The sequence below is a fragment of the Punica granatum genome, chromosome 8 (genome assembly GCF_007655135.1).
Source record: "Punica granatum isolate Tunisia-2019 chromosome 8, ASM765513v2, whole genome shotgun sequence".
Taxonomy (NCBI): Eukaryota; Viridiplantae; Streptophyta; class Magnoliopsida; order Myrtales; family Lythraceae; genus Punica; species Punica granatum.
In genome coordinates, this window is record NC_045134.1 from 25,870,293 (window position 1) to 25,937,001 (window position 66,709).

Here is a 66,709-nt window from a genome sequence, read left to right on the forward strand (position 1 = left end):
AAAAGCTTTCATGTTGTTGATCAGGAAAGTAATTTTATTTTTCTCCTAATAATAAAAATATTACCAATAATAACGAGTTTGGGCTAGGGACAGGATAATAGTAGAACAAGTTTTCTTGGCCCCATACAAAAATATATAAGTTCAGGGTCATGACAGTACTATGCATAACTAAGCATGAAACTCGATTAGATAGATACCTGAGCTTCTTGCGCCGATATTGGCAAGATCGAGTTCGACCATTTGACTTAAAGGCTCGACTCGAGCTCAACAAGATTGAGCTGAATTGAAGTTTCCATCAAGCCAAGTTCGATAGATATGCAAATAGTGTCAGTTCGGTTACACCTCTGTTGGCACTATGGGGAATTTTACTCTTTTTTTTTCTTTTAAATTTATTTTCTATAGAGTAAAAAGTAATCGGAAGAGGATTTGACCGTTTGACCATTGAAAGGGAGGGAATGTGTCGTCCTCGTCCGTAATTTGGTCAAAATCCAGGGGTGTTATCGTCTTTAGGCAATTTCCTCCCGAAAAGGAAAACGAGCCATTTTTGAAAAAGACGGAGAAAATCTTCCATTGGGAGTCCACAGTTCAGTTCCCTTCTCTGTGCCGCTTCCATTGTCATCGTCGCCGGCCGATTTCCCGACTTCTGTCGCCAAATCGGAGAACTCTTTGTGATTCCGGGATGTTCGAGCCGCAAAACTTTATGGATTTGCAGGACAATTCGGGCTTCGGGGAACCGAAGTCGTGGCTTTCGGTGGAAGCCGGCGATGCCGGCGGCGTCAGCTCCGGCTCCGGCAGAAGTCTGGATCGCGTCCTCTTCAACGATCTCGTCGAGATCGTCCCGCTTGTTCAGTCCCTCATCGTACTCTCTCTCTCCCCTCTCTCTTTTTCGTTCGCTCTCCCTTATACTGTCTGCTGTTCAGCATGAAAATGTAGTTTTGGGGTTTGGTGATTATTAGCCTGAGAGGCATCGCGTCAATCAATTGCATTGAAGTTTGAATCCTTAGAGACGAAGAGTAACATCTGATTTCCGTGGGAATTTTCAATATATCTGTGGAAAAGACTACGGCAAGTTCTGATCTTTAATGTGGCGCAATGTTGAAGAATTTTGGTTGGGAATGTAATGTCCATAGGATCGGAAAACGAGCACTTCCTATACACGGCGAGGCTCGATGGTTTACACCAAGACACCTTCCAGAGAATCGCTGTCTCGGAAAGTAAGACTTTTTGAAATTTCCAGCTCTCTTTTTGTTTCATCTGATGTAAGTTCACTTTTGATTTCGAGAACTGGATGATGGGTACTTGTGTTATGTTGACCCTAGTCTGGACATGATCGATCATATTAAGTATTTTATGCTCGAGGTTGCTTGTTTCGTGTTTTGGGGTCTCATGTGATATCCTGCCCATTGCAACTTCTGGAATTATTATCGTCAAACAAGCTGAAGATTTTGTTGGTGTCTGCTTTCACTGGTCTTACTTATGCTATTATCTGATGAAGGTCTTGGAATCGAAGGGGAGAAATGCAGCTCAATCAATGCCCAATAAAAAGAAAAGGGACCACGGGGACAAAGAACAGGGTAAGAATGGGAGCGGCAATGACCAAGAAGATGGTGATAACTTCTTGGCCTTTTCATCAAGGGGTCCAGCAATGGAGAAAGAAAGAGAAGAGTTACTTCTCCTGAGAGGGCAGTTGGAGGAACTCCAGACACAGCTGTCTGAGAAAGACGACCTTCTTAAATCGGCAGCAATTACACAGACTAAGTTAGAGACCCAGCTCGAAGAACTGAAACGCGCGTCTGCCGACAAGGACTCGTTCATTAAGTCCATCCAACTGCAACTATCCGATGCAAAGGTTACCTGATTTACAGCATAATAACGTGATAGTATTTTTCTACGACTCCCAAGTTTTTAAATTCATGTTTCATTGACTTGGATGCTCCTTTGTTCAGATTAAGCTAGCAGACAGGCAAGCTGCTCTGGAAAAGACACAGTGGGAAGCAATGACATCGGGAAAAAGAATGGAAAAGCTTCAAGAAGAGCTCAGTAACGTGCAGGGAGAAGTTTCATTGATCATGTCGCTATTTGAAGGTCTGAAAGAGAACGATTCTACTGTATACAGGGAGGACTACGACATCACACCTTACTGCGTGCATGAGTCTTCTTTGATCGTAAGAACTGACCTCTTTGTTGCTAATCCTCTCTTGTCCAATGTCTCTGGACAGAATGCTTGCTTCGGCGAAGTTGCAAACTTGTCATTATTATTCTTTTTAATGCAAAAACAGGATGACTTAGATACTGTGGGGATACATAGAATGGAGGAAGCGAGACTAGCATATATTGCTGCTGTTGCCGCTGCTAAAGAGAGGCAAGATGAAGAATCCATGGCTATTGCTGCTAAAGCAAGGTTACATCTTCAGTCGTTCATCTTCGGAGCTGAATGTTAATTTGAAGATTCCATGGTCTGGCAGAGCTCTTTGCAAGTACGTTAGGGGTCTCGTGTAATCTTCTCTTGTCATGTTTATGTTTTATTTTCTACTCTGTGTCTGCTGTACCTACTGTCGATCATCTTTTTGTTCATTACCCCATGGGGAACCAGCTATATACATATTTGAGTGTGTATATCTTTCGTTTTCAAATGCTTGATGCCAATCTTTTCAACTTCTTGTTACTAACCCCGGGCTCTTGGCTTGTAATACAAGGAGCAATCTTTGTGTATCAACCATATAACTAATTTAGAATCTGTTTGTTTTGGCTATTTCGGTCTGAATCGATGTTGCTTGCAAGTAAAGTCTCTGTAACTCGGCATTAAGGAGGTTGCTTTTCATTTAATTTCTCAAGTGGAACTCTGCATTGTTAGTTCAGTATCTAATTGCATTTTCCCATGAAACAAACATCAAAGAGAGAACAAAGCCAAATTTGAAATCTTTCTTCTAGATCATTTTCAAAGTTCAGAATCTAAAACAGCGAAAACGGATGCAGGTCCGGGGCTTCCTTTCGACTGGGTGGGGCATTTCTATCGGGCTGCCAATCCAGTCCCATCCTAACCTGCAATGATGTATTGTACAGTTTTGTTCATTCACCACCATTACTGAGGATAAATCCTGAATGCCAAGCATGAATCAGCTAAAATTTGCTTACACTGGAAAGCTAAAAGAGCCATCACTCCTGTTCGATTGTCTTCCTCGATCTCCATCTTTTTCTTCGTCTAACTTGATTTGGTGGTCCTTATTCTGAGAAACGATGAAATCTGTGTTTGCTGCTGCAATTCCATCCTCACTTGACCTTGGACCAACATTGCGTTGCTGAGTCGATTCTGCAATCTTGCTCGCAAGATCAAGCTGTTCAAAGTCAAAGGATTCAACATGAACAAATATGAGTCTGTAAAAGACTGACCGTTTCACAATCAAGACAGTTTGTCCAAACCTTTCCATCGACAGAGCTCGAATATTCCCCAGCTTGATGAAGAGGATTTGATGACTCTTGTTTGCCCTCCTTCACCACGTCGATGGCTCCATCTTTTCTTATGTGGAAGACAATATAATCTTCATTGGTAGAATCTGCCCAACTCGAGTCACTTGACCAGTTCTCGTCTAAGACCCCATTCACATAGCTCCCCGAACCTTGGATTACACGTCGATCTCTTTCAATTCTCTTGTGCCTCAGTGAACTTTTCTTGCTTCTATCTGGTCCTTCTTTCTCGTCCTTGGAGATGACACCCATGTTTATGTTGAGAAAGTTGACGGAAATTCACCGTCTTGTTCTGCAGAACAACAAAGAAAGGGATACTAAAGTTGGGAATTGCTGTCAAGAACATAATAGATTAACTATTTCTCAAATGGATTCTCGCTTACTCTAGAGAAATCTGCAAGCTCGGAAGAACACATTCTCCTCAGTCGATCCCTCCTCTTTATCAATAGACAGCAGGGGAAAGGACGGCAGGAGTGATATTTGAATTTGAAAAGAGAAATTTATGGATGAAAGATCAATTACAGTGTCTACAGCTTAATAGCAATTTGGTAGTTACGGTTCTAAAAATGGCAAAAACAGGGAAAAGAAATGCAGTATTTATATATTCCCCGTAATGGGGAGAAGCTTTGGTATTTATTGGTTTTTCTTAAACTTGAAAACTCATAAAATTATCAGTCTGCCTATACAAGTTGATTCTGATATTATCTGTCCCAAATTTTGGTGCAGACTAATCACATGTATCGCGGTGATGAAAGAGGAACAGAACCACTGTCTGCCGGTGTCATAGTGCGAGATTATTCACGGGAAATCTGCGGGTTTTCCGATATTTATGTTTTGCTCTGCTAAGAATTGAGTGATGGCATTTCTCTGCCAGCTCTTGAAACTCCTGCATTCACCGATAAACAGCGGATCAATTCTAAAACAATATCAGAGAGACTCGTTTGAAAAATAACCATATCACGAACAACTACAGCTTGGTCCTGGAACTTTTCTAGTCAGATGTATTCTACAAGACGGACCGACGAGCCAACAAAAGATGTTAATTCCTACCATAAAAATCAGGATATTTAGGAAGACCTTTTTTTCTCCTCATAATTCCGAAAATTTCACATGAGAAAATAAAGGTCAATTTGGCACTAGGATGTTTCAATACCAAAATGTAAGGTTCTCATAAGCTCAAACTTGCTGCGGGATTGATTTGAAGACTGACTTGTGATCGAGGTGCGCAAGGAATTCTCCTCCAGGAAAAGCTGATCTTGTGGTCTCAAACGCAACTCTGATCGCTTCTCTCCAGGCCCCGCCAACATCCTCTGCATTTACTTGTTTCTTTGACCCACCGGGATCTTCCATGGGCAAGGAATATCCAGACAATAGATGGCCCACCCAGACACCATCTTTCCTGATAATGGTAACACGGAAACCGGAAGCAAGAATTATGCACTGGAGAGAACCTTAACAGAAAATGAGATTCAGATGATGAATTTGCACTAGAGATACTTACATAGCAATGTCCATGTGCCTCGGGACATAATGCCCTCCACCTATGCCAAGAAGTACCTTGCTTCGATTCTCATCCCTGAACAATTCATATCAGATTATGGTATTTCGGGGAAAAAGGAAGAAGAAAAAACTGGGTGGGGATCGTCTATTAGTACCTTTTCCAGTCTCCAATGGCAACACCTCCCCCAAGACCCAATCCTTCCCAAACTAGCTTCAAACACCAGCCAACAGTCATCGATGCAAAGTAGAGGTCGAGAGTCCATAGAAAAATTAAATCATCGAGGGGTTAAAAATAGTTGTCAGAACGAACAGATTGAAAGTTTGTTGCTATTTTGCCCATGAAGGCAGAAATGGGAGAGAACAGATGCTTACTCGAGCAATGGCTTGAGCAGCATCCTGCCTCTTCCAGTACTCTTCAGTACTTCCTAACATGAAAGAACCATAACCTTAAAGATAACCAGCAGGATGATTATCTAATAAGAGAACCGATACAAACAACGGAAAGCAACAGTTTCTAATGACGTGCTACAAAATCGTGTTCCCAATACGTTAGTCTAATTAAGTCAAGAAATCTACCAATCTCTACAAACATTGTCGGAGAACTAGTCAGAGGTCCATGATGAGTAGCCTCCAATGTGACCTACATGAAAAGAACATAAAAGCAAATCATCTCAAAATAATTTTGCAATTAACCCCAAAGCAAACACAACAGGTCATCATCATCACATTTCCACTATATAGCACCATAAGCCACAAATCCCAAAGAAAAGGTGTATGAAGCACTGAAGAGGATGCAAAAGGATTAGTATACAATTCAAGGAAGCATTTCAGCCTCATGATCCAAATTTTGCATCGTAGATTTGTAAAAGAGAAATAACTACAAGAACATAACATCAATGCAACCTCAAATTCAGGAACCAGTTTATGAGATTCGGCAATAGTCTTCAAGAGCCTGAGCCATGGACCAATCCGAGGATTTGGGGGTGCAGCCCATCCTGGCCTTCCACCGGCAAGAGGAATCTCATCTTCACGTAAATGAGGTGTACCTGAGAACCAATTATAGCCCATAAAAACCCCCACAATATCTGGAAATTGATCAACTTCTCCTTTTCTAACTGGACAGAAAGAAGACCTTCTGTCACATGCAAACTCATGAAAATAGGAATCTCTGATGCAGGTTCTAACGTAGACAGGAAAGCCATATATAAACTTCTTCCAATAATAAAAGTTCTAATAATTAGGTGCTTTTTACATAATATAAGCCTCAAACAAGATCACGTTAATAACAGACCAGAGTCCTCGGGGTTTGGGATCTAACTGCAGTTAAATATTTAAGAGAACAATTGAGATCTTGTAGACAATAGGAAATTTGTAGTCAAGGACAAAGAATAGTCATTACCAACATATTTCCATTATCGGAAAACTAATGCAGCAATAGAACTGCACCAAAGCCGTAAAGAATGCAAGTACAGATAAGGTCCATTTCCATGTAAACTGTTTGCAAACATATTTATACCTATTGGATGAATTGTAAGAGCAGGACGGGTTGAGGCGGCGACGTGCTTGCTGAGAAAAATAACCTCGTCAACGGGCTCTTCCGCCACCTCCTCCCAGCGCTTGTCCAAGTGGTCCTCTTTCACAAGGCGAGTTTCGAGTTTCAGCAGCCTCACGTCTCTGTTTGCAAAACTGGGTATGTCCTAAATAACCGGTCTAATCAAATACTATATCCTTTGAACCAAATAACATAAATTATTATTTCACCATTAAAACGCATACGATAGAATGGAACGAAATTGACATATAAACATAACGTTTAGTAACGAAGTTAAGTTTAATTTAATTTGATTTGAGGAGATGAACAGGAAAATAATTGGGAAAAGTATGTGAGAAATTTTGCAAAAAAAGAGAGAGTAATGATTGTGTTATTGAATTGAGGAAAAAGTGTTAAAATTGAAGAAAAGTGTTGAATAGTTGAGAGAATTTAGTACTGAAAAGCTAATTGTAATAATAGATAAGAAAAAGTATGAGAAAGAATTTGAAAATTTTTTTTTAAAAAACAATGATTGTATTGTTAAATTGAGGAAAAAATAAAGTTAAAAGTTTGTCTTCGTATACGAACAAACCTAAATGACCGAACTTTGTAAGCCATTTCCATTCCTCCGCACCAAATGTGACCAAAGGACTGACTTAGATCATTAAATCTTGAGAGCCAAAACTATGAAACTGGTCGGGGAACCAGTTCGGCAGAAGCATAATTGATTCAATGACAGTGGAAACAAATGAGCTGATGCAAAGGTGAAAAATCTGAAATTTCAATGAGAAGGCAAGGCCTGAGCTATGGTGGGCGTGGTCTGACCTGGATGGTGGGTCCGGGGTGCCACCCTGGCATGGCCAAGAGGGACGAGGCGGGCCCAATTGAGGCCGGGTCTGCCGTGGTCGCCACCAGCAGCGTCACCATTTCCTCCCACTCTCTCTGCGACTGCAGAACATAAGAAACAAAGAGCTTTTATAGCCTTTAAGATGTCGCTGAACACAACTTGAAACATAAGATAATTTTTGCATTATTCATTATTACTAAATGTTAAAAAAAAAAAAGAAGCTCCAAAGAGACAGGAAAGAGCACAAATCATTGTAATGAAAGGCATCATTTTGTTATCTTTTTTTTTTTAAATTTAATTTGTTCTTTTCTAATCTTACGGGTCAAACTAAAATAGAATGTGACTGCACACACATTTAATGAAATTGGAAGTCTTAGATCATTGGTGTTCACTTTTCAGGAAAAGCATGAAGTTTTCGGGGTCCATAGGACTGCACAAACCTTGGGACCGGGTTTCTCCGTTGCCACGATCGACGAATTTTTCTCGGAAGACAATCACATGTATTGGTGGCATCTAAAACTGGGAACTTCTTTTTTTCCCTTTGTCATTCCTCAGATATCAGTAAATAGCCAAAAAATATTACAGCAAAATTTATCAGTACATGATGAATTCATGTATGCCTAGAGAACCCTCCAACGATCTATAATCGCAATGAAGAACAGGATTATGGACTCCTTTTTGTACATATACTACTTCAGCACCGAAAATTTTTCTGGAGCAGGCGTGGAATTCGGTGTGTTTCGAAGAGGAAAATCTTTGGTTTCTCGCACAGACTGGTCTCCACCTCCTGTGATTGCCATCCCTTATGGCTCAAGCCAAAGGCTGTTCCATTCTTTCACCTGAACCTCCACCAGTGTATGCCTGCAAGGAGAATAATCCAAGCCCGAGTCCACGATTTCACTTCCCTTTATGTCACATAACTTGCAAAAGAGACCTCAGATCGTCCAAAGCACGGATTCAATCTGGTGCTGTAGACTCCAGAGCTGGAGTGGAAAGGCATTCATTCCTACCGACGCAGCCTCTTCTTGTCTCGCTTTTCTCTTTTCGGGAATCGTTCTTCGCTCTCTAATTGGGCTTCCATCAGCATGTGTGACCACAGCTCTTCAAACTGATCCTGGAAACCTTCCTGAAACCAGTCCTGAACCTCCGAGTGCAGTTCCATTGGGTTCTCCTCCCATGCATCTCTTAACCTCGCACAGCAGTCAATTCTATGAGCCTTCAACTTAAAGAGAAGGTTCCCCACCCGTTTTTGACTCGATCCCTCCGGCCTCAGGATTGTAGCCGGAGGGGCCGCAATGAACTTCCGAGCGGATTTAAGGCACGGAAGCACCTGACCTTCGAGCAAAGCATAGGCAAATACAGCCACTCGATGGGTCTCATCACTGATGGGCAAACTATGCAATGGCAGCTCCCACAGGAGGGGTCCAAAGGCAGGTTTTACCCAAGAGAGTACTCGGTCTGTCCGAGAATCATAGAAAGGTTTCGGGTCCGTAAGAGGAGCAGAAAAGCTGCATAAAGAACCAGCATATTTAATGAGCCAATCAGACTTCACACTAGTCGCTCCATGCATATAAGGCCGCTTTGTTTGTAGGAGTTCGCTATAGACCAAGAACTCAGGAGCCGAGCTCGAGAGAGACGACCAGCGATGGAGGAAGACTGTTTCTTTAACCATGCATGCCTGGTACCTCGTTGCACAGGCTCTGCTATCTCCTTCCGAAGACACTGAGATCCCTCGGGTTCGCTTTGCAACCCGATCAGCCCAACCAGCACAAATAGCTCGCCCCAGTACCCCCTCTTCATTCAGCAGCAGCGGATGCCTATCGAACGAGACCCTCCAAGCAAGCTCTACGTCTTCTGCAGTTCCATGGGTCCACGAAAATTCCTCTCCTTCCGAGCCTCTCTGAGAAAACACAAGTTGGAGCAACTGTTTCCTCAGTTTCGACATCTCTTCCATGGTTTTAAGGTGAAGAGCATTCTCATTGCAGAAATCCGCTTGACCTCTTGAGAGCTCGAAGCATTGGAGTGCGTAAGCTATTGTAAGAGCATCACTGGTGGGGTTATGAAATTTTGCACGAGACAATTTAGCAGTTTCTTTTAGCTTCTTCCTCCTCATTTTTTCCTCCTTGTCCATGGCCTTTTCCTTTTCCCCATCAATCAGTGCAGATCCCTCCTGCTTTTCCAATCCATCTCCTTGAGTCTGAGAATTTTCAATCGGCCTTAGAAACGGATTGGGCAAGCTTAAAGCTGCTGCTGCAGCGACTGCAAATCCTAGGACAAGGTTCGCTCGAGTATAACTGCCTACCGTCCTCATTATCTGAATAACAGTAAGGAGCATTCGAGAATGGCGAGGACTCATTGGGTAGTGGGCCATGGCTTTCCCTAAGGTTGTTAACTTCCCATTGCTATCAAGAGCTTCGAGAACCTTCAAGCACTGTTCTGCTTCAAGCAGTGAAGTCTTCTCGGGAGTCGTTGGAAATGGGAAATTCGCTACCTGTAGCATGTACATAAACAAGATAATTAGTAATTTACATTTCAGTACTGAAAATCAAAATTGCCATAATGAGAGAAGAATGGTGTCCTGTGCACATACCTTATCAATACCCATTGATTTCATTAGGAGGACAACGCCGTCGACAGGTATCTTTGATATTTCTGCCAATGCGAAATCTGGAAATATGTTATGAAAGACTGCAGAAGAGTAGAGACGGTAACAGTGGCCTGGCCCAGTTCTTCCAGCTCTTCCTGCCCGTTGGGCAGCAGAAGCTTTACTGATCCACTTTATCTCATAGGTTTCCATCCCATTGGAAGAGTTGTAATTCTTCACCTTCTCCCTTCCAGTATCCACCACATACTTTATTCCCGGGATAGTTAAAGACGTTTCAGCCACATTGGTGGCAACAATCACAAGTCTCTCTCCTTCATTGACCTCCTGGAATACATGAAGCTGAGCTGCCGTTGGAAGCATAGCATAAAGGGGTAAGACCCGCATTGGACCATTGCTGGCACCGTTTTTGCCTCCTTTCTCCTCCAATATGTTAGGATTGACCGCATCTGGGACTTCCTGAAGAGCGACAGGATCTGTCTTATTTGCTGTGTTGGAATTGGAACTAGCTGAAACTTTCCCAGCTAAAGCGTCAAAAGCAGCTTTCAAAGAAGAAAGGGTTCCCTCATTGTTTAGAACTCCCGAAAGATTGCCATCTGCTGAAGTCTTATCATCCCCTGAAACACCATTAGCATCCACGGTCTCAAAATCACTCTCGGATTCTGAGTCATTCGGAACATCAGATTCATCTTCCCTGATATCATATTGATCGTCATCGTAAGAGCTGAACCTATCGGTTTGCTGGTGGTTATCACCAATTTGATATGCTTCATCAATTTCATTCATATCGATTCCCTCCACCAAGTTCATTTCAGGGACTGCATCCGACTCATTTTCTGCATTTCTATGGTTGCTTCTCATAACCAGCTCCCTAGAAGCTTTACGAAGCTTCTGGCATAGGTACTCCACTTCCCTTTGCCCAGTTACAAAGACCAGCACTCCCCCTGGTGGAAGTCTCTTGTGAATTGAAATGACCTTCTTGTAAGCTTGTCCAATATAATCTACAATCTCTGTTCTCTTTGAGAAGTGTATGGTAACTGGGTATTGTCTGGTAGGAACTTCAATTACTGGAGGAGGATAACGAAACAATCTTTTCCCAGAGCTGAAGTCTTCTACGCGCAAGGTAGCACTCATCAGCACAAGTTTCAGTGGATAAATCTTACTTTCAGGGCTCACATTCTGTCCTAATAACAACATCTTCTGTTGCTTCTCAAACAGGTCCTGAGATCATGAAGAGAATCATTTAGAGAATATGGGGAAATGAATGACATGAAAGTCCAAGTTCTTGAGGCTAGAAATAACAAAATCCTTAAAATTTACCTGGCGGAGTTTAATTACTCTTGATAGCATTCCAATGAGTATGTCCGTATTCAAGCTTCTTTCATGAGCCTCATCCAGAATAATGACAGAGTAACGCCTCAACAAAAAGTCATTCTGCAGGGAGGAAAAAAGACAATCATCCGGTTAGACAAAATCCAGTCAATGATTTGCATAAACCAAATCCGTAGATCCACATCCAATGACAATAGATAACAGAATGATGTTGGCATACTGGCCAATGGAAACTGCAGACACACCTTTATACCAATTATCAGTCTTTTGTTGTAACTGCTGCTTAATGCCAGAAACAAGTATTACAGAAACAAAGAAATGGACTATAAGGAGTGAGGGAAAACTTTAGGTCTACACTCATACCACTTAACTACTCAGAGAGCTGTCCCAAATCAATTTATATAAAACATTATTTACATCAGATATCATTTTTAGTAGAAACAAACCTGAACTTCTCGCAGCAGAATTCCATCAGTCATAAACTTGATGGAGCTGTGGTCCCCGATCTTCTTGTCATACCGAACCTGAAAACCAACCTCCTTACCGAGGCGGAGACCAAGTTCATAGGCAACACGTTTTGCCGTTGCAAGGACAGCAACACGACGGGGCTGAGTCACGCCAACAATACCAGTTCGAGCAGTGGAGCAATTCGAACCAAAGCCCGCTTCATACAAGAACTACAGGCAAAAGAAGAGAAGCACAACATCAAGAAAACTCCTCAATAAAAAGGTTCCCACACAAACACAAACAGTTACGTAAAATCAAGCAAACCCACCTGAGGAACCTGCGTTGTTTTACCACACCCAGTTTCCCCGCAAATTATAACTGTCGAGTGGTAATTAATAGCTTCCATTATCTCCTGCTCCATCATGACAATTGGAAGATCCTTCCTCGTGTCTTCCACACCCTTTGGTCTCAATACATGGACCACAGTTGGAGCAGAAAAGGTTCCACAACCAGAAGAGTTTGGTGGACTGCTTTCCTTGTCAACTGCTTTTGGTCTCTCATCTACCCTACCCTGTAGTTCCACAAACAGTAAACATAAATGCGGAAACTTTTTGAGAAACACATGCAACTAAGTTTCGCAGAACGCATGCACATAGTTCATGAAGAAGTATAGCATCATCATTAGCAGCTGCTTCTCAATGCCATAGCATCAAAATTGCTTTAGAAAAACTAGTAGATTATTACTTTCCAAGAATATTACGAAGTCATTACACTTCATTCTTCAAAAAAAAAAAAAAGATTTCCTGGATGAGCAACATCTCCTAATCACGATGCACTTGACTAAAAACCAAAGTCCAAGGATGAGGGGTACCCTTGCTCCATCGCTGTCTCTCACATCAGGAGTATGAAGCATTGGTGAGGGATTTGATGTATCAGCAGGTGCAGATGTGATGCTGTGGACAATATGTGTAACAGGCAAGACTGGAACTTGAGCTGTCATAATTTGGCCCTTCTTCTCTCCACGATCCTGCCTGTCTCTTCCATGAACATTGTTGCATACTGTTTCGGATGTTGAATTAGCTTCATCATCTTCATCCCTACTGCCAAAATCTTGATCATACGGAGCTCTTAGACCGGCCTTAGAAAACTGCACAACCTTGCTTCGTTTCTCACATTTAGTTTCAGCCTGAAACAAGTGGTTGATTGGCTTGAGTGACAAGCAAAAAACAACTCATCCGAAACATACAACATTCTTTTCAAAGACACAAACCCGCCCAATGTTCCGTGTTGATTGCAAAATTGAGTAGGCAGTCTCTGGTATCTTGTACTTCCTGAAAACAGATACTCTCGGATGATCAACATATATCAACAAGTCAGCGGACGAATACTGAGAGAAGGTGATATAAATAGCGAACAAATAAACATAAAGAGTTACGTACTCCAAGGTTTCAAGACTTTGAGACAGCAGCAGCTTGTTTCGCTTCTCCTCCTACATTATACAACAAAACAAGGATATTCTAATTAATTTCTACTGATTAAAAAAAAAAAGGTTCTTGGAAAACAAGGCATGATTTTTCAAGTCAGGCAAATTTGATTCTCAATGACCGAAAGAATGAACCACAATTGCAAGAAGGAGGTGAAATATGCATTCAAGCTCACCTCCGGCTTCTTGAGCTTTCTTTTCCGAGATTTGCTCATGACGGGGGATTTAATCTTCTTCTTTGCATTCCGAGGATCCTAAAAGAAACAAAGAAAGAAAAGAAAGAAAAGAAAAAAAAGTTAAACTTTCCATCCAACCCGACAGTTCTCGAATCTGCGAGAAAGGAGAAGAAGATTCGAAGTTCAGCGGTGCAACTTACCTGACTCTTTCCTTTAGCATTTTTCCTTTTCTTCCCTGGCAATATCACTGCATTGCTATCATCACCTACCGAGCTGCCGACCCCGAGTTAACACACAATAATTAGCTCAACTCGATCGAGCAGAAGTATATCCAGCAACTAATAGCTCAATCACCAACATTTAGATCCAATTTAGAACAGAAGTATACAAAATCGGCCCAACATTTGATTCAATGAGCAACCAACTAGAGCTTATTACATATACCGCAACAGTCGTACAAAGAAAGAAGCTAGAGATTGATCCAGTGTTTCGCCGGCTTACCTCAACCGACCGCCTTCACGCTCCAAATCCACACCACGAACCTCCATCTCCATGGCTACTTCTCTCATGAGGAGGAGGAAGCAGGGTAAAACAAAGAAGCTGGTCTCCTTTGTTTTTGGTTCTCCTGACTCTCTCCCAGTCACCCTGTCTATCTCTCTCACTCACAGTGTTCCTTGCTTCCAAGTTTGCCACGCCGTCTCAGATATCGGAAAGAAGGAGAGAGACGCCGGAGGAAATTCGACCTCGCGCCGCGGGTCGGCTGGCAGATGAGGAGGAGGAGAAGAGAAGCACTCGCAGTCGGTGCACGCCGCGAAAGCCCACCCGAATACAATTGGGTCGGGTTTTTGGGTCGATTCTCGTAATCGTAATACCCGAAATTGCACAGAAAAAGACAAATAAATGAATTCCCAGACGAGTTGCTTCAGTTCAGCTCGACCATTTGATTGACGCGTCAATGGCGAGAGATGGGGAGGTCGTCGCCCGTTGCGGAAGGCGGTGACTATCAGATATATAATATATAATATAATACATGTATATATATATATAAATATATATAAAGTTAGGGGTGTGCACGGGTACAGGGTAGACCCGGAACTGGTTGGACCTACCCTAATGGGTAGGTTCTGGATAGTTTCAATTAGAAACAGGGTAGGATATGGGTAGAAAAATTGAGAACCGGTGAAATCCGATTCCGGTTCCGATTCCAACTTATAGGGTATCCAGAATCGGAACCGGAACCGATCCATTATATTTTATATTATATTCGACGCCACATCAGCACATACCAGATCAAATCCAACGGTCCAAACAGAAGTCCATCATACGCCACTGTGCTCCTCTTGCACAAGATCGCTCCTCCGTCCTCCTCTTCCTTGAGCTTCCTTCGGCGTTCACTCGTTGCCCCAATCTCTCTCCCTCATATCGTACTCTTGCTTCTCCAGTTCTTCTCAAGATTAGTCCAACCGCAATGGCGAAACTGGCGCTGCTCTTCGCTCTCTTGTGCTCCTAGCGACCACCGTCGCCGTCCGCCTGATGAAGGACCCATCTCTTGGTGCGTGGAAGGGTCTACAGTGACCCCTGCAAATCCGACTTTGAGACCTTCGCCTCTACTAACACTGTAGGTACAACATGCACTTTCTTTTTTCTCTATTTGACCAGATCTTCCGTTTCCTGCTCAATTTCTCCCGTGAAGTAGTGAGAATGGTGATTGTTCACTTCCCGGTGGACTTGTAGACTGTAGATCTGCTTCAAAATAGGCGTCGATCTGGTCGCTAGATCTTAGGATCTGTTAGATCTCTCTCGTTGTTGCTTGTGGTAGTGAATGGTTCTGTCTAGGTCAAAATTTTCGTCGGTGGATTCGATTTTGGTGTCAAGGAACAATCGCACTATTTCTGGTGCTATCTCAATGGCAAATACCCCAGAGGAAAGAAAGAGACGGAAAAGTCGATTCAAGCGCTTTGAGAAGGGATAAGGTAATCGGGCAGAACTCAATCATCATTATAAATCAAAAGGTGTTGGAGCAGCAAATTCAAATTTGTATGCTTGAAGGGCTAGTGCCATGGTGATCAGGAAGAACTTGGATAATGGGGGATCTGAGGCTGTTGAAGACATTGAGTGGGATGCCCTTACTGTTAAGAAGACCTGTCAGGAAATTGAGAAACGTTACTTGTGCCTTATCTCTGCCCCCGATCCTGCCACTGTAAGTCTTCCATTGCCAGTTGCAAATACTTAAAAGAATGATGGTCTTGCAACAATGGATGACTGTTTCTCTTGTTGAAAATTCTTTTTTTTTTGCAGGTGAGGCTAAAAGAAGTTCTTGAAAAGGCTCTTGCTATGGTTCAAAGCTCGCAGAAGAATTATCATTACAAATGTGATCAGCTAAAATCGATTTGCCAAGATCTAACTGCTCAAACCGGAATAAAATTTTTTTACAGATTCCAACAGGGTACTCGGAACCTGTGGTATAATACAGGTTTCGGGTAGGTTCCGGTTCCAAGATTCAACAGGGTAGGGTCCGGTTCCAAAATGTTGGAACCGGTCATCTACAGGGTAGGATCCGGGTATTGTAAAAAAAACAGGGTATCCGGAACCGATCACCCCTATATAAAGTAGTATCCCGCCCAACTTATTAAATAGAAATAAAATAATAAATGTAATAATAAATTAATACGTTATATAAAAGTTGAATAATATTAATTATTATTGTAATTAAAGAAATATAAACATTAAAGAATAATTCTAATAGCTTATTATTTTTTATAAGGAATTGTTATTTTATTATTAAATAAAAATACATAATTTTAAAAATTATATCTCATTCCATTAAATGGGAGTAGATTAATAAATGTATTAATTAATCAATACGTTATATAGAAATTCAATAATATTACTTATTATTGTAATTAGTGAAAATATATCCAAAAGAAACATTAAAAAAGAATTTTAATCACTTATTGTTATTCTACAAGCAACTACTACTTTATTATTAAATATATATACATAATTTTAAAGAAGTTAAGGCTAATAATGATTTTATAATTAGGTGGGCAACATGATTTGCAATCTTGCCCCCAGTTATACAACACCTGCGAATATATCAGACGAATTGAATAACTAACGTTAGTACTGGCTCGGTTAGTGTATGTCGAACCCTAACATATGAAATGCCCTTGCTTATTATTACAATAATTATAGGGCATCCATTTAGTGGGGTTGATTTTGCCTAATTCGGCAGAAATATCATTGCTCTAAAAAGAGGATGTAATACAATTCCTCGCGCCCTCACCTATTTACTTAGAGGTCGCACGTTCGAGACGATCCGTGCTATTTTATTAGTTTTATCTTTCATTGTATTAGGCCTTGCATCTCCTTTATAACTGAAAAAAGAAATGACATTTCGATTTTTGGTTGAGTTTGTGTCGGCATATTGAGATCCAAGTGTGTATAAAAAATCCCTTTATCCGTGTAGTTATTTGTAGATACAACTTGTATTGTCTGTCTGAAACAAATAAATCGGAATTAAAATATAATACAACTCTAAATTTATCATTCATATTCATAAACGAAACGCAAAATAAAAATTCAAAAGGACCAATTCAATCATCTATATAAAATTCCGAACATTCAATTGTCCAAAAGTACATTCATTAATTCTTTTTTCGATATAAGTAATAATGTAGATGAATACATTCATTCACTCATAAAAAAAGAAAGCAAACGAATACATTCATTCATGGATGCAGTGAGTGAATGCAGAATGGAATTAGATCAAGAGAAATTAGAAATTTAAAGAGTACAAATAAAAGATATTATATATCAACTAGCTGTTATATTTGCGCATTTGGGATTAATTATTATTAAAAAGTTTAATATATTGTATTATCCAATTATATTTATTTAAATTTTTTTATTCATTTAATTTTGAAAATAAAAGTATTTTATAGAGCTATTTTGATATGTTTTATTCATCGTTATTTTAACGATTATCAAAGTGTTAATATTACCATATATATTTATATATATATAAAGTTGTATCACATCCTATTAAATAGCAGTAAAATTTTAAATGTTTAATAAATTAGTATAATATATAGAAATTGAATAGTATTAATTATTATTGTTATTAAAAAAATATATCGAAAAAATTAAAGAATAATTCTTTATCGTAATCACTTATTGGTATTTTATAAGGAATTTCTATTTTATTAGTAAAAAAATATACATAATTTTCAAGACCCTCTTACATAAGTGTATAATTGTAAATGTTTAATAAATTAGTATGTTATATAGAAATTTAATAGTATTAATTATTGTTGTTGAAGAAAATATAACCAAAAAATTAAAGAGGAATTTTTTTATTGTAATCACCTGTTGTTATTTTATAAGGAATTTATATTTTATTTGTAAATAAATATACATAATTTTAAAGACACAAAGAATTATTAAATTTTTCTTAATTAACTTTAATAATCATTACTGGCCTTATAAAAAGTTAAATTAAGTAAATCACACATCGAAGTGATTAGTCATTTTATCTAAAATCATTCAAATTTACAAAACTTAATATATGAAATATGAGTGAGAAAAAGACAATTGCAAATACTTAATGTTAAAACTTAATAGATTCTATGACCATTAATCATTCATTAATAATTAAATTTGCTAGGATTTTTTTTTTTGGATTTTATAATTATCTCTTATAAATTAAATTGATAATTGAGATAATTTCTATAAAATATTTTACATGAATTATATGCTTACGAGCTATTTAGTTAATATTATCTATCATGAATATAAAATTTATATACTATAAAGACAAATTTTCCTATTTGCTATATATTATTATAAACTGTAAATTAATATTAACAATTGCCTTAATATCTAATGTTTCATAAAAATTTCTTTATAAAATCCTTGCAACAATCGGGTTCAATAGCCTAGTTTTAATCTAAATTCAAAGACTCCGTACCATAAAATATACAAATTTCTATCATGATTAACAATCACGAATAAAATAATCAATATTTGCATCAAAGTCCCGAATTTGAGAAAGGGAGAAGCAAAAATCCTAAATCAACATAAACTCCTAGTAGTGATACATAAATTCAGAAATACATATTTCGAAATTAAATTTTTAAATGTGTCAATGCTACTGAAATTAGAATACAAAAAATTTCTGATATCAATTTATAGTTTACAATCCAAAATTTGATTTTTTTTTTTAATCGCCCTCTTCATCTTAAAATACATCTCTGAGGTCTAATGTCTATGAATCAATGTGAATCTCTCGACAAACTATACCGAGAACGACTCTAAGAGACATAATCTACATAAAAAGCTGACTTCTTCTTCCTACTACCTGTTCAAGATCTTGAAGTCAATTCGCGGTGCATTCCCGGAGGTAAGGGTGGGTGTGATCCACATATCTCCACCAGAGAGGCTTGTACCTGCTAATCCCGATCTCAAGCCATGGCTTTAGATTCCCGTTGAAGTGAATCACTGCTGCGCTATCAATGAGACGGTCGTCGATGTTCACATCATGGCCCAACCCCAGCACATGCCACCTGCGATCGAGCGGCTCAGTCAGACCATAGAAGGCCAGAAGGCCCACAGGCAGGGTCCCCGATCTCCACACTGTCCGGTCGGAATTCAATTCTAGCCAGTACAAATATTGTGCGGTGATGTCGGCCCTCCTCCACTCAGCCAGATTGAAGATGTTCATGCCAAAGGCCCACCCGCAGGCCTGTGGATCAATCTTTGAGCTGACAACCGGGTTCGAGAAGTTGATGTACTTGTAGTACCGGTGGAATGATTCCAAGCAGGTTTCCACAGCCCCGTTAACATTCCCGTGCAGATCCAAGGAAAAGAGAAGGCTCAGGTCCTTCTGAACAACAACATCGTCATCAAGAAAGACAACCTTCTCAAGCTCAGGGTAGATCTCTGCTGTATAAAACCGTAGGTGGTTGAGCAACGAAGTATCCTTTGGGTCCTGCAGCTTAGGCAGTTCATCTTTGACATCTCCAGGACCAACTACAGGAGAGAAAGAAGCGTTGACCCATGAGAGCTCTCGCACATTCCGAACTTCGATGGTGGATCCACTGAAATTGTTGCCATTGAACCAAGACAGCATTGCTCCATAATTTATACTATCAGTAACAATATGGAACACAAGATCCTTCGGGCTGTTAGAGTTAGAAACCGTTGAGTTAACGACTACAGATGCGGCGAGGACATTATCTGAGAACAAGCAGAAGTGATGAAGACTATTGTCCACGAGACGAGCAGAATTTGAACTCTGTCTCCCGTTCTTGATTCTCTTCAATGGTGGGTCCTTCAGCCAATCGGCTATAAGTTTCAGATTGAGGCAATGGAGACTTCTGGGGACTGATTCGGCCACAAGTCGACCAGATACTATGGACTGAACTGTGGACGAACTGGCACGTTGCTCGAGAGCTTGCATGTGGGATTTCATGGTTACTATTGTGGTAGCAATATCATAGTGCAAGTCTTGTGCCTTGAGAAAAAGCGAAGACAGGCTTTTCATTAACGATTCTGCTTCGGCTAATGAGATGATCTCTCCTCTCATGGCGGCTTTGGAGAGCAGGAGCTGGGATGATCGGATCTTTGAACTCAGTTCCCATGCTAAGTGAAGGTCGTTATGCTCCTTTGCTATGACGACATAAGCCTTGGCAAGTATAATTTGCTCGGACAACTGCTGAGAAAATGATGTAGCACTCACTACTTCGTCTGTGAATTTTGAACTACTGTGGGCTTCTCTTCGTTTACTCACACTATTCTCCTGAAAACAATGAGAAATCGAGTGTCAAGTTAATCTTCAAACGAACAACTTAACGTAAAGATCCAATCTGCAATCATATCAGAAGTCAATCGATGGTCAAGACATTTCTTCATAATAGCAACCTAAGGGACTGTAGATACATATGTACCTACCAGTTTGCCTAAACCACAGTGAACTCATAAAATCATATTAGTACCACCATTGTAGAAAACGGCAACCAAACTTGTTGAGAAACTCAAATCTCTCGTATAAAACATGCAGGACGTGACGTATAATAGCTCAAATGGAGAAACAAACATTTTAAACTGAGGACAAATGGACCGATCATTTTAAAGTTTTGGTTGAGGCTCAAAATAAGTAAAAATCAAAGAAAGCAAAGATTCTGAAAGCTTAAAGCTGAATCCAAATTGACCATTTCCTCCATACAGCAAAGGCAATTAGCTCTTATCCATCTGGGTTGTGTAAGAATCAACACACTTATACTTATTGGCAATGTAAAGATTCCCAGAACCGGAACACAGTATAGTCATCTATCTATCGCCGATAATGCCCGTATGCCGATCCCTAAATGGTGCTTGCATTCAAAATGTCATTTCAAACGTTAAACACGACCACTTACATCTATGAAAGAAATGCAGAGCTACACGCGCAGCTCCATCAGGAGGCAGCTGAGCTGCCGTAATCAATCCAAGAGCAATGAAATTCTTAATTATAAACTGACAAAGACACTGAATAAGAACAAACCCAGACAGCTAAAATGAGAAAATAAGCCCAAAAAAAAAAATGTTGTTCCTTTTTCCTCGGTCATACTCTTACCATTACAAGCTGGGCGGCACGACCTTCGTGGTGATTGTGATGAACCACAAACAGTATACACCCAGCGACGAAGAACAGCCCAAGAAGCGCCCAGATCCACCGCGTCGACCAGCGCCTCCGGCCAGACCGCCGGAAGTCGGCCGCTCGCCGCCGCATACTCCGCCGCCGCCACTGCCAAGATCAAGAAATCTCGGCTGCCCACATCTCAAATTTCACCGGGGAATCATCTGAGCACGCCGCCGTACGATTTTGTGCTGATTCCGGTGTCCTCCAGGTCAACGACCGACAGGGACAAGACAATGGGTCTCTCACCAGCTGACACTCGTCGTCACCTTGCCAATTAATCCTTGTCAGCTTGCCGATGCCCAAAATAGGTTGCATGTCTGGGTTGGACTGATATAGAAATGGGCCTAAGCGTGGGCCTTTTCTGGGCCTGGGCCTGGGCCTGGTCTTGAGCCGGTGTCGTTGCCATTGGAAGTTTTCCACGTGACCATGAGACATCTCAGTGAATTAGATGAGACTAATCACTGGTCGAATGTCGAACGATCTTGGACACAAAGTACTTTCAGTGAGCTTCACATTCACATTCTCACTGGGAGTTACTACTCTTTCCTTTTTGTTGAATCAAATCTTAGCGGCGCTCTCATATGTGGACAAAAGTTATCGAGGCCAGTTATCGTCTATTCAGAAAGAACATGACATTAGAAAAGCTCCCGACAGGTACGGAAGAATTTTTCAGAAGACAAGGCTGGCAGGCCTGCCCATTACAAAGTCCAATGAGTGCCCAAATGTTTAAGGAGTTATTCGTTTAGTTTCAATTAGATGAATGTCTGTAATTTATTTTGATCTAATTAGACGAAGGATACAACACAATTATAATGAGATGCGTGTAAAATAAATCATTATTGTGTTACGTATGTAAACTTAATAGTAGACATCCTTATTATCTGAAGGTTGTTACCGTGAAAGAGTTGGAGGGTCTTTTGTTACATCCTCGACTAGGGCAGGGTTTACGTTAAAGAAAGAGTCGATTTTTGCATTTGATACAGAAAAGACTAACCTCCTATAACCTAATTTAGCATAAGAAGGAATAATAATTTCATATACATCTCGAGAAATAATCGACTATTTTTGGGGTGCCTGCGTGGTTCAACATGGCAGCGTAACTAGTGTCCATGTCAAAACATGTATGTTCTTTTTATCGTTTGCAGTTGCCATCGATCGATCATGACAGCACTATCAGAACATGCCTCTAGAATAAAAATCGTTCTGCAAAGATGTTCCACTTACATGGCAATCCCGTTTCCACGAACCTCTTCTGTCGCTTGATGAAAACCGGACAGATGATGCCGTACAATGTTGATGCTACAGACATAAAATTTATCCATAGACAGCCTCTTTCCTAGTAGTACATAAAAACAACCATATACAACTAAAACAAAACCCACAAGGCAAAGTTACGCTGTTCAATCAGGTCGACATATATAGGAATAGTGTCTTATAGATACGGAATTTTGAGACGGGACATGTCTGTTGTTTTGAGATGGAAATTTTGAAAATTGAAACATAAAATTTCGTCTTTATTCACATGACACGAAAGTCTCTGTCTCAAATTTCCGTCTCTATGGATCCATATACTACTTATAAATTCGAAACTTTCTTTCTTTCTTTTCTTTCAAAGAGCTAGATATACAAATATTAGTTATAAGAAGATTCTATATAAAAGTTTCAAAAATTATTAAAATAAAACTGATGAATATTGATTGTATATTAAAAGTTTTGTAGATAAAATAATAAATAAATTACAGATAAGAGATCAACAGTATTAAGAAAAAAAGGTGCAAACTACAATAAGTGTGAATGTGTAAAATCAGTCAGAGGTATTTAACATATAAGCAATAGAAATTGAATATTAGCTTTAAAATGAAAATTTGCATATGTATAACAAATATAATGAAATGTTAAAAGGTAACGATAAATGAGAGCAATCTAGATGGAAACACGCGTGCGCGCCATGGTGAAGATCTTGGTTCGAATCTTCGCGAGTGCATAGTCCACATAAATAGAGAGACATGATGCATTGCAGCCCTCGTATAAGTGTGATGAGTGCACAAAAGCCCCTGCTCCCCTCTAGGCTTCTCTTTCTGTCTCAATCGTGAGACGAAAATTGAGACAGTTTACTCCGTCTATCAGGTTTAGACAAAAAATTCCGTCTTAAATTTTCTTCTCAGTCGAGATTGAGACGGAAATTTTTGTCTCGTCATTTTGCAACGAGGCTTTTTGACCAGGACCCTCTGAGACGGAAAACTCCGTCTCTATATCATGCAGAGATTGAGTTTTTCGTCTCAATTGCTGTCTCTATATGAGCGAATTCCTGTAATAGACGACCCTTCAATCCGCTCGAAAACTCCTAATTATGATCCAAATTTACAGAGCAAAGGATTTCGAATGTCTGGGATGATAGCAGACACAATGTTCACATACAAGAGGTGGGAGGCCTTTCCTTCTAATTGATATTTTTCTTTGCTTTGACATAATGCTGGCAGATGTGCTTACAGCTTCAGACCACAATGTCTTAGGGTACATATGATTATAATTTGTTTGTTCACATATACGTGGTATAGATGAGGACACCTTTGATAGTAAATGGGGACTCATTTTATCGAGGCATATACTTATATAATATATAAATGGGGTAGTGTTGTTAATCGGAAAGGTGGTGAAGCATCCATGGAGGAAGCATCGTACCATTTCGGTGATGGAGCTGCAGCATTGCAGCTTCTCCTCCCTCTTCTTCCTCCGCACCCTCTCTACAGTACCCGGGTACTCTGCAAAAATTACATCTTTAAACAGTCATTTGAGGTACGTCAGATAACTCTATTTATGCCATGTGAAACCAATCCGGGGAGTGAACATAGCCAAATTGATAAGGTAAAAAACACGCAAGGAACTCTCTAGCTAGCTGTCATCTAATGTTTTTGGGATTCAGTTGATCGGTAAAATTTGGAAGAAGAAGAAGAGATACCCCATTGCGGCAAGAGGGTGCTGTAAGGCGGGCCCGGGCTGGGTCACCATGACAGCTGAGGCAGAGTTGAAGCTGCTTTCTTCTTGCTGCTGCTGTGGTGCCATTGCCTTCTCCCTTTCTTTCACCTGAATTTCAATTATGTACACATATATAAACATCGCTGTCAAACCCAAAGTTGTCAACAAGGACTAGTCACATGGTTTTGGAACAGTCATAGAGCTACCACATTGCATCAGAGCTCGCAGTTCTCGCAGATGCGAAAGGGTCGGTTGATCAGGACAGCAAAAGTCGGGCCCCCCACCCTAGCATTACCCCGTCACCAGGGTTATGAGGATCTAGGTCACTGTATGTAATAGGAATCTGGAATTATGACAACTCATGTCATCCACCTCATATGGAAAATGGTTTTACGAGTTTTCCGGAAACAGGTTGGAACCGACACTGACATTCGGCATCTAATAAGATGCTCATGATGGACCATACATTTTGAGCCTCTTTGGCATGCTGTGACAATTTATCGAGAGAATAATTTGACTGATCATGCTATATATATATATTGAATTTTTATTGGACTTATACGGATCTGAGCTCATTTCCACTTAAAAGTTCAAGTTGATAAAGTGGTGGTATCCAGGGGCGAATCCAGGATTTTCGTTCAGGGGGGCAAAAATATTGCTTGATATAAATAGTACATAAATTTTTTTTTCGGGGGGGGCAAAGTGCAAATTTTACATAGAAAAATTCATAAACTAACATAATTTTGGGGCAAAATTATAAAAAAGCCAAAGTTCAAGGGGGGCAATTGCCCCCCTGGTATTACATTGGCTCCGCCCCTGGTGGTACCCAAGTCTCATATAAATCAATGGATTTGATTCATGTTTTCTATGTGGGATTAATATCCTCAACAATATATGTATATATATATTAACTTATGGAAAGAAGCATCATAGTGATAACACTTTCATAGCTATATTCATAATGAAACATCATGAAAATGCAATCAATATCTATGTCAATATATATAAGTGCAATGCGAAATGGCTTCACCTTCTTAGCAAGCAGGTTATTTTGTTCTTGCAAAGCCTTATCCTGCCAGGGAAAAAGCATTCAAGTGATCAATCAAAGGTGCTCAATGATCACTATAGCATGGGATATAGACGAAGTTTCAGTCAGTTGCAATTCTTCGTTAGAGAAAATGTATATCAAGAAGCACTATCATCAGATCCCTTGACCTACTATTCTATATATATATATATATATATATATATAGAACTCCTACAAAAGTCGAAGCTGCGAATGACATAATCAGAATCGAGGAACCTTTTGTCCGAATCTGGTTATAATCATCTACACCTCTTCAACTGAGCAATATATACAGACGTGAAGAACTAATTGGGAGGACAGACCTTTTTCTGAAGCTCGGAGATGGATTCATGCATCAGTTGGTTCTGAAAGCCAAAAACAAGCTCAGCTTGAGATCAGCGGTGAATTTCCATAGAAACTTCAAACTTAATATGTTTAAGTTTACCTTTCTGGATCTTATGTGCTTGAGACCCGAATCGAGCTGTTGCTCCAGGTGCTGAAGCTCTCTGAGGCTCAAGGAATCGAGATTTTCTCCCATCAAGTTCCTGCTCATATTTTTCAGATCATCGGCTAATAGCACTTTGAAGGCACTGTTACCCCCAGAAAACATGAATTTATCACATGATACCGTTTATTCCGGACAGTGGAAACTAGACTTATATTTTACTGAACGTACATCCATAATCCAATTTTCTGGTGCCTTGAAGGTGTCATATTTTGTTATCATCGTTCTCTCCTACTCGGGTCCAAAGAAAAAATAATCACAGCATTGCATCTTAATTGTTACCTCTGGTTCTTTTGCAAAATCTCCACTCGAGCCTTGAGTTTTGCATGCTCCAAAGGCCAGTTCGCCTGGACAACATGAAAATAATTAGATTCATGCCTTACAAAATCAACATTTTCGTTGATATGTGTGAGGAAGTGCGAATGATGTTTGCATCACACAGGGCACGGGTTATTATGGGTCGTGAGACTATCCAATCTCAAGGATCTTATTGATAATTTATCTCCCCTGCAGCACCGCCACAATTTCTCATTTCTATTCTTCCAAAATGCTAGCGAACGGTAACCTACAGTTGGCTCAGCATCATTTCCAATAGCCTGTCTCTCCACGTACGAGTATCTTTCATAGCGTTCAAGAATCCTCTCCATGCTGCCAATACAAAGACAGATCAATCAGAGAGATTACCACAAGATAGAAAAGTTATCTGACAGTCACCATGTGTTTCCAAAGACAATAATGGCTTCTCTTAAACCCAAAAGAGAAGACTAAGGTGGTGCCAAACAAAAAAGTCTGCCCATAATATAAAATAATGTGTCTGCAGCTCGATTGGTCTTGCAGCAACCTGAGGGGCCTAAAGTCTTGGTCATATATCTAGTGCTTTGAGAGACGAGCTAATCTTTCTTCATTCACACCATGAAGAGATATTCGAGAAGTTGATTACTGATTAATCACTAATTCGATAGCCATCTTAACTTCAGACGTGGACCATGAACAGTATATAAGCATATATATATAAATACACATAATGTCATTGGAAGTGCATAAACCTTCAAGACAAAGGCAACATATCAGAAGAGCAAGGACTGCAAATTCAATTCATTGGCTTTTGACTAAATTGGTATTGCATTCTTATCGCCTATCAGTTCTCGTCATCATTCCTCTCATTCCTATGTTATTTTTTGATATGTTGTGCATCCCACCACATATAATCTTATGTTAAAGCCATATCAAATGCAACTTAGTGAGATGAGATCTATGTTAAAACTATATAAACATTATGTCTATGAAAGGAATCGTACAGTATGGTCGGTTTGATGGCTCCTTGATATACGAATTACTATGCTAAATGAAATTTTTTCGAATTCACATATAAAATCCTTTTCCATTCGGGAGATTTCTGGTCTCCTTTTGCCTATTACATATATGTATGTAAATTATATATGTTCGATAAGTCTTTACCTTAAAGTTGATATATCTAAGAAAGGAAGAAAGGCACAGTAGCAGATGAAGACTCTTAAATTGATCGATTTGTTTTGAAATATTTCACAGCCCTTACCTCACTTTGCGATCTGAAAATTCGAGTTGAATATCGTATGGACAACCTAAGATCGATGACATTGATCAATATGTTCATCGTTAAAAAATGGAAAAAAAAGAAGAGGTACCATGTTAATTTTGAGGAAAAATTTATATATTTGGTTTATTCTTATAAGTGATCTATTTATAGCAAACCACATATGATTGAATAAAGTTCTCAAACGAAATATGAAAAAAGAATTCTTTGTACTACGCCTTGATCTCCTTCGTAACCCAAAACAAAAATTATGAAAAAGGAATATGAGAAAAAAAACAGAAAACTAAAAGGGTAAGCAACATGAGTAATTTCTAGGGCACAGACAACATTTGTAATCTCCATAAACAGCAAAACAATCTCTATTTATTTTTCTATAAAATATTAAGTTTAAATTTTCTGGGTCTACACTACACATGTTTTTTTCATTTTGTATCATGTTTTTGCGCTGACAGTTTGCCCATCATTTCTTTTTTCTTTTCCACTTTAGGCAGGGAGGCAGTCATTGAGTAGAAGGGAATATTGTCAGAGGCATTGCCTCTTCTTCATTGTATAGGCTGCTGCTGCCTACTCTTCTTCTGCTTCTTCCCCTTTCTCTTTTCACCGATTATATATACACACACACGCACACACGCACACACGCACATAGATTTCCTTGTATTATATTATACATGTTGACTTATCAAGTAAATATATATTTCATGATATGCGACGCACACATATATATATATATATAGTAATTATCAAAACATATATAATAAACAATATGCCGGACATTCGGAACTATGATATACACATTTAATTTACACATACATATACTTTATCTTCATTTAAAATCATGACGCCCTGATCTACATATATATACAGAAATGTTTTATATATGACATCCAATCCATCCACCTCTCTATGTTTTTTTTTTTCAGGTGACCAGAAGAAAAAGAAGTGTATGGTTAAGGTGTTACAAAGGAGTGGTGTCAGTTCCTGATTGGTGCTTTCGGGCAACGTATCGACCTGTAATTTTTAGACCGTACAGTGAAAGTTCTCATCGAGAGGACCCATAAGTACAACACACATATATGATGGCTGAGATCACGAAGAGATTTGTATTCGATGCATGATAAATTTAGTGAGATCGATCAAAAGAAGCGGATGAGGCAAGTGTGTGCGCGTACCAAGAATCGGTTGCGTACTCGAAGAGCTTGCCCTTGGCGGAGAAGACGATGACGGCGACCTCGGCATCGCATAGGACGGAGATCTCGTGGGCCTTCTTGAGGAGCCCGGAGCGGCGCTTCGAGAACGTGACCTGCCGGTTGATCTTGTTCTCTATCCTCTTGAGCTGCACCCTTCCCCTCCCCATGATCTCCTCCTCCCTTGTTCCTTCCTCCTCTACCCTACCGACCGAGAGAAACCTCCTCGTCTCGAACCTGGAAAGAGCAGCTCGCGTCTATTTATAATACCACGCCGTGGCAATTGTACGTTTATAAGTATTCCTTCGAAGAATCACATAAAAAGACCACACACGCGTGCGCGCGCACACACACTCTGTGTCTCTATCTATCTATGCCATTGGAGAGGAATCACCACCACCGCCATCACAATCATCGTTCTTATGATGTCAGTTTCACTTCGTGTTGAGGGAGGAAAAGAGAGAGATGTTCGTTAATATGTGAGCTTATTGGAGAAGGAGAGATTAGATATATAGAGAGAGAGAGAGATGAAGACAAGTGATGAGACGAGCGGTTTTGGAGATGGAAAAGGTGAAAAGAGAAGAGTGGTTTCGTCAAAAACGCTGTCGAGTTCCCATTGGATCAATGGACTGTCACCAACAGTTGTCTTTGTCTGGTCTGGGAGCCGCACACTTGACCATCCCCCCTCACCCCTTTAAGTTTTAACTTTTAACCCCCACAAAAATAAAAATAAAAAAAGAAAAAATTACTCATCCTATGTATCGAGAGAGACTCGTGAACCTAATCGAGAATACGAGAAGACGGAATAAAGGTGCTTGGGGAATATTTTACTTATGACCGTCAAATATAGGCCCTTTTTCGACTAATCTAGTCGAGTCAAGATGTTCATTAAGGAGTAAATCCCTTTCGGTGTGAATTTTTTATATTTATAAGGACTCGAGCCTAAGATCTTTTGATTTCGAGATTATGCGGATGATATAACTGCACCAGAACCTCGGCTGTGCTGCTACTCTTTATTGGGAGTCTTTATCATACGATAGCTAAGTGTGTAGATAATAGACCAATCAATCGTGCCTTCATTTGACAAATACAAAAGTTTAAGTTTCTAAATTAATGGTTTATATATGGTCATTGGTCATCTCGGACGAATTTTATTATATGGCACAAGAATGCGTAGTCAGTATACTTTATGCGCATCCAATCACCAGATGCTTTTAATTAACAATTATTACTATTGGACTAATATGAAAAATTATCTAATGCAGGCCATGAAGAGATGAGGTTGCATTTTAATTTAGATTTGATGGCATTCATTTGGACAACTATGCACTTGTATTTGAATTACCTTCAAAGAAAAAACAAAAAACTATGCACATGTATTTTCTTACTATGACCAATATGGTATGGTAGTGTTTCTGTTTCTGCTGTACATAGCCGGACCATATGACGCCAATCAGTCCATCATATTACTGTTTATAATTACGCCAAAAGAACAAAAATAGTCTCCAACAACAAATGGATGGTAAAGTATATATCGAATCATCTACAAAGATTTATTCAAGTATTTTGACGCTCATTCTCTTTAAATAAAATTTCGAATTCGAGTTTTGTGAATAGAGAATATCATTTACTATGAAAGATTCAATCCTTTATGAACCAACCATACTTAAATTAGATTGGTCATGGCTCATTGGGCTTCTTATATTAAGGTATACACCTAAAAAAAAATGACTATGTCAAGTCGAGGCACTTCTAAAATACGATATTAATCTAACTATAACTTGCATATCAAAACTCTCATATATATGGCCTTGTTTGGCGACTAAAATTTTTTTAACTCCACTCCACATTAACTCTACTTGCTTTCAATTTAACAACACGATTATTACTTTTTTCCCATTTTTTTCAATTTTTTTAATCTTAACTACCATTCAATTTAATTTTTAATATTAAATTTTTTCAACTATTAATTACTTTTTCCATAATTCAACACCACAATCATTACTTTCTCTCAACTATTCATTACTTTTTTACATTTTTCTCATAATTCAACAATACAATCATTACAAATCAATTAAAATTAAAACTCAACTCTAAAACCAAACACAACATAGACTCTTTAACAAACCGGTCATGAGATTTGTTTTTCCTAATGGTTAGACCTGTAGGTCCATATAATCAAAACAAAGCATGCGTCTGTTTCAACTTAATTATAAGTGCTAAAATTAAAGTGCCGAAGTTTTATGTATGAAATAAGTGTTTATTTAATTAAGTTAATCTATATATATGAAAACAAAGTACGAGCCGAATTCTCATGTCACTACATTATCAAAAATAAAAACGGAATTCTCTCAGCTTGCCACGTCATTACTTATGTATTAAGGAATTTTTTATCATTAATTATGTAATATAATATATATATATATGTATTATTTGCAGAATTACTGATCATATATTGTAGCAGTCGAATTGCCATTCATATAGATTGTAGCAAAATATAAAGTAGGAAACCAGTAATAACGGGTGCTTATAATATTTATAGAGTTCTCATTTGCATTATGGACAAATATATTCTTATCATATTAACTACAATCAAATTGTCGTTTATACATATTGTTTGTTTATAATATTGTCGTTCATTGTGCCGTTTATGTGTGTGTATATATATATATATATATATACACACTGCACGAGTTGAACAAAGAGAGACAGGCAAATGGAGCAGCAACTGCGCTAACCAAGTAAACTCTCAATTCATGTTTTGTATGAACTAGATACAAGTCACATGGCCCACGTGTTGCGCAGGAATATGCACTATTTTGATAATATATTATGGTAAATCTTGACTTTTAAGCGTTTACCTTATTCTAACAAAAATATATTGCACTTGCATTGTTATTTCAAATATTAAACGGATGTTTTTTGTCAAATACTAATCGTTAAATGAATTACACCATACTACACAAGAAAGATTATAGCTCAACACTTGTGTTCAAAAAATCTTGGTTTCGTACGAGCAAGAGAAGCTGAGAGTAACCACCAACACGGTGGTCTAGTGGTTAAGTATCAAGCGCTCCACTTGAACATCACGAGTTCGAACCTCACTGAGGACGTAAAGTTCGCACACTATGTGGGTGTATTATGGGATGGCGATGGCCGGCCCATAATACTTGATCCAGTGGGTCTTGAACTTAATTCACTAGTGCGTTGGTGGGGCTGCGGTGATCAAGTTGGGCTAAAGTCACAGCGAGCTACGGCGAAAGGAATATTTCATGGCGGTTTGGTTCCCTTAGTTGGGGCAGGCATAGCGGACTAATAACCCGACCTAACCTTTTATTCAGCAAAAAAAAAAAAGAGAAGCTGAGAGCAAAGGGGAAGAAATGAGATGTACAAAATCGGTGAATAGGAAGACGAAGAAGAGAGGCTGACCATTAGCTTGCAAAGTAGAGAAAGATCGTGGAACTAATGTTTCTATTTGTAAATTATTTCTTTTGTTTTTTTAATTGTTTTAATTTTATAAATTATTTAGTTTCTTTAATCATTTTAATTAATTAAGGTTGTTTCACACAAGAATATGTGTGTATCTAGTTTTATATTAAATGTAGGAAACATGAACGCTCCGTTTGATTTCGTAATCATATTTTTAAAATTTTAACTCTAACTTTAACTTTATTCACTATACAATAAAAATCAATAACACAATTATTACTTTTTCCTTTTTCTTCAAATTTTTAACCATTTAATTCAATTTTTAATACTAAATTCTCTTAACTATCTATTACATTTTCTACAATTTAACAATACAATCATTATTTTTTTCAACTATTCATTACTTTTTCTCACCTTTTCTCATAATTCAACAACACAATCATTACAATCCAATTAAAATCAAAACTCAATTCTACTTAACTCTAAAACCAAACACGCTAGAAGAGACTCTTCACCAAGAGCTCTCAAAACGCTTTTGTGGCACGCTAAGGATCTCTCAGGACACCGATGTGGCAATGTCCTTATAGATTCAATGAGAGAATTTCGTGGGAGTACATTGAATTACTATATATAATAGAGACTTTAATTTGAGTTTGGTGCATGCCTTTGTCTCTTTCCAATCGATATTTTGGTTGTGGGTTAGAGGTTCTATCTTCTCTCTTTCTTTTTCTCCTTAGTATGCAACCTCAGCTACTTTTTTAAGTATTTTATAATTTTTTATTAAGAAAACTCAATCGAGTTAATTTGGTTACTGATTTATCAAGATATGTTCACATGTGATATACTTGATTTTTTTTTTACTTTTCATTACCTTATCTTTATATATATATATATATATATATATATATATGAAAATAAAGTTCTGAGCTGAATTCTTACGCTGTCACGTTATCAAAAAATAAAACGAGTTCATAGTCGAATTCTCACGGCAATACATCATCATTTATACAAAGGAAATTGTTATATTTTTATTAAAGAAATGTTATTAATTAATTATGTAGTGAATATATAAATTTTATATAAGGCACGACGTAATATATATATAAGAGAATAAAATATGAGATAAAGCACAACGGCATATATACAAGATAACAAAATATGCAATAGAATATGTAATATAAAAGATGTAGTTGCCGCTTCAATTAAATATATAGATTAAGTATATATAAATTAGATATATAATTGTCATTTTTTGACAATTTCATATATTTATATATGTCTTTTGCCTAGCCAAGTATCGGTTAAATAAGAATAATATTCTATTTATAATTCTAAACCTCTTTTTTCCTTTCTTCTCCAAAATTTTCTTTTTCTTGGTTGAATTGGCAAATTTCAACTAATTGCTTCAATATTTTGATTGTTTTAATAATCTGCTCCAAAAATTTATTTTTCTTGATTGAACTTTATTCGAAATTGATTGTTTTGACAGAATCTCTATTCCAATTTTATTATGAATGTCGCTTAAGTAAGGGTAAGACTTTTCTTATTTATTCTTATTCTTTGGTTGAATTTTGATTTGTAGAATGAATTTTTAAACTAATTTCTTTTCCAAACTAATTTTTTTTTATATTAATTGTTTTAATAGAACATTTATTCCAATTTTAGTATGGTTGTTGCTTTAGTAATTGAAAATCCTTCAATCATTTATATATATAATATATAATATCAAAATTTACATTAATTAACAATATGAATCATTTTTTATATTTCAAAATTTTTATCTTTAAATTCCTTAGTAATCGTACGCGCGACGCGCATAATTTCATCTAATTTTGTTTGATAGGACAAATATTGAAAACTTTATAACATTTGATATCCTTGTTACATAATGACCACAAAAATTTCCTTCTTTTAACTTTAGCCCCAATATTTTATATATTTTTAGAAAATTTTTTAAAAAAAGGTCAGATCGGGATCTGACTGAGAAGGGAGAGAGGGGCGGTGGTGGCCGGGTCGGGACTTCCACTGTCCCCTGAATGATTAAGTAGGCTCCCACTTATTTAATCATTAAGTGCATTTTTTTACTTTAAGTCATTAAGTTAAGTTTTATTTAGTATCTTTTTAACAAGCTGAACTTGATTAAGTCTTAAAAATTTTATTTCAACATAATTTTTTAGTTATAAAGGAAATCTATAAATTAGTACAAAAGTAAAAATAACAAAAAACTAAATAAAATGACACAGAAATTTCACTGACGAAAATCGAACCTCAGACCTCATGGTTCCGGACGAAGACTTGTACTTTGCACCAAACCTCCTTCCTTATTTCAACACTTAATTTAAGCAATCAAACACACACTAAATTAAACTCATATTTTTCTTCGTCATTAATTGAGGAGAATTAATCTCGTCGCTTTCTTCTTTCCTCTCAGCGGCCGATCTATAGAGACAAGACTACCTCGTGGCATATGCGGGACCATATGTCGAACGATGAACGTGGGGGGCAGCTCCAAGGTGTTGCATCCATTAGAGGGATAGGCAACGTGGACACCCTCCATTAGACCCTCTCCGTTACAAAAGCTACGCCACATATCGTATCGATTATATGGGGGATTAGACGTTCATCTTAAGCAAAAGGAACCAAAGACGGGATTTTATCTCCACCAAAAAGTGCAATCGTAGTCATAACAAAATATTTCATAGCATAATTTAGGCTGATAATAATTCGTAATAGGAGGAAAAAAAAAAAGTAGATGGTTCTCGAAGTATGGACAGGGGTGGATCATTTCTGCATGGACCAGTACGACATTTTGGACAGACTTTGAAACTGGGGATGACCCGTTGATCACTTCTCATCTTGATCTGCTTTAATCTTAAATAGACAATGTCGGTTTTTTTTTAATTTATATGCATCGCTTGATATTAAAAAAATTAACATGCCACTTCTAATTCAGATGCAAGCCAAGAAGGTCCACCAAAGAATAAAATTCTGTTAATCATGGATTTTATTCATTTACATTACTTGAATATGAAACTTTTGCTTAAACTAGAAAGGTATCGAATCATTTGCATCAACCTATGTTGGTCCATCCAGAATGGCAGTTTAAATTGGTTTTCTTTTTCCTCCAGGTGACAGATTCATGGAGAAGTGCTCAACTTCATTCCCTTTTTGCCTATTTTAGACTCAGATAGAAATTAAACGCAGTCTTGCTGCGGAAGTGAAAGTTTGGGTAGGTTGTCTTTTCGGTGTGTACCTTAATTTTCAAAAACTTAACGAGCCTGACTAATCTAGTTCCAGTCGAGTAAAGGTCTCACAATCAAGGATTTTTTCCATTCTCAAGACTCGAACTCGAAACATTCGTTTCGGAGAATAAGCGCCAAATAACTTGAACTAATTGTGGTTGATGGAGAGGTTGCTTTTTCCTTTTGGGGATACTTTGATTGGCCTAATTGAGGAAGAATCGAAAAGGAAAGCTTGCCTACAGTTGAAGCTCACATCTTTCTTAAGTTTCACACTGGCCATATACATATATAGATGGCATATAGGGTTGCTTTACACCAATCATAAACGAGCCATATATACCAACATAAATTATCTATATACGATCGATGACACATCTTTATCTTCAAAATCTTGAGATTGTTAGGTTTAATGCAGTAACATCTCTGTATGCATATTTAAGAGATAATTTACACTCATCAATACCTACCTCGCATATGGTAAGAGAAAGTACCAATATGATTCAACAAATTAATGACAAGCAAGCCTACTAGTTTAGCATGCTGACAGGGGACCATAAATCTGTATAGCTAATGAATTACACTGTCTTATTTTTTTTTTGTCATCTATACTATTATAAAACCAAAAGGATGACCTTCCTCTTACTTTAACTTTCCGAAACACCCATAAAAAATAATTAAAATTAATGATACCACATAATGAAGGTTACAATAATCATTACATTTAAAATAATTACCCAACTTTCTCCTACTTTTCCTCCCCCACTCTCTCTCACTCCTTTCATCAGGCCAACGTTTGCATTTTTTTTCCTTTAATTGTTATTTTTTTCATTATAATCTATTAAGAAAAAACTTGGGTTTAGATCAAGAGAGGGTATAGCGCAATAACGCACATCTCGTCTGGTAACCAAGAGAATCCATGTTCGATACCCATTACCCAGTAAGACTATTCATGCTCATTTGTTAAATATTTAGGATTTTTATTTCAACGTACTAGATTCATGTGCTTCCCTTGTAACTGAAAAAAAAAACGTAGGTTTACCCAATTTTATAATTTACTTCATTACTAATAGTTGTGTTAATGTAAAATAACAAAAAATTTGAAAAGTACATTTATAATATACGAGAAATGATCATTTGAGATTTTATTGATCATAATTAATTAGTTCCGTACGTGAGGATGCACTGGACGACCAGGATGAGGCTTCATCGAGCAATTAAAATATCAAGCCCAACGTAGTAAGTTTCTGGCCTCTTAGATTCAAGTCGGGCCCATTAGAGAATATACTCAAGCCTTGGCCCACTAATAAATAATAAATAGCAGAAAAAAAGTTGGAAGGTCTTTACTCTTTTCTATTTCTTCTTTATATTCTTTTGTTTGTCTGCCCTCCTCTCTCTCTCTTTTTTTTATTTGGATAATTTCTCTATTCTCTTAATTTGTCATAAATTAGTTAGTAATATTTAAGACATGAATGCATATAGATAGGGAAAAAGGCAGGTTATAAATTATATATTTACCGAGTTCTGCACATAATAAATACCACAAAATTATGTCTGAGAATCAAAGAAGTGAAAATTATGACAAAGAATAATACTCTAGTCTTATGGAAATGAGAGTATAAGTATAGAGATACAATAATTCTGTAATGTGTATAAGTGCATACTAAGCGCAAGAGAGTTGTGCATGGGTTAAGAACTAAAGAGTGTAAGAAAAATAATAGAGAGTAAAAAGATGATATACAAAATTATCATTATATCTTCTATTTATATAATATTTAAAATATTGAACCTAAAATAATATCATATATACTGAGGAGTTCTTTTAAGTTATTGATTTTTTTAAAAAATTTTAAGAAATTCTCTTATTATATATTACTATGTGCAAACGATTTGCACAAAATATCAAGACTTTGTTGAAAAAAATGTAAATCAAATATGGTAAAAGTTCATTTAATTGAGAATTGGAAGATTAATTCACATAGAGCCAAAGGCTTACATGGTACAACTTCGTCTCGCTTGCCTACTTTTATTGTTATAATTGATTTGTAAAATATTATCCAAATTAATCAACAAATTTATTACAGAACGAAAATAAAAATATTATTAATTGGAACTAATGTGCTTCAACTGTATATTTACATTTATATGCCTTATACAGGCATCATTAGGTTTTTATGCCCGCGTATTGCCTGGATTTATAAACAAATATTTATGATAGAAAATTCACTTTAATGTATAATATGAGAAACTGAATTCAATAATAATTGATAGCTAGAAACGAATATAACATACAAAATTTATTTTATACTATATAAATTTTAATATGGTAAATATCAAACATATGTAAACAAATAACTATTTGAGAGATTATAATTAGTTAAAGTTTGTGTAATGTAAAATGTACCAAAAAGAATGTACCAAAAAAAGGTTTGCTTAATGTACCCAAATAAATCAATTAATTTACCAATTTTATTTTTGAGAAAATAATTGTAAAGATCTAAAAAGCAAACCGTTGTTTGATGAAAAGTAAAATCATAAAGCCTTTGTCAACGTATATTAAATAAAAAGTAGAAATTTATTCAATAAAATTTTAAGTAGGAAACAAAATTGAATTACAATTATACAAAGAAATGATTCGAGGTCCACATGAAGGAGGGAGGAAGTACGGCAGTTTTTCTCACTCTCACCCAACCTTTCTCTTCTCTTTTTGAATTTTTTTTAAAGTTAATATTTATATATTTATTTTAAGTATATGGACTTTTTTACAATATCAATCACCACATATCTGAACATTAAATGGATCCAATTGCCGAGTGAGGTTAGCCCACCAAAAATTAAAGTTCTCTCGATTGTACTTTTTTTTCAATTACAATATTCGCATTTGAGACCTTAATTAATTAGAACAAACGTCAAATTACTTAAAGCTAACACACTGTAGTTGAAAGGCTATTTCAAATTATCGCCAATTTAAATTGTTTCTTATTATTGGCGATGTCATAGATATTTTTATTTTCTGATGGAATGCAAGATTATGACAATCTATTGACTAAGATTCATTCTTGCTTAAATATACTTGGTTGTAATGTGACCACAAGATACTTCTAAAAAATTTCAAAATCTTACTACGAGTAAAGTTCGTCCACTTAAAATTAGCGTAAGACTTAGGACTTATTATATTGTATGAAAATTAATCAGTACAATCTTTCAAAAATCTAAATTATTTATTATCAATCGACGATTCATAACTTTACAAATAAATAATTTTATCAGTAGTTTCATTTATACTCTATGTTTGATATTGTACATATTAGTTACTATGTTAATCTAAAAAATTGAATAAGTTCTTTTTCAACCCGCTACATCGCGCGGGGTGTACCCTAGTCATTATTTATGTCAAAAACTTATAAAAAGCTAATATTTTGACATATATTAATTTACTTTTCGAAAAATTTATTATTGAATTATATTTGTATATATTTTCGGAATATATATTTTAAAAAGCAAAACGTCCTATATATTTGATGAAAAGTACAATCGTAAAGTGTCTAATAATATATATTAAATAAAAAGTAGAAATTTATTCAATGAAATTTCAAGTAGAAAAAAAAATTGAATTATAACCATTATTTATGTTTTAGACTTCTAAAGGCCTAATATTTCAAAATAGAGTAATTTATTTTTGGAAGAATTTTATTATTAAATTATAAGTATAGATATATTTTTAGAATATTTACATATTTTTTATATTTTTAATGTGGATTAATTGTATATATTAATTTTTTTTAGAAAAAAATTATTATTGAAGTACATATAGATAAATTTTCAGAATATTTTTTTTAATTTTATATTTTGTTAATGTGGATTAGTTGTATATATTTACAATTACGCCATTGTTTTGTATTCAACTTCCTATATATAATTAGATAGTTATTTGTATAATTACAAATATTTGTGATTTTCGTATAAGTTATTTGAATTAGTAGTTTCTTCATTTTCATATTTGCTATTATTAATTACAATAATATGTATTGTTATTTAGTTTTTATATAATATATTAATCTATATAATATATTAGTTAGAAATTTACTATTATACCTCCATTTATTATGGCCTAGTCAAATCTATATAATATATAAATGGGCAAATTACAAAAAAAAACTCAATTTTTGTAAAATGTCTCAGTTTTGTCCTAAATTTTGTTTTGTAACAAAAAAAACCATAAATTTTCTAAAATGTCTCAAAAATGACATCCGTTATAACTTCCGTCAATTTTTGCCTACGTGTGACCTACGTGGACTGTTAAAGGGACCCACTAGCCTACGTGTGACCTACGTTGACTGTTAAAGGGACCCACCATCAGCAGCAAAAATTGACGGAAGTTATAACGGATGTCATTTTTGAGACATTTTAGAAAACTTATGGTTTTTTTGGTTACAAAACAAAATATATGACAAAATTGAGACATTTTACAAAACTTGGATTTTTTTTTGTAATTTACCCTATATAAATTTGAAAACATTGTAATAAATGGTGGCATAATTGTAAATATATGTACAACATGCGTGAAATTAGTAAATGCTTGTAAATTAAAAGTTTATAATATTTTATTTTATATATGCATAAATATTTGGAACATGAAATACTTTAATATATCCTCAAAATTTATGCATAAATAATAAAATTACAAAATTATCATCAAAACTTATGTTTACTGATTTTTTTACCGAATTTCGAAAAAATAATAATTTTGACATTATTTAACTAAAAATAGTAAAGTTTGAATTAGATAAATTCAATTATATTTGTAGTAAAAGTCTCATTCGATGCACGAGTAAAAAGACCTGGGTGAACATATATATCTTGGATTTAAAGCTTTAGACCCATCAATAAAAATGTAGCCTTGTTTAAAAAAAGAAAATAAATTGTCTTGTCTCACGCGCATATGGGCAAAGATTTTCACGAGTTTATTGTCCTTGTTGGCATCACAAATTCAATGTAGCCAAAAGATTTGGTACATGATAGGTACCATCAAGACTTTATGGTTCGAAAGTAAGCGTACATTGTCCCCTTTGTAGAATTTGATGTTTCACATTTTTTACTCTCTCCCTCTCTATACATATATACAATATTAATTTCTTCCGACCATTATCACATTTTTTAATGAAAATTCTCTTAGAAATTTTCACGCGAGAGTTTAAAGTGACCAGAATTTGAGAAACAAGAATTTCTCTTTGTATTTGAAAAATCCAAAAACCATGCTCAGGTCCTACCGAAAAAAGAAATGCTCGGGTTATTTTGGTATATGATATATATTCCTTTTGATTTCCAAATTTAGTTCAAGAAAGAAACTTGGCGTTTTTATAAAAAATAGATTTTTTTAGTGATAATATCTTGTCACATTACTCGAAAAAGTACCAATTACAAATAAATAAATGAATGTTTATCATATGATAAGCCATCAAAAATATTACTAGATACTATATTTCTATTAATTTCGTCTTACCATATCATTGTGAAGTAAGACCATTTAAGATTTTAACGTAAATGTAGGATACCATTGACTTGCATGAGAATATTCTATTAATATTAGAGGAATTTCTACTTTCCAATAAGAAACTAAATATATATAAAAAAAAATATAGGAAGAATCCCTAAAACTCAAATTTGCATTTCATTCCAAAATATCCAATAAAAAGAGGGTTGATGACATAAAAAGGCACGATATTTGGTCAAATTCCTATTTATAGCACGACCTTTTAAAAACCGTATAAAAATGCACAATATTTTATTTTAGTTTCAAATCAAGCATGAACTTTGGTTTTAATTTCAAACCTAGTACGACCTTTCAGAAATCGTATATAAGGCACGACCTTTTGATTCAATAAAAAATGTTCTCAAAACTAAAAATGAGCGAGGGGACCACGACGGAGAAAAATGGGAGGGAAGGCCGACGGCCACGATTGCGGCCGTCATCCATACCCCCTTCACAAATCCCAATTGAGATCGATGACAATGACAGAGGTCGCCACCGACTCCAATTAGGGCGATGGCCACAATTTGGGCCCCTACCGCCGTAATCGAAGGAGCCCTAATTTCGAGGCTCCTTCAATTTCAGCAATGGGGGCAATGGTCACGGCCATTACCCCCCAATCGATTCGGCGATGACCTCTGTCATCACTGTTGACCTTGATTGGGAGTGGCAGCAATCAGGGTCACCATCACCAGCCCTCTCCCCCCTTTCAATAGTTGTGACCCCCTTCCTACCTTTTTAAAAATTTTCAAAATAATTTTATATTAAATAAAAATATGTGGGTCCACTCATCTAATCACGTTGTGTTAGTGACACAAAAAATCGTATTAGATTTGGAACAAAAACGAAAAGTCATACTAAATTTGAACCTAAATCAAAAGGTCGTGCCTTCTATACGATTTATGAAAGTTTATGCTATATTTTAAACTAAAATGAAATGTCATGCTAAACTTAAAACTAAAGCAAAATGTTATGTCTTTTTGTGCAATCTCTAAAATATCGTGCTAGAAATAAGAATTTGACAAAAGGTCGTGCTTTTTTATGTCATTAACCCATAAAATGAATAATGCATCCGTAAAATAATAAAAAAGACCGTTAATTTCTTCTATTAGTACTGTATAGTCAATCGTGTTCAACTGTGCATCCTCGATTCGTTATATATAAGAGATCTAGCGAAATCATCAATACACAGGACGAGAAATTTATAAAACCAGGTAAATTTTTTTTTTAACCCTATAGGGGATTATACGCGTAGTATTATTAGTACCCTTATGGGCCAATATTACACCATAGAAACATTTAAGTAATTGATTATTTGTGCCCATCGTATATATGATTACGTACACTTAGGTCCTGCGAAGTATGGCACACAAACCAACTAGTTATATATATATATATATATATAATGAAATTCATAAATATAACAACTTGTCTGGTGCGTATATAAATTGACTGATGAGAGCCGATAAAGATGGTCAAAGCATCCACCCGTTATAGAATCCTTCAACATTTTGGTGGGTAGCCCCAGCATTGACCTCATTTGGTCCTATTGCATTAGTGTATCTGCGGATAATCAAAATACAATATTAATTATTTGGGCAAATTTTGAATAAAAAAATAATAAATAGATAATTAACCAAAACTTTTATCGTCTAGGAAGGGAAGACTGAAAAATACCCAATTTGCAACGTGGTGTTGCCTCCTAATGGATGGAAATTAAGCCCTTCCGATTGAGGAGGATACTGAGCATATGGGTCGTCGTTGTGATCTTCAGCGTCCCAGGCGAGGCGGAGCGGAATTCTTGTATTGCTCTCCTCCAGCTGATGATATGATCACGGATATATGTTGGAAAATAATTTCTCGAAGATTGATTAAAATCAGGGAGTATAAATATGTCTACATATTGACGTAATAATATTGCTCACTGATTAAGAGAAATCACCTTCTTCCTCAAGGCTTTGTTAGTTTCAAGCAGCATTTTCTCCTGTTCAGCAATAAATATAACAATAAAAAAAGCATAAATCACTACTATATTGTATATCTATATAAATTTATATATTAAAATTTAATTGCATGTAATATTGTTATTACCAGCGACTTAATTAAAAATAAAAGAACCATTAATTGTTTTACCCTTTTCTGAAGGTCAGCGAGCCGATCGAGCATGACGTGAGTCTGACAATAATAATGTTAAGGAAAAAAATTAAATAAAACTTAAACATATGGTTAGGAAAAAAAAAATCTGATAGAGATAAATTACTAATGATACTTGGAATATAGATAATTCACCTTTGCGGATCGGACTTGCTTCAGTGAGCTCTCCACTTGATGCTCGAGCTGCTCAAGCTCTTTCATGCTTAGCGGGCTTAGATCTTCTCCAAGAAGGTTCCTTATTGGTCATGTTCAATACATCATCAAGACTAGAAAATAAGCTGACAATCGATTTATAGACGCATATATTTACATATCGAAAAGAAAAGTTTGCCGTAAATTTACAAATAGAGACATTGGTGACTGGGTATATTATATACACACGCATGGATTCCATATCTCGAAAATCATTACCTCTGAGATCGTTGAAGTATCTCTACTCTAGCTTTCAGCTTCATGTACTCCTGGTAACTGTTCTGCATGACCAAATGTGTGTATATATATATAATCATTATTTACATTACTACGAAAAATTTGATTTATTTTGCTTTACTCGAAAAAGCAAATTTTCTTCTAATTGATGAAGTTAAGGAATTTTCATCAATTGAGCTTTTGTATTAATTATTACCTGAGGGTCGTTGCATGGATGGGTGGCTTCCATTGCAGCATAGCTACACTGATGGTACCTTTCGAGTGTCTTCATCATGCTGCATGCAGATTAAATACACAATGCCAAAAAAAATAATATTAATATGTAAAGTTAGTTTCTAAAACAATTAAGATAATATATATATGTAAGTTCATAATAAAAGCAATGGATTTGGATCTAATTACATGCAAACATATAACGTAAAGTCAAACCACTCATATATTTCCAAAATAAAGAAAAGGCAGTGACAAATATTTGCAGACTTGAATATATATATATATATATATATATATATTTCGATTACAAAAGATATCTATGGATTTGATACAATCAAATATAAGTTTTAATAGTTAATAAAGGGCATAAGTAGTTCACGATAACTAAATTTCTTAATTATCAAGTAAGAATATACGTTGTTACGCTACACTCTTTTATTACAAATTTGAAATATTTTAACTATTAATATATGAGAAATGATCATACTTTTCGATTATTCATAGAGAAATTTTAAGTAACGATCACAACAACATATAATAAATAAATAAATAAATAATAATGATCACAACTAGAGCCTATTTTTGCTGTCATTAAGCAACAAGGCGATATAAGGACTCAGAATAGTTAGAATAAGACAAGATATATCATCATGTATACTCTTTTTCGAGTATATGAAATCACATACAAACAGTTGGTGAGAAATATATATATCTAATTTTTGCACAATTGGTAATTGTAATAATCTTTTCAACTATCCCGAGAGGAAAAAAGTATTCTTCATCAAACGCTTATGCTAAAAATGTAGGAGTTGGCACTAGAGAGACCCTGTTGACGTCATATATATGCGGCCAATTGGGCTCTAACAAGACAATTGAATTCAGAGAAGTATAATATGATGTAAAAACTTTTACATCTGGGACAAATTGTCTTTGGCCTTAGCTGATTTTAATTAATATTACTGTATTTTGTTTTGAAAACTTGTTAAAATTCTATTGACATATGCATTTCTTATGAGTATTAACTTTTCTAGGCGACAATCATACAGGAAATATATAGATCTATTTTTTTCCTTGAAAATAGATCTAATTATGAAAATAAGAAAAGAGTTTTCAGATAATACCTAATTAACATAAGGATATTCTGGTATATGGAAAGAGCAAATGATACATCTACGAACAAAGTCCGGCGAATTCCAGAAGAATCCGAAATCAAGAACAAGTAATGTATGGAAGATCATTATAATTTATCAAAGTAAACAAAGAAAACAAAGTAATTTGGCAAACAATAATTGTCTTTATGGTGGCAATTATAATTTATCAAAGTAAACAAAGAAACTTCATGTTCAGAAGTTAGCAATAGTCCAAGCATTTAATTACTGGGATAACATTTTTTTTCAGTTACAAAGGAGGTCAATGAACTTAGTAAAATGAAATAAAACCTAATAGCTAATAAATTGGCATAATTAGTTCCATTGAGTATCGAAGTTAAAATCCCTTGGTTACGAGAGGAGATTCGAGAGCGTGCGCCTCTGCGCTACACCCTCTTTGATAATTACAGGGAAAACATTGATAATATTGTAATCAGAGCAATGGAGGTGCACACTGAAAAATTAAAGAAATGAAACAAACACTAATGACATTTATGTATTCGTGCTATTTTCATCATCCTTTGAATTTTTAATGGAAAGGGCCATCTTTTGCCAACAAATTAACTTTTGAACACTCATCATTGTTTGTGAAAACCGCGCTGGCTGTCATTGATCGATCTACGCAGAACTATAATTTGATTGTGTGCTTCTCCAACCCTTGATCAGAATAATATACTTAATTACCCGTTTTTGCAGTAATAAACATGAGGAAGAATGACAAATTGCCAACCCAAAGAAACATATGCATATATAATTATTTTGCAATACAAGTAAAAGACTTCGTTATGTTACATGTTAATATGTGATACTTAATTTTATTTAGCATCCAAGTCTTTTCCTCTTTTTTTTTTTTGGTTGGTTCTTCCCATTTTGTTGCTGAAACTAAAGCAAATTTAAATTAAAGTTTTCGGGCATTGTCCATTCTAGGGTTTTCACACATAAGCATCAAGTCGGAACCACAGAGCAGCCTTTTCCCTTCTCTTCTCTCTCCCTCCCTGTAACATTAATCCCTTAATTGCAACCGTACAAAAGTGTTTGCAGACTTAAACATACATCAACATCACATCTCTGGTCGCAACATATCATAACAGTTCATTTTCATTATTTTTAATTTTCTTCTTGGCTGCGGCGGTTTAAATAATGCATGGATTTCTTAACTAGAAACCCTGCGGGTGCCTCTCTGGTGTGTGTATGAGTGTGTATAATATATTTGTATTTATGTATGTATTATCAGGATCATTAAGGATTACTATATATGTTTTAGTTAATTTCATCCGTTAGTTATTCTGGGAAAAATGTCCGATCTTTAAAAGAAAAAAAGGAAAAAAAAGAGAGTGAGAATGTGAGGAAACCCTAAAATTTCATTAAGAGAGAAACCCTTATTGATTTGTATCTGCAGGCACCACTCATAATTAAGCATCGAGAAGATGTGGTGAAGCAGAAGATCGTAACACGATGTGCAAGCCATATACAGATCTACGAGCAAAGACGATAAATAATATTATCGATAATTCTTTTTCGATTTCTAATCATGGGTGTGTACGTACTTACTGAAGATCAAAGCAACATCATGACACTCAAGAAACTATATATGATTCTGCTTTTTGTTGCTAATTAGAAAAACAAAGAGAAGGAAAGCGACCCTTTATCCTCTTCATCAACATCAAGTTGAAAAAAATATAGAAGAACAAAGAAAGTGCATAGATCTCATCAAAAAAAGAATAGATTATATATAACAAGCAAAGATACGGATACATACATGTATGTATAGGTGAATTATTAGGATATATATAATTAATTAGTACCTTGAACTGCTGCAGAACTCATAGAGCTTGCCACGGTTGGAGAAGATGATGACGGCAACCTCGGCATCGCAGAGGACAGAGAGCTCATAGGCTTTCTTGAGGAGACCATTCCTCCTCTTTGCAAATGTCACCTGCCTGTTGATCTTGTTCTCTATCCTCTTCAGCTCAACTCGTCCTCTCCCCATTCTTACTTTTGATTCTCTTAGAAAAAAAAGAAAAAATATTTTGCTTTTGTAGGTTTTGGTAAGAGATTTGAGGGCTTCCTGTGGAGGTGATTGTGTGTTTAGGGCACAAAGGGAAAGGGATGGAGAGGGGGAAGGAGAGGAAGGAAAGAGATCGTGTGTGTGTTGACTAATTCTTTCTGCGTTTTTGTGTGTTTGTACGTGTCTGTGGGATTAATGAGAGAAACATGGGAAAGCTGGAAGTGGTTGTGTTGTTGTGTAGTGGTGCGGTGTCTAGGTTTATCTTGTTTTACCTTCTTTTCTCTTGTAATCAATTAAAGTTTTTACTACGATTAAGATATTTTTCTTTCTTCGGAGAAAAAATGTATGGTTTCTGCTCTCTTTACCAGTACAATAATTATTATCTGTCTGGCCTACATCACAGTTTTATGGTAAAGCGATGGACTAACGCTCCCATATTTATCATTTAAAGATAAAAAGAACTAGCATGAACCGGGAATTTACAGATCTCGCGGAAGTCATATGCCATCGATCACTTATATATATGTAGCGCCTAGCGGGCCGCCTACTCCCGTGAGATTCACACGCCTATATATATATATATTAATGGGTCGCTTATCATTACCCTAAAATGAGCAGAACTTGTATTTATTATTTAAATATCAGAAGAACTAGCATGAACCGGGTATTTACAGATTTCGTGGAAGTCATATGCCATCAATCCACTTATATACATGTAACGCATAGCGGGCGACCTACTCCCGTGAGATTCACGCGCCTACACACACACATATATATAAGAGAGTCGCGTATCATTACCCTAAAATGGGCATCTTACTATCACTATTTTTTTCGGTGTGTACCATGGTGTCCAGAAATCCAATAAAGTCTGACTAATCCAGTCGGAAGATCGAGCATTAAAGGTTATTCTCTCTCTCAACAAGTGTGCTTCCCGGGGTTCGAACTTGTGTTCTCCTCCTTACTCATCCAACAATTTTATTGGTATCTTACTATCACTATTAATGACATATGAATGTGATCATAGTAGTAGAGACTAAACAAATTGTTCTCTATTGCGCGCATATGATATATATTTATGCACCTAAAGGGAGGTGCAAGATCATGCGCATGGAATCCAATTCGATGAAAATTTTCCACTAATTCAAACCTGGTGTAAAATCGAGTATAAGATTGGTCGCTCGTCCATATATTTAGCTAAAAACTAGCAACTTGAAATGTTCTTGACCAATATTAATTATATATGGGAGGTTATATATGGCAATGTAATCAGATACCTGGGGAGCTGAAGACGCATTTGTTGATTTGTAAAATTAGATCTACTTATAGGATTCTAATCTAATGATGCTAAAAGTTTGTATCAAACTATTTTTATAATTAGAGTTATTTTGAGCAGATCGCAATACCATAACTTATTTCAAATTTTCGTTTGCACAATTCACAGGAGAAGATAACGTTAGACAGTAAAGAAAATAAAGAAAACGTGATGGCTGGCTCATTGAAGCAATGAATGGTCAGATATATAGAGCATATAGTGGGATATTGTCGAAATGGATATCGACTAATAATGCACGAAGAGTTGTCTGGGAGATTAATCACAAATTATCCTAGGAAACTCTCTTTCCCTAAATGCAAAATTCACAAAATAAATAAAGTAAATAAATAATTTAGTTGATATATAACTTCTCCTTAATTCATGACATGATAATTGTATGTATCACGCTAGGAATAATAATCCACACATTAAATCGGAATTTCATCCAAAACATGATCCGTATCTTTTGAGAGAAATGAAAAACTTTGATGACACATTTATTCTTTCAAAGAAGACATAATATTCGACTTTTGACCAAATTAATCCCCACCCTTTATTTTTAATTTTCTACCAGCTTTAATTTGCCCTAAGAGACTGAACAAAGGAAAATCTGCCTTTTATTACATTCTGTAATAGTATGTGAAATGGACGTCAACGACCACCTTAGATGCGATATGCTTTTCGTTGTAGACGTGTCGACTCCTCAACATGGTACCTATAAAATACTCATCTCATTCTTCCATGCTTTTCTAATTAATTTCAAAGAAAGAGAGAGAAAAGATATTTGATGCAGTAACACAAGTCGTTGTCTTGAATTACGAGGTCTCGGGTTCAATCATTGTCAGTAGGATTTTTGTATCCCTTTATTGAGTCTTATTATTTCTATTTTTGTATTAAGTTGTAGGTATCCCTTATAATAAAAAAAAATTAATTTCAAAGGGAAGAGAGGAAACTTGGAACTTAAGATTTGCAGGTGGATTATTTTCTCATATACATTTGCTTATATTTGTATATATCTAAATCCGATCGATCAAAATCCAATGGCCAATCGAGCGACGGATTCAGTTAACGAATGGATTGATCTTAAAGTACCCAATATTTTAGTCCCTGAAAGGGAAAAAAAAAGTTTAAAATGATTTAATAAAGTTGAAGTTATAAAAAGTAACTTAGAAACATGCATGCATGTTTAGAGTATAGTGAATGGTTCATATTCACCACCGAGTGGTCTAAGTGCTTGCTGACGACGACCGGTTTGTACTCGATTAGCCACAGATAAAACATTTTCGGCAAGAAAAGTTTGAGCCGGTTTTCGGACCGGGGATCAATTCTTGATCAAAAAGATTCCAAAGGGCAAAAGTTTTGGAATCGCTCGCTGTCGGATAATATGCGTGGATCCCTATTTGTTCATATCATGACTCATAATTAATCCAGTCCTAGAAGAAAATACTTCCTTTTTAATTTTCTTTCAAAAAAACTTTCTCATGAATAAAATTTAGTTAAAATGGCTTCTTTTCCTTTGAAAAAAATGACTTTGTTTGGTTTTCAAGTATAAAGTTTTATTCTACCAAATTTATTCTTCTTCAAATTCAATACTGTAATTATTACTGTTTTATCTTTTTCTTCATTTAATAATAATTTTTCGCTGATAATTTTTCTTAACTATTGTTATAATTAATTTTTTAATAATAAAATTTTCAACTAATTTCATATCCATAAGTAAATACATACATAGATATATATATATTTTCACACATCTATATATTTATCAACACTTATAATTATTATACAAAATCAAGTTAAGCCGGATCATGATTCAACTCAAAAATCAAAAGCAAGCTAATAAATTTCTTGCGTCCGCGCTGCATGGGAACTCAAACACTGCCGCCCGTGCCTTAATTAGCTGCTAATCACCAGAAGAATCGCGGAACTGTCACAGTAATCAGTACGTGTCGACTACTGGTTGGATGGTTCCACAGTACTGCACGAAGGCAGGTGACGCAGTCAATTTTAAAATTTATTTTTTAATTAGCTTTTTGGGGTAATAATAACTTATTACATTTCTGAACTGGGTGAGTGCAGTTTTGCGACCAACGTACTATTTTACGGCTCCATGGTTCCGAAAAATACCCCCTGAAATGAGACACGTGTCGATGAAGGGGACATCCTATGAACCGCCGGTATGAGGACATAGCCCCTCTGCTGCCGTCTGATACGTGTCACTAAAAACACATCCAAGGCTGTGACGCCTTTTTTTGTTTTTGTTTTTTTTTTTTTTTAAATTACACCGGTGTTTTAAAAAATTTTACAAATGTTTCAATATGGTATATATATATTTTTTTTACTATTTGACGGTGCAAAATGTTTAGAAGTTGTTTCAGTATAGTACAAACCGTCATTGACGCCATCAAGTCATCCTTTACAAGATCTGTAAATTTTGCACCATCATATAACTTACGTAAAACATTTTGTACTATTAAGTTATAACTTCAAAACATTTTGCACAATCATGTAACGTCCCACAAAAATTAGTTTTGCACAATCAACGTCGATTTGACTGCGATAATGGCGAGATGACGGTTTATGCTATACTGAAACAATTTTGAAACATTTTGTACTATCAAGTAGCGAAAAAACTTTTTATACCATATTGAAATATTTGTAAAAAATTTTGGACTATCGGTACAATTTACCCTCTTTTTTTTATAATTCTAGAAGTCCTTTTCTCAATTTCTTTTTTCTTTTTCTCAACGTAGTCCTATTCTCAAAAATGATCAATCATGCGGAACGGAGCCGAACCTGCTCACGAGCTACTATAAGATTTGATTATTTGAGATTTGAATTTGGGAGGTTGAGTCAAGTCAAGCTTCCGAATAGAGCAGCTCGTGCACATTCTCGAGCTTTCTACCTAAGAATTAATATGACCATCGTACATGATAAAAACTGATCATAAACCGCATGTCGATATACTATAGTTCATTTCATTATGATGAGGGATTGGTTTAATTTTATTTTACGCATAGTCATGCTGGCCTAATTTTACTATCCTCAAACTTAATCCTGATTTCAGGCTTATCAAGCTCAACCTTGAGCCAACTCGAGCTCATTCCAACGCAAACCAAAACCCGGCCTTCGTGAGCTCAAGTGCTTGTCTGGGCCTTCCAGCCTAGCTCAATGGCCTAGCCAACTGTAACTCAATTCGACTAGGCTCAATTATGCTTCTATCAAATGCCACAAAGCGAAAATAAAATAAAATAAAAGAAAATGGACTTTCGATCTACTCTATATCTCTAAAAATTAAGTAGAGATGAAAAGAAAGACAATGAGAATAAGGAGTTGCCATCAGCCTTTTCATTTGGTTCTAGAACTAGAAGAACCGACGGGGTTGCTTGCCCAAAGTTGGCCTGCTAGTTACTATATACGCAATCTTGGCAAAATTCATACGCAAATTTCTCGAGTATTCGACTCAATGATGTGGATCGTTTAACGGTTGCTCAGATCCAATTTTTAACTCAGAACCTTCACTTTTTCATGAATAAATTTGATCGATGAATCCTTTTTGTAGCCTTTCGTTTATTTTCAGCATTCTGCCTCGGCCTACGTGATATTACTCTTTTTCTTAGATTCATGAAAGATAGTACATTATACGTAGCATCTTCTTCTCCTTTTGCTTTTTGTCTCTCTTTCTTCGTAAGATTTTCTACAACGACATGTACAAGGAAATCTTCAAAATGTGGCAAATAATAACCCAAAAAAAAAAAAAGCACTTCATATGCCCCAAAGCTTAGTGGGTTGGGCCATTTCCCTGAACCCATAATTACCAATGGGCCACTGGGTATATTGCTACAAACCAGGCTTCAGACATATTCTTGGGCTACGGCAAGCCCAATTAACTGATATATCTCGGGCCCATAAACCTTATCGAACCAAGCTGGCCCAGCAATTTATCGAAACAAATCGACCAAGCAATACAAGATTCGGGCAAGGAAGTCGTCCTGAAAGAATCTCCCAATCGCATCGAGATTCTTTTACACTCTGTGATTCATTTGAAGAATCTATGAATTAGTATAGTGCTAAAAGATGCCATCGCCTTTTATTCATGTCGCGGGCACATATTACTTGTTCGGGAAGAACATGCCGAGGCTCAAGCCACGACGAAAATCCAAAACCGATATCTTGCGGGGTTAATGAGTAGGCATTAAACAAATTTGGATGGAGGAGGGAAATTGCCGTAAGAGCAAAACAAGAACGTCAACAGGACTATGGTCCTTTCCATGATCTTTCCATCTTCACTGCGAATACGAAAGAACATGACAAAGCTGTCTCCTGTCGTCTTCGTCTCTCCCAGCAAAAGATCATTTCATGGTGGCGCCATAACTGCAGGGAAAGAGATCACCGATGAGACTACACATCGCAAGCTAATAATAACTCCACTTGACGTGTGCGGGTCCCATGTTAGCTAGATATCCGTCGGGTACACGAAACAACAGTTGAGATTCGTCCGAGATTTTATTACGACGAGTTTGAATTGAATCAGTAGATAGCGAAACTAAACCAATTTTACTTCAACGAGGCCAAGTAAGTGCGAGAATATCTATATATCCGTAAGTTTATCTAACTAACTTATCTAGATCACAGTTGTTGAGTGGTATAGGTCCTATTGGGAATCCTATTGTTGAGTGTCTGCCCCCCGCTATATATGGAAATAAGGGTCTAAATGAAAAGGTTGTATCTTGATAATATTATTGAATATGATTATTAAGATTCATCTGGTTGAGATGTGATTGGACAAATAGGGACGAGTTCCTCCTCCCGATTATATACTGTTGAGCTTGTCTAACTAGCTTGGCCAGACTCGGCCTTCTCAGATCATGTGTTAATCACAACCATCGAGTGCTACTGATAATCAATGTGCCCAACCTCAACTACCCAAAATAAGTATCCGGATATAGTTATTGAGATTCATCTGGCCGGGATTGAACAAACTGATGCGGCAGAAGAGGTGTCAAATTGGTATTTCGAGAAAAATAAGTTATGATGGCCCTATCTCGAGGAAAACAACTTCCGGAGCAAAACTCATAACTTTTGGCTATGAAAACACGAGATTTTGGCCGAATTCCATCGTTTAATGCCTCAAACGGGCATTTTTTTAATGTTATTTGGGCATTTTTGTAATTTTAGGAAAATTTTATATCTTTCGTGCAATTTAAGCGCTTTTAATTCTATTTAAGCATTGTAAAATCCTAGGGTTAAGAGAGTTAATTTCGAATTTATCAATAAAGTTGTGGAGCTACCGTGCTCTTTCTCCCAATCTTGGATTTGTTTTCGAGTTTGATGCCTATTCTTGGTATTCGTAAAATCAACAGATGATAGAAGGTCGTAGTTCCGATATTCGTACGCGAATCAACGGGTCTGTAATAAGTTACTCACGTGTACGCTGCGCCAGTTGGTATCAAAGCCTACGGTTTGATCTTGATCGACCATGCCGCCCAAGAGAAGGGATCGTGTGGACGATGTTCTTGAGTGTGACAACCTGCGACATCTGGAACAGAGGATGGAGCAAATGGATCAAAGGATTAATCGTATGTTGGGGCAGCTAACACAGCAGATGGCTGTACTTATAGGGAACCAGAATCGAGAAAAACCTAATCCGAACCTTAACCCTAACCCTAATCTTGAGCAAGAGGAATCTTGCGAGGAGTCAGAGGGAGAGAATGATTCTGTCGAGTATGATTCCTATTATGAAAGAGACATGAATATATTTATCGAAAAAGGTTCGTCTGACGACGCATTTTTTTTAACGGGAGGCAATGGAGAGCCCGAGTTTGACGAGGATGATGAGGGAGATGACAAGGCTTATGACGAGAATTGGAAATTCAACGAATTTGAGGGGACTGATGTGAGTCTCTTTGTTTCTGCAGAGTATGATGAGGACGATAAGGAGGTTGATGCGGTCTGGGAGGCCATCGATAAGAGGATGGACTCGCAAAGAAAAGATAGGAGGGAGGCGATGTTGAAGCAGGAAATTGAGAAGTACTATGCCTCGAATCAACAGATGAGGACGAGGATGTCAGATGTCTCTATCGAACCAATCACTGTAGCAGAGTGTTTTGAGTCGGTATTTTTTCCAATCATCCGTTCTGAAGTATTAGCTGACATCGGTTTCCGGTCAAGTATGGAAGATGTGTATGTTTGTGTGAATAATTTTATCTCTAGACTCATAAGGCGAATTCTCTCCACCCAGGGGAGAATGATGCGGCAGAAGAGGTGACAAATTGGTATTTCGATAAAAATAGATTATGATGACCCTGTCTCGAGGAAAACAACCTCCAGGGCAAAACTTACAGCGTTTGGCTGTGAAAAGACGAGATTTTGGCCAAATTCCATCGTTTAGGGCCTCAAACGGGCATTTTTATGTTATTTGGACATTTTTGCAATTTTAGAAAAAATTTATATCTTTCGTGCAATTTAGGCACTTTTAATTCTATTTAAGCATTGTAAAACCCTAGGGTTAAGAGAGTTAATTTCAAATTTATCAATAAAGTTGTGGAGCTATCGTGCTCTTTCTCCCAATCTCGGATTTGTTTTCGAGTTTGATACTTATTCTTGGTATTCGTAGAATCAACAGATGATAGAAGGTCGTAGTTCCGGTATTCGTGCGCGAATCAACGGGTCTGCGATAGGTTACTCGCGTGTACGCTGCTGCGTCAGTTATGATGTGACAGAAGAGGTGACAAATTGGTATTTCGAGAAAAATAGGTTATGATGACCCTATCTCGAGGAAAACAGCCTCCGGAGCAAAACTCACACCATTGGCTGTGAAAAGACGAGATTTTGGCCGAATTGCATCGTTTAGGGCCTCAAACAAGCATTTTTATGTTATTTGGGCATTTTTACAATCTTAGGAAAAGTTTATATCTTTTATGCAATTTATGCGCTTTTAATTCTATTTAAGCATTGTAAAACCCTAGGGTTAAGAGAGTTAATTTCGAATTTATCAATAAGTGGAGCTACCGTGCTCTTTCTCCCAATCTCGGATTTGTTTTCGAGTTTGATACTTATTCTTAGTATTCGTAGAATCAACAGATGATAGAAGGTCGTAGTTCCGGTATTCGTGCGCGAATCAACGGGTCTGTGATAGGTTCCTCACGTGTACGCTACGTCAGTTGGATCGTATAATGAAGCAACTAATACAACAGATGGTTACACTTATGGAGAATCAGAATTTGAGAAACCCTAATCCGAATTCTGACCTTAATTGAGAGGAAACGGAAGAGGAGTCAAAAGGGGGGAATTATTTTGCTGATATTCCACGAAGACAGCAAAGGGGTCCAATTGAGGAAGACAGGCAGCGATGGGAGACGGGCATTCGGACCGATATTCCTGAATTCCAAGGGGGCTTACAGCCAGAAGAGTTTCTAGATTGGCTCGCGACGGTAGAATAGGTTTTGGAGTTCAAGGGGGTACTTGAGACTAAGCGGGTACAGCTTGTGGCGACTCGGTTGCGTGGTAGGGCGATGGCTTGATGGCAATAGGTGAAGCGTACCTGTAGCAGGATGGGTAAACGTAAGATCACGTCGTGGGAGAAGATGAAGAAAAAGAAGAGGGCTGCCTTTCTGCCCTATAACTTTCAGAGGATCATGTACCAACGCCTCCAGAACTTGAGGCAGGGCAGTAGGTCGGTGGATGATTACACCAACGAGTTCTACCAGTTGGTTGCTCGTAACGAGCTTCAGGAAACCGAGGATCAGCTGGTGGCGAGATATATTGGCGGGCTAAGAGTGTAGTTACAGGACACGATTAATTTGTTCAACCCTGTTAACGTGTTTTCCGCCCATCAGAGGGCCTTGATAGTTGAAAGACAACAGAAGCGAGTCGGCAGCGGGATGTTCAGTGGAGGTGTCACTGTTGCAGGAACTGGTGGGGTCGTACGGGCTGGTGGTGTTAGTACTGTCCCAGGGCATCCGTCGAGGCCTGCTAGCATTGGTCCGAGCGATAGTGGAGCGAAGTACTTCAAGTGTGGAGAGCCCGGACACTGACAGTCTGAGTGCAGAAAGGGAGAAAAGAGAGCGATGTTTATCAAAGATGATCAGTTTGATGACGCAATTTATGTAAAGAGAGGTGATGGAGAGGCCGAGTTCGAAGAGGAGGAGGAGATTGTGACAGGAGATGGGGTGCCCAACCTGGTGGTGAGGAGATCTTGTATGACTCCGAGAGCTGCGGACGAAAACTGGCTGCGTAACAATATCTTCCAATCCACCTGCACCATCGGGAATAAAGTCTGTCATTTCATGATAGACTCGGGCAGTTACGAAAATATTGTGTCTGTTAAAGCCGTGCAGAAGTTGGGCCTGCGAGTTGAGCCACATCCCAAACCGTATAAGCTGGCATGACTGAAGAAATGAGGTGAAGTGAGTGTGTCAAAGCGCGCGCTGGTTACTTTCTCTATTGGCTCTCGGTATAGGGACTCTGTGTGGTGTGATGTTGTCATGATGGACGCGTGTCACTTGTTGTTGGGAAGGCCCTGGCAGTTTGACAGGAGTATGAGCCATGACAGGAGGACCAATAAATACAGCTTCACGCATAAGAGGTTAAAGATTGTACTGGTTCTGAACAGAGACAGGGACACCAACGAGCCCCGACCTGCGAATCTGGTTTCCGCAGCCAACTTGATGTCCCTTGTTCGGTTTCAGGAGGAGTTGTATGATGCAGAGTTAATGTTTGCTCTCGTAGGTGGGGAGGTTGTAGAGGAAAGACATATATCTTGTGAGTCCTTACCGATCTTGAAAGAATTTCAGGATGTCTTTCCTGAGAAACTGCCAGATGGTCTACCACCTTTCCGAGACATTCAACATCATATCAACTTTCAACTTGAAGCATCCCTTCCGAACATACCACACTACAGGATGAGCCCGGCTGAACATGAAGAGTTGAGGACCGCAAAAGATGCTCGGAGAGACTTCAAAGACATGAATGACCCGAATGTGGTCTCCTACACTACTCTAATATGTTGATACCTTAAGAGAGGGATGCTTGAGGATGGGGTTGGTGTCTTCCGAGCAATGCCCAAGAAGAATACCGTGTCATGGAATGCGGTAATCGCAGGGTGCAGGCAAATGGGCTGCGACGAGGATGAAGTTAACTTTTCCGTAGAGGTGATGAGAGAAGGGTGGATCCCTGACAAGTACTTTGACCTCGAGACTATTCTCCAAGCCAAGATTCAGCCACTAACTGTTGTTCCTGGAAAGTCATTCATCGGTTTCTTCTACCCTGATGGGATGGATGAAGAGGGTTTCGATTATATAGTGGAGATTGTTGCGGCAGCAATTGAAGAAGCGGAAATAGCTGCAGGTACCTTGGAATTTGTAATTCCTCAGGCAACAAGTCTGAAGCTCTCTGGACTCCTAGGGCAAATTCGATGGCGAATTCTCTCCACCCAGAGGAGAATGATGCGGCAGAAGACCTGGCAAGTCGGTACTTGAAGAAAAATAGGTTCTGACGACCTTATTTCGAATGAAATGGCATATGGAGCAAAACTTACGGCATTTGGCCATGAAATTTCGATATTTTAGGCGAATTCCATCGTTTAGTGTCTCAAACAGATAATTTTATGTTAAGTATGGTGTTTTTGCAATTTTAGGAGAGTTTATTTCTTTGTATGCAATTTAGGTTTTCTTAAATCCTATTTAAATTTTGTGTAAGCCCTAGGGCTGAAAGAGTCGTCTTTTGGATTATTAATAAAAGTTGGAGCTTTTGTGCTCTTTGCCCAATTCTTGGATTGGATCCAAGTTGGATGTCAATTACCTAGGTATTCGAAAAATCAATAGGGATTGAAGGTTGTAGTTCCGGTATTCGTGCGCGAATCAACGGGTCTGCGACAGGTTCCTCGCGTATACGCTGCGTCACAAACCAAGTATGAAAGAAAAAACTGCTTCTCCGTTTGGTCGTTAGAGAATTAAAGAGAGACTGTTGAGAGTTAAGAATGAGTTAAGTTCACATCGGAAATATAAGAGAAATTTCATAAGTTTATAAGAGATTGGGTATTACAACTTATCAACTTGAACTTTTAAGTGGATATGGACCATATCTACATATTTCCAATGAAAATTTTACATGGTATCAGAGTGTGTTATACTTTCGCGCGTCCACATGTGTGGACTCATACCACGTCAGGTTTAAGGTTTGTTTGTGAGGGTAGTCGAAAAATGCTCCTGTGTTGGCCCGAGTGTGGCTAGGTCCAATTTGAGACAACCCAGAATGCGCCTCATGTTAAATCAGGCCCGAGTGTGGAACTCGTGGTTAGTTTGGTTTGTCCCCCATCTTGAAGACGGGTGTTTAATAGCACGTGGATGGACCACACCTTACCACGTAAAGGCGAATATTGAGAGTTTACAATGAGCTAAGTCCCCACATTGAAAATATAAGAGGAATTTCATATTTTTATAAAAGATTGAGTACCATAACCTATTAATTGAAGATTTTGGGTTGGAGAAAGACCAAATTGTCAGGCGTATCATCTCTTTTTTGAAATAATGAGATATCCTCAACTTATTAATCGGAAACGGTTGACACTTGAGCCTTTGACTTTAATATTATTCACCAACAGCTAGTGCTTAATTTCAAGGGTTTTCAAACTCCTGCACTATTTAAAAAAAAAAAAATCCGTCCACGTGAGTACATAATTGCGCCAGCAATTCGCGGTAGGCTTGTGATATTTGTTTTAACCCATTTGCACTCTTTGAAGCTGGGAGCGAGCAGGATGAGTTGGAGCAATCCTGAAAGAGACAATTGCATGAGGAAGGGGCTAATGCGTGCACTTGGAGGGAGTTTGAAAGTATAATAAGTGAGTATTACGCCGTTACGTAATTGCATAAAACTCAATCTATATTCAACTTATGTAATGATGGGGAGAGAAATTGTATAGATTATAACTGCATTCTTTTAGATATGTCAATTATTAATTAGTTACGTGATTGTATAATACTCTCTAGTTCTTTTTTTTTTCTTTTTTTGTTCATGAGTGTTACTGAAAAGGCAGTCGTAGTGTTTTGTAGTGTGTGGGCATCGGGGATGTGTCCAATTCGGCCATTGGGCCCCCAAGAAGTTGGTTAAGCCTGCCCCCCTTCCTACCCTTTAATTAGGGCTTCACAGCTGGGTAGCATTCACTGCTTTTGTCCCCTCTGGACCCATCAAAACCTCCCCCCACCCCTAACACACAACGCCGCGCCACATCATTCCTTTACATACATATATATATTATATACATGTGTGACCTATAAATGTATGATATATATATGTATATTGGGTAATTACACTGGTGGTCTAAAAAATTTCACTAATATATCAAGTTATTCTAAAAGTTTTTTTTGTTACTTGATGGTACAAAATGTTTCAAAAGTGTAACATGATAGTACAAACCGTTATCTCGCCATTGACGTCATTATCTCGCCATTGACATGGGTGGACCTTTAAGTTAATTAAAGAAATATTTTGTACTATTATATTACATCTGTAAAACATTTTGAACCATTAAGTAACAACTTCAAAAGAGTTTGAACCATCATGTAACGTTCCATCAACTCCTAAAAACATATCAGAGCCACGTGTCGATCACGTTTCGGCCACGTCAGCTTCACTTGACGGTGTGAATGGTGAGATAACGGTTTGTACTATCATGTTATACTTTTGAAACATTTTGTACCATCAAGTAGCAAAAAAAACTTTTTGGACCAACTTAATACATTAATAAAACTTTTTGGACCACCAGTGTAATTACCTTATATGTATATAGAATGTTGTGAGTTCGAACTAATTAAGATCCATTCAAACTTGATTCAGCTGAACTATCACGACAATCCATCGAATAAACGAGACACTGTAAGAACTGCAAGGGCGACCGTAGTTAGGTTCAAGAATATGCAGCATAAATTTCGGAAAGACTGTTATATTTTCTCAACGTTATAACATATGTGGATGATCATAAGATAGAACGTGAGTGCTATAATATGATGAAGAAATCCACATATATTTATAAAATTATCGATGTCAAAACTTTTACATGCAAACAAATGCTTCGAAGATTTTTTATTTCTTTTTTCATCTTGGGTTTTAAAAAAAGAAAAAGCAATGCTTGGAAACGACAGCCGGGATCTAATTACTTCAATTCTCATAGATATTTATTGCATCCAACGTTCAAGGTTTTAGATCCGAGTTGAAGATGCATAATGTTATTATTATTTTGGGGCAGCCCCGCCAACATATAATTATTAATGGAAAATATAAATTTTGTGAAAGATATATATCATCAGCATATAAAGGATAATGTATTTAATAAGTATATATGTTGTGTACGGAGAGAAATAAAGACGTGCAAATTTCTTGTACTTTGAGGTATGCCGCAATGGAGATTCGTACTTGATTGTTCCTATAGGTATGATTTGGTTTACATGATAAACATGCTTCCTCGTTTCTAGAAAACGTGCATGGTTGATCTTATATAACCCTTTTTATGGCTTACCAATAGTCAGTCGACACAACAAATAATTTAATCACGTGTATCTAAAAATGCACGAGATCAATCTACTATAGTATAGTTAGGTTAGTTCTAGCTAGTGATGTAGATTATTATAAGTTCATATAGCGTAGTTAGGCATACTTATATGGGCATATTGATTAGGGGGGAACGTTGAATATGTTAATTAGTAAATGCGAGGAGGGAGTAGGGGCTCCCCATCCCTCCCCCCCCCGGGGATCTCCGGGATGGGGAAAGTGACGACTTTTAAGGGCATAAATGAAGCCCTAACCTTCTTGTAAGAAAATGACAATGCAATGCCAAGGGCCATATATAATAATGTGCGAGAAGGTGGGTGTGGGGCCCCTAACTCATTGGAAGAAAAGTTGGGAATAGTGCCGGTATGTGAAAAGCGATTGAGAAAAGAGGACATGAAAAGTTTAAATGGTCAGTGAGAATAATCAAATTAAAAGATTACTTTCTAGTTTCTAAGTTGAGAATGAATGATTTGATTTTACTGTATACCTTATTTTGCTCTCGAGATGATGTGATTTTGGTCTGCTAGCAAGTGATTTTGCTCTCGTAGGGTTTTGATTAATGGGAGAGGGAGGGACCATTAAATGTGATTCGGAGGAGGTAGTTGGGTAGTAGAAGAAAAGAGACAGCCCTTTTGTGTGCAGGAAGGTGGGTGCCTTTTTTTGGTTGGTTTCCTCTGCATTTGTTATAATGGAGCTTTCGTTCTATGTTTTATCCTGTAATTATATGCATATGTATCTATATATATATTATCAATATGATAATGTAAGTTAGTGCATTAGGTTTTGTCCGGCTCCCCTCCCAACCAAAATCTCAGATCATTCCTATCATTAACACAATTCTTTTGAGTTTCTTATCTTGTCACATATGCTTTCCTTTTTATGTTGGTCCAATATATATAAGTATGTATGCATGCATGTGTATGTATAATTTGAACATTTATTACACTTAAGACATTGCATGTATATATAAATTTTTTTCGGTGGAAATCATTGCATATATTTTTTGATTAGTGTAAGTTAAGCTCCAAGTTAGGATTAGCTAGCTATTCTTAAAGTGTCTTAATGTGTGTCCACATACTATATAGCAATCACATGGAAACTTATATATAGATTATCATAGATATATACGTATACATATTTTTTTTTTTCGGCCCTCTTTGATCGAACCCTACGTGCGCATTAATGAGTCAGTCCCCTTCCAATTCATCGTTGGGCCACACGAAGTTCTCTATTATTCAACGACAACGGAAAGGAGACGAGCAGTTATTGTTAGAGTGTTGTTGGAATGGAACAATAATATTTGCCCATTTCAAGATCGACTCGTAGAGCCCGGATGCAACATGGCTTTCTGCGGGAAACTTTAGATGTTGCACACCACAACCATGGCCTCTCTTTTGTCTGCGGCACCTAAAGCTGGAAAATTACGTCAATGATACAAAATATTTTAAATTGTACGCGAACAGTACAAAATCTTTTTTTATAATAATTTGATACAAAACGTATCAAATTGTTTCAATCTAGTACAATCCGTCAATTTCTGTCAACGCCATTAAGAATTTCCGACGTGACACGTGACGTGGCAAGTCTTATGATACGTGATTGAAAACTTTTAGCATGATATAATAAATGAGTACAAAACTTTATTAAGATGTAATAAATGGGTACAAAACTTTATTAAGATGTAACGAAATGGTACAAAAAGTTTTGTATGATGTAATAAATTTATACAAATTGCGGAACAAAGGGCAACTACAACTAATTAAAATAATAAAAGGGGAGATCCGTATTGAATGGTGCTGCGGGATCTATGCATATCCGACGATAGGAAGACTCGTGTTACGATAATATGGAGTCATATTATCATGAGCGAAAAAAATATCTGGTAGTATGAATTTGCATCATAAAATTTTGGTCCCTCTAGATTTCGAGAGAAGTACATAAGTTCGAAATGAAATATTGGAAGAGAAAATAGAAGGAAGATCTTTCATTCCAAAAATTTCTGACATGGCACGTAACGATCCTGTCAAACATTTTTGGAATGAAAGATCTTCCCTTTATTTTCTCTTCCAATATTTCTTATGCACTTCTCTCGAAATTCAAAGGGACCAAAATTTATGATGCAAATTCATACTACCAGATATTTTTTCGCTCATGGTAATATGACTCCATATTATCGTAATACGGATTTTCCCATCGTTGGCAAGCACCATTCAATACGGATCTCTCCTTTTATTATTTTAATTAGGTGTATCAATTTGTTACATCATATAAAACTTTTTGTACCATTTCGTTACATCTTAATAAAGTTATGTACCAATTTGTTACATCTTAATAAAGTTTTGTACAAATTTGTTACATCTTAATAAGGTTATGTACCTATTTGTTACATCATGCTAAAATTTTCAGTTACGTGTCATAAGACTTGCCACGTCAAAAATTACTAACGGCGTCGACGAAAATTGACGAATTGTACTTGATTGAAACAATTTGATACGTTTTGTATCAAATTTTACAAAAAAAAAAATTGTAACGTCCGCGTTATAAGTTAAAAGGTTTTGTATCATTGAAGTAATTTTTCCACCTAAAGCTTGACCAAGTTCTTAAATTCAGAGCATATAGGAATAGGAATATAAACGATAGGATATAAAAGCAAGTCGATCGAGATTTAATGAATCGGAAATCAACAATAATTAAATTGACTGGTATATTTTATTTTAACATTTATGACAACGACATACATACATATATATATATATATATATATATATGAAGGCTGCCACGTGGGGAATATGGTGTGGAATAAGCCAAAACTCAAAGTGCTAAAATGTCATAATTATATTGGCAGATATTATTATATCATTATTTGCAAATCATGGTAAAACTAGTAAAATATTTTTTTGACAAGTAATAAAATATTTAGTTATATTCAGACTAATGATTCAAATTATTAGTAATAATCATAGGGAATTGTACTTACAGTTTTCGATATGTTCGACAAGAATTACTTATAGAAAAAAGAAGAAGAAAGTTCTACTTGTAATTAAGATTGATGGATTTATCTAACCAGAAAAAAAATCGAAAAATTTGGACAAAAATTATCAATGATTTGTAACAAATAGCATTGAAGTTGTCAATAATATATGCACTCGTATTTTCAATTATTCTGATTAATTTTGTCTGTTCTGACTTGAGCCTGGCCAAATAAATATATACATTTTATTTTCTGGGTCATTTATTTATATATTTAGTGGCAAAGGTTCAAAATTTCAAATATTGACTTGTCAGTCATCCCCCAATAGTTGGACCCACCACCAGGGGACAGCTATAGGCAAGCCCCACTTTTTTTCATGAGATATGTTTCTCTCAATTAATTATCAAATTTTTTTCATTTTTAGCAGAATTTGTCTTAATTTAAGTGCCATTTTTTTATTATATGCAAAGTACGTCCAGAGCATATCGCGTTACACCAAAAAAAAAAAAAGAAGCGATGTATAATTTTTATGCAATGTTTTTATCTATGGGAGCTTTTATAATTGTGATTACAAAATTAACCCACCGTGGTTTTTCATTTATTCGAGTTTCTTTTGAATATAATAATTAATGTCCTCTATTTTTGTTTTCTTTCAATTTCTGGAAAACAATCATGGAAGGGAAATTGAGAATGACTCTGATATCTATAAACAATAAAGATAGCTTTAGAGTCAGCAGTGGCGGCTACGGACAAAATTTAAAGGCAAATTTTTTTTTCCTTTATAATTCACCGAAAAAAGATTTTTTTAGAAAAGTACAAAAAAATGATTGTTATTTGAGGTCGAGACAAATTGAAACATGTATTTTTATTAGGAATAACTTCCCTGTAGTGTACTCCATTAGATATAGGAGATTACGACATTAATTTTTTTTCATTTTTAATCTTCACTCTTTAGCCTTTTAATTATTTTGATTATAAAGCTTTTTTCTTTTATCATTTCTATCATTAACTTTTCATTTTAGTTCTAGAAAGAAAATCTAAAAGAAAGGAGGAGTCAGGATCACCGACCGAGGTCATCGGCGTCCTTCGTGGGTACCGACAACCTCGGTGGAGAGGTTGTGGTCGCCGATTGGCGACCCTAAGTCCCGATTCGTGGGATCGATTCGTAGGTTAGGACTGCCAATAAGCTACCCCGATCCCTCCATTAAGGTCGTCAGAGATCTCCATGGGTATCGATGGCCTCTGTGGAGGGGCTGGGATTGTCGATTGGTGGCCCCTGCCTGCAAATTGATCAGAAACTCCCACTCGGAGCTCCAGTCGATTCGGGGGACTGAGGCCACTCCCGAGGTCGCCAGCACTCATGGAGGACGCCGACAACCTCTGTTTTCCTTTCAATTTTCTTTTTAGGACTAAAATGAAAAAAAAATGAAAAGTTGATAATAGAAATGATAAAAGAAAAAAGAGTTAGAATCAAAATGATTAAAATATTAAAGACTGAGAACTAAAAATGAAAAAAAAAAACTAACATTGTAACACTTATGTTTAATGGAGTACACTACAAGAGAATTAATTGTCCATAACAAAAGTACAAAGTGTAATTTGTCCCGATCCAAAATTACAAGAGAGTTTTTATATATATTTTTTCCTACGTGTTGGATAATTACTGCTGACTTTTTGCATGGTTTAATTGCGGCATGGCATCCTCAAGGGAAACAACAAAAATGTCACAAACAACTTGCATTATTGAACTCAATCACTTACCCGAATGCGCGGCTCGATAAAATCTAAGGGGACCTCGATCATTATGCTCATCGCCGAACCTCCAAAGGATCGACGGTGTGCTTTTATGTCGGACGTTGACTTCGTGTAATCGTTTTCCTTGAAAAATATGATCATGTCATGTTTCACAGGGAGAATGTTTTTGTGATGATTAAAATTGGACAAAAATAATTGATTGATTAATTAATTAATGAAAGTGGGAGTATTGTAGGACAATGCTAACCAGTGTCATGAAGCTCCAGTAATAGGAATGGGACAAACAAAGGTAAAGAACAAGTTCATACAAAAGCAGTAAAGGAAAGAATAAAGTGATTTTTTTTTTCCAGTGTGCTTGCTGGAATTTGAAAACCCAAACAATCTTAACTAATTTAGCTCTAAGTCGATTTACTATGAGGTAAATCTCTCCCACAACACATTTTTTTCATTTATTATGAGACTCAAATTCAAGATTTTATTTAAAAAGAATAAGCATTGAATCATAAAGTGAAAATTTATTTTAAGGAAAATCAAATCAAATGCCCCACTGTGGAAATTTATAAATTAAAAAAAGAAAAAAAGAAAAGAAAAGGGAAGATATGGATATTTGCCTTGCCTCAACTAAACCCTGTCCACCCATTCCCACTTATCTTTCTTCCCTCGGAGAAAAGTATGAATCACAAAGGGAAAGTGGTTTAACCTAACGTGCCCGCACATGCTCTCGGTTGGGATCACTGAATCCTACAGTTCGATGCTCAATAGTGGTCGGAATTATGGCGCTTCTCTTTTTATTTTTTTTTAACTGATCTGTTTGTGAGTTCATTGGTCTTATTTTTGTCAATTTAAGGAATAAAATGGTAATAGGATTGAAATTATCATAATACATAGGGTTAATTAACAAGAAAGGTACGATCTTTGCACTCTTTTCTAAATATAGATCGATATTTAGAAAATAACATAAAAATACACGATATTTACATTTTTTCTCAAATACAACATGACCTTTTGAGAGTAGTATAAAAATACACGATATTTGTTTTTTCCATATGCACAGCACGATTTTTAGGAAGAAATGCAAATGTCATGTATTTCTGTGTTACTTTTCAAATGTTGTGTTATATTTAAAAAAATATAAAAGTTGTGTTATATTTAAAAAAAAGTACAAATGTCGTGCATCTTTTAGGATATTAAACCTAATTTATATATGTCTATTTTCTCAATTTTATCTCTTTGTCCCATTTTTCGGCGAGTTTTTCTTAGAAAATTATGAAAGATCAAATATTAAAGATTATATCTCCAATAGATGCGCTTTTCAGAACCCGAACATTTGTTTTTCTCCTAAAATTTTTATGTCCTTGCCCAGGAAACTTCCTTGCGTTAATCTTGCTTCTCTCTTTATCTTTATTTTTGTTCGTTCCCCCAATTTCAACATGTAATCTTGCCGTTTCTTGACCCAAGATATTTTTCCTTTTTCATGATAGATTCTTTATATTATTTTTTTCCTTTCAACTTATCAAAACATTTTTTGTTTTTAAATTTCCTTTTCTTCCAACTTCAATTATGCCAGAGAAATGAATGACCAGTGGGACGTGTTTTGTGAAAAGACT

The 66,709-nt window shown here is 36.6% G+C and overlaps 7 protein-coding genes across 11 annotated transcripts; 2 read left to right on the top strand and 5 right to left on the bottom strand.

The window, feature by feature from the left end:
- Positions 1-554: 554 nt before the first annotated feature.
- Positions 555-2,716, top strand: LOC116187083 (protein MICROTUBULE BINDING PROTEIN 2C). Of its 2 annotated transcripts, XM_031515672.1 has the most exons (5): positions 556-859; positions 1,131-1,214; positions 1,496-1,849; positions 1,947-2,165; positions 2,280-2,716. In XM_031515672.1, exons 1-5 carry the CDS (start codon positions 680-682, stop codon positions 2,439-2,441), a joined length of 999 nt encoding a protein of 332 aa, XP_031371532.1. In that variant the 5' UTR covers positions 556-679; the 3' UTR covers positions 2,442-2,716. The 2 variants fall into 2 exon arrangements, with proteins under 2 accessions (XP_031371533.1, XP_031371532.1); XM_031515673.1 differs by lacking the exon at positions 1,131-1,214 and having other exon boundaries at positions 555-859.
- Positions 2,717-2,796: 80 nt separating this feature from the next.
- LOC116187084 (D-aminoacyl-tRNA deacylase-like) lies at positions 2,797-7,917 on the bottom strand. Of its 3 annotated transcripts, none has more exons than XM_031515675.1 (13): positions 7,784-7,917; positions 7,322-7,444; positions 6,482-6,662; positions 5,869-6,011; positions 5,542-5,605; positions 5,338-5,390; positions 5,121-5,176; positions 4,967-5,041; positions 4,676-4,864; positions 3,849-4,351; positions 3,421-3,757; positions 3,136-3,335; positions 2,797-3,042 (listed from the first exon to the last, which is right to left on the bottom strand). In XM_031515675.1, the coding sequence occupies exons 2-10, from the start codon at positions 7,421-7,423 to the stop codon at positions 4,264-4,266; spliced, it is 951 nt and encodes a 316-aa protein (XP_031371535.1). In that variant the 5' UTR covers positions 7,424-7,444; positions 7,784-7,917; the 3' UTR covers positions 2,797-3,042; positions 3,136-3,335; positions 3,421-3,757; positions 3,849-4,263. The 3 variants fall into 3 exon arrangements, with proteins under 3 accessions (XP_031371535.1, XP_031371534.1, XP_031371536.1); XM_031515674.1 differs by having other exon boundaries at positions 5,338-5,411; XM_031515676.1 differs by lacking the exons at positions 2,797-3,042; positions 3,136-3,335; positions 3,421-3,757 and having other exon boundaries at positions 4,047-4,351; positions 4,619-4,864; positions 5,338-5,411.
- Positions 7,851-14,227, bottom strand: LOC116187082 (ATP-dependent RNA helicase DEAH13). Its single transcript, XM_031515671.1, has 11 exons — positions 13,885-14,227; positions 13,584-13,656; positions 13,384-13,461; positions 13,164-13,213; positions 12,995-13,055; positions 12,596-12,910; positions 12,053-12,295; positions 11,724-11,954; positions 11,266-11,379; positions 9,934-11,166; positions 7,851-9,834 (listed from the first exon to the last, which is right to left on the bottom strand). Exons 1-11 carry the CDS (start codon positions 13,950-13,952, stop codon positions 8,350-8,352), a joined length of 3,951 nt encoding a protein of 1,316 aa, XP_031371531.1. The 5' UTR covers positions 13,953-14,227; the 3' UTR covers positions 7,851-8,349.
- A 551-nt stretch (positions 14,228-14,778) lies between these two features.
- Positions 14,779-15,996, top strand: LOC116189202 (SAC3 family protein A-like). Its single transcript, XM_031518761.1, has 2 exons — positions 14,779-15,583; positions 15,682-15,996. The coding sequence occupies exons 1-2, from the start codon at positions 15,443-15,445 to the stop codon at positions 15,865-15,867; spliced, it is 327 nt and encodes a 108-aa protein (XP_031374621.1). The 5' UTR covers positions 14,779-15,442; the 3' UTR covers positions 15,868-15,996.
- Positions 15,997-18,440: 2,444 nt separating this feature from the next.
- LOC116189391 (probable galacturonosyltransferase 11) lies at positions 18,441-21,343 on the bottom strand. Its single transcript, XM_031519046.1, has 2 exons — positions 20,999-21,343; positions 18,441-20,182 (listed from the first exon to the last, which is right to left on the bottom strand). The coding sequence occupies exons 1-2, from the start codon at positions 21,152-21,154 to the stop codon at positions 18,761-18,763; spliced, it is 1,578 nt and encodes a 525-aa protein (XP_031374906.1). The 5' UTR covers positions 21,155-21,343; the 3' UTR covers positions 18,441-18,760.
- Positions 21,344-23,497: 2,154 nt separating this feature from the next.
- LOC116189425 (truncated transcription factor CAULIFLOWER A) lies at positions 23,498-28,881 on the bottom strand. The gene is made up of 8 exons (XM_031519082.1): positions 28,354-28,881; positions 26,181-26,259; positions 25,894-25,958; positions 25,552-25,651; positions 25,430-25,471; positions 25,071-25,112; positions 24,024-24,148; positions 23,498-23,826 (listed from the first exon to the last, which is right to left on the bottom strand). Exons 1-8 carry the CDS (start codon positions 28,536-28,538, stop codon positions 23,703-23,705), a joined length of 762 nt encoding a protein of 253 aa, XP_031374942.1. The 5' UTR covers positions 28,539-28,881; the 3' UTR covers positions 23,498-23,702.
- A 12,904-nt stretch (positions 28,882-41,785) lies between these two features.
- On the bottom strand, positions 41,786-46,727 carry LOC116215938 (agamous-like MADS-box protein MADS2). Of its 2 annotated transcripts, none has more exons than XM_031551765.1 (8): positions 46,316-46,727; positions 43,346-43,424; positions 43,132-43,193; positions 42,856-42,955; positions 42,700-42,741; positions 42,492-42,550; positions 42,244-42,386; positions 41,786-42,129 (listed from the first exon to the last, which is right to left on the bottom strand). In XM_031551765.1, the coding sequence occupies exons 1-7, from the start codon at positions 46,498-46,500 to the stop codon at positions 42,269-42,271; spliced, it is 645 nt and encodes a 214-aa protein (XP_031407625.1). In that variant the 5' UTR covers positions 46,501-46,727; the 3' UTR covers positions 41,786-42,129; positions 42,244-42,268. The 2 variants fall into 2 exon arrangements, with proteins under 2 accessions (XP_031407625.1, XP_031407624.1); XM_031551764.1 differs by having other exon boundaries at positions 42,509-42,550; positions 46,316-46,723.
- Positions 46,728-66,709: the final 19,982 nt, after the last annotated feature.

Bases quoted from the DNA above. Each gene is read 5' to 3' on its own strand.
- LOC116187083 (XM_031515672.1), top strand. From the start codon at position 680: ATGTTCGAGCCGCAAAACTTTATGGATTTGCAGGACAATTCGGGCTTC. The intron at 1,215-1,495 runs GTAAGACTTTTT...TATCTGATGAAG, and splicing joins GAGAATCGCTGTCTCGGAAA to GTCTTGGAATCGAAGGGGAG. The intron at 1,850-1,946 runs GTTACCTGATTT...TCCTTTGTTCAG, and splicing joins TGCAACTATCCGATGCAAAG to ATTAAGCTAGCAGACAGGCA.
- LOC116187084 (XM_031515674.1), bottom strand. From the start codon at position 7,423: ATGGTGACGCTGCTGGTGGCGACCACGGCAGACCCGGCCTCAATTGGG. The intron at 5,606-5,868 runs GTTGCATTGATG...CTTTTCATGTAG, and splicing joins AACTGGTTCCTGAATTTGAG to GTCACATTGGAGGCTACTCA. The intron at 5,042-5,120 runs GTACTAATAGAC...TGAATTGTTCAG, and splicing joins GCCATTGGAGACTGGAAAAG to GGATGAGAATCGAAGCAAGG.
- LOC116187082 (XM_031515671.1), bottom strand. From the start codon at position 13,952: ATGAGAGAAGTAGCCATGGAGATGGAGGTTCGTGGTGTGGATTTGGAG. The intron at 13,462-13,583 runs GTAAGTTGCACC...TGTTTCTTTTAG, and splicing joins ATGCTAAAGGAAAGAGTCAG to GATCCTCGGAATGCAAAGAA. The intron at 11,380-11,723 runs GTTTGTTTCTAC...TCCTCCCTGCAG, and splicing joins TTCTGCTGCGAGAAGTTCAG to AATGACTTTTTGTTGAGGCG.
- LOC116189202 (XM_031518761.1), top strand. From the start codon at position 15,443: ATGGTGATCAGGAAGAACTTGGATAATGGGGGATCTGAGGCTGTTGAA. The intron at 15,584-15,681 runs GTAAGTCTTCCA...TTTTTTTTGCAG, and splicing joins CTGCCCCCGATCCTGCCACT to GTGAGGCTAAAAGAAGTTCT.
- LOC116189391 (XM_031519046.1), bottom strand. From the start codon at position 21,154: ATGCGGCGGCGAGCGGCCGACTTCCGGCGGTCTGGCCGGAGGCGCTGG. The intron at 20,183-20,998 runs GTAAGAGTATGA...CATTGTTTTCAG, and splicing joins GTGCCGCCCAGCTTGTAATG to GAGAATAGTGTGAGTAAACG.
- LOC116189425 (XM_031519082.1), bottom strand. From the start codon at position 28,538: ATGGGGAGGGGAAGGGTGCAGCTCAAGAGGATAGAGAACAAGATCAAC. The intron at 25,472-25,551 runs GTAAACTTAAAC...TTTGGCTTTCAG, and splicing joins AGCACATAAGATCCAGAAAG to AACCAACTGATGCATGAATC. The intron at 23,827-24,023 runs GTATCTCTTCTT...TAATTTTTGCAG, and splicing joins CACCCTCTTGCCGCAATGGG to AGTACCCGGGTACTGTAGAG.
- LOC116215938 (XM_031551764.1), bottom strand. From the start codon at position 46,500: ATGGGGAGAGGACGAGTTGAGCTGAAGAGGATAGAGAACAAGATCAAC. The intron at 43,425-46,315 runs GTACTAATTAAT...ATCTGCATGCAG, and splicing joins GAGTTCTGCAGCAGTTCAAG to CATGATGAAGACACTCGAAA. The intron at 42,130-42,243 runs GTATTTTTCAGT...GATTATCCGCAG, and splicing joins AACACCACGTTGCAAATTGG to ATACACTAATGCAATAGGAC.